The sequence below is a fragment of the Nicotiana attenuata genome, unplaced genomic scaffold (assembly GCF_001879085.1).
Source record: "Nicotiana attenuata strain UT unplaced genomic scaffold, NIATTr2, whole genome shotgun sequence".
In the NCBI taxonomy this organism is placed as follows: domain Eukaryota; kingdom Viridiplantae; phylum Streptophyta; class Magnoliopsida; order Solanales; family Solanaceae; genus Nicotiana; species Nicotiana attenuata.
Genome location: NW_017672247.1, coordinates 75782 through 139303, shown reverse-complemented (window position 1 = coordinate 139303; position 63522 = coordinate 75782). Strand labels below are relative to the sequence as shown.

Below are 63522 nucleotides of genomic sequence, written 5' to 3'. Positions count from 1 at the left end.
GGGGGGGGGGGGGGGGTGGATTTTTAGTCTTATCTGATAATTTATTAGTTAACTTGGTAATATCCCGTTACCGATAATTAATCAATTACTCGCATAATTAAGAAATGTCTCAAATTAATTAAAATTCTACTCACTTTTTTATATACTTTATACATCATACTATCACGGTCATATGGTACCTTGTATGGTACTAGTCCATAAGTATCGGGTATTATAGCTCGGACCGTATTTTATCCCAAATCGACAACCTTCAATGAAACTCATTTTCTTAAATCCGTATATACTATATCCGTCATGGCACTTACTTATCGCTTGTTATAAATAGCATAAATATGTTAACCTCAAGATAATCTTATCCCCGAGTCTACGTCGATTAACTGAAGATAAAATTTTAACGTACGAAAAAGCGAGATGTAACTGGCTTACCTCGCGGGTTTAGGTGCCATCATCACTGAGTGTGATTTTGGATTGTCATAGGTATTTTCTCAATGGATTTTATCCGTGGAGGATTAGATTGTATACCTCTGCTTTTGTCTTGAATACTTAGATATAATGCATTGGCGTTCTTTAACCCGAACGGCATGACGTTGTAGCAATATGTCCCCCCGGTCATTTATGAAGGATATTTTCTTCTGATCCCCTGTGTCCATTTTTATCTAGTTATAACCAAAGTAGGCATCCCAAAATTTAGTAGTTCGTGTCTAGCAGTGGAATCTATGAGTTTGTCAATATTGGCACGTGGAAGGAGTCTTTTGGACAGGCCTTGTTGAAGTCTTTGTAGTCGACGCGCACCCTCCATTTTTCATTTCTCGGGAACCACCATAACATTTGCTAATCAATTTGAATATTTTACTTCTCAGATAAATTCATTTTTCAGTAATTTGGCTACCTCTTTCTCCATGATTTTATTCCTCACGAACCCGATGTTTCTCTTCTATTGTTTAGTCGGGCGATAATTAGGATTAATATTCAACTTGTGAGTCATTATATCCGATGGAATTCCTTTTATATCCGTGTGAGACTAAACAAAACAATCGGAGTTATCACGTAAAAATTCAATTAACTTATGTTTTTGTTCGGGGGTTAGCCCTGAACCAACGTAGACCTTCCTCTCTGTCTAGCAAATGAAAAGAATCACTTCCTCCAAATCTTTTGTAGTCAAATCTGTGGCACTAGTCTTTTTCGGTTCGACAATTCGATCCTCGGGGACCGACTCGCCTTGTTTCGGAACATGTTGTTGTAGTTGCTATTTTTCGACTTCCCCCTTAGGAAGGGTATTGGCAGCTACAGCTGAATTGACTTCGCCGGATATTCTTTGCTCTCTACGTATTTCTCTAATTTCCCATAGTGGAGGGAATTTTATTGCTTGGTGTAAGTTTGATGGTACTACATCTATGTCGTGTATCTACAGTCTCTCCAGGATGGTATTGTAGGCCATTATCTCCGGCCACGACTTGGAACAGGGACTATACCATGTTACCCCTTCTATGAAGGTCCTTAGGGAGATCTTACCTTTGGCCATCTCAATGAATTTATTGAATCAGAGAGTAGTAATAATTTTGGGACGATCTGATCCACAAGTTGTATCTCCTTAAACACTCACATTTGGATGACGTTGGCCGAGCTACCTGGATCAACTAAAACACGTCTAACATAAGTGTTAGCAATTAGTAAAGTAATTAAAAGTCCATCATTATGTGGCACAAAATGATCAACCCATCTGCGTCTTCATTGCTAAAACTGATTTCTTCTCCGATCAGGTCTATCGGGTACGCTTCTCACGGGTAATGAATATCTTTGAAAGCTTCTTTGAGGTTGTGTATGTGACACTGCTTCACCTCTAACGATGATATTGACCACTCCTTTCAAAGATGGAGCCCGGGGTGGTTCTTACTTTCTCCTATGCTTCATATATGACTGCTTCCCTTTTTACTAAAGAGTTTGGTAAGGTATGCCTATTTAATAAAATGATCTATTTCATTTTGTAGGGCGTTGCAGTTAATAGTCTTGTGGTTCTGATCATTATGGAATTCGCATCAGAATTCCTGACTCCATTTGATTTGGTCTGTTCTGATCTCCTTTGTCCATCTCATTTTGTACCCTATGTCTTTAAGTACCGCCACTAATTCAGTGGTTCTGGGTTAAAGTTGCAGTCGGGTAGTTTTGGTCGCATGTGATTGTCAATGATTTTTTATGTTTCAAGAGTTTTTCCCGCTCGGTGGGGCACCACATCATTCTTCCGTCTGGAGTTTCTATCGTCTCGACCTAAATCTTAGCCTCCAATTGTTTTCCCGGTGCATGGGTCCAGAGTATGTTTCATACTAAATTTTGGAATCTTGATGTTTGGGATCATCTCGTCTATGAACTGCTTGGGGCCGACAGTTGTACTTAGTCATCTCCTTTGCTTCAAATCCTGGGAGTGTTGAGATATCATCTTATATACAGAGCATAGTGTTTTATCTATGGTACCTATCATTCCACATTTTAGGCGAGAACTCCCGTAGGCTTTCTTTTAATTTCTTTGAAGCTTCAGAACTTTTCGGGTTCAAGTTTCTTGTGAAAGCCACGATGACACAATTGTTTGGAACCTCTAGAAGTAGTATCCTCTCCCTCTAAAATAGGTCCATGAAATCTCGGAGTGACTCTGTTCTTCCTTGAAAGACTTTGAAGATGTCCTCTAATTGCTTCTACGTCTTCTGGTCTCCAGAGTGCGCTTTGATGAAAGCATCTGCAAGTTTAGCAAAAGAACTAATGGAATTCAAAGGCAAGTGGAAATACCAGGTTAAATATCCCTTTGCCAAGGTTTCTCCGAACTTCTTGGAGAGCATTAATCCGATTTCGTCCTTCATGAGGTCATTCCCTTGATCTCGATCATGTAAGCCATGACGTGATCGTGTAGGTCCCAAGATCCATTGTATATCGGGATCTCCAACATTTTGAACATCTAAATCGATAGTGGGGCCGTACTTGGTTTCCATAGTTGTTGAGAGGACTTGCTTATGTTGATTTCTTTAACAATGGCGGTATTCCTAGATCCGTTCAATCCTCTCATTCTGTTCCTTGACCTATTGTCATAGTGTTAGTATTAAATTCTTTGATTCAGTATTTTCAGACGTACCTGACCCTCCAGCTTCATAATTATCAAGAACTCCGAAAGCCTTGAGCAATGAGTTAGGGGTTCCCATGACAGGAGACACTCCTATTTGCGGGCTGGCGTGTCGTTTCAATTTTTATTTCTCGTTAATATGTTGAACGTCATGCCTATTTGGGACTCTAAACTCTATTGTTGAGCCATAAAGGACTTCAAGATTTTCTCTAAACTGGGTTGATCCAAGGAATGAGATGTATCCCTCAAGGAATTCCCCAATCTGTTCGGCAAAGTTGTGGGTCGGCAAGTCCATATTGGAGGGCAAGTCCTTGTGATGTGACTCATCCTTACTGAGTGTAGCTCCTTTGATGGGTTCTACTTCTTTGCTAGCTGGTATCTCTTGCCCGTAGGCAGGACCTGCTTTCCCTGGGGATTTACAGAGTCCCCCGGTTGTCCATTGAACTATGGTGTTTTGTTCAAATTAATTGACTAAATGTTATTCTAGTCATTCTAAGTTACAAGTATTAAGGAAATGATAGGTAAGTGAGAAGCCCCGTAATAAGAACAGACAACTAGAACTCTAAATCAAATGCTCAATTAGTATGCGCCAAACTGTTTAACCAAAATATTTCAAGAATAAAATAATTAAATTTATATTTAATAAGGTCACTAGCAATTGGTTAGAATCAAGGTTTGGATGAATGAATCATAGAGTTAGGCTAAATAAGCGATAACTAAGCAATAGTAAACAAACAAAAGAAAGAATAATCTTATTGAGCCTTGTTATGAGCCACAGTACTTGCAAAGTAAAGAGAGATTGCATAGAAATAATATAATAGCCTTTAGTAATGAGTAAGTTCGATAGTATTTGAATGAATCACAAGTAAAGGGAGTGGGAATACTAATAGCCTAAGTTAACGTTCACATGTCCATCCCCACCTTCTCACGTTTGCTTCGGGTTGTTGGTGACTGCTGAGATATGCGCCTGTTCTGAGAGAAGTATCTTACATAATGGATATGAGTGAATTCCTAATATTTCAGAGAAGGTTGAAGATAAAGTCAGATTCCGAGCTATTGCTTCACTGATGGATCCTCAAAACTATCTTTGAGGTGTTTTACCGGGACACAACTCTCGTCTCCCTAGGAAAGAGTCATCGCGTCAGAGACACATCAATTCCATTGCTATTTTATCCCGGGATAAAACATACACCAAAAAGTTTCGAGTCGCCATTCTATCCACGTGTCGAAGCCAAATTTTACCAATACAGTTTGGCTTGTCACTTAATTTTCTCCTACCATAGATCGCATTTTGTTTTCAACTGAAGCATCATTTCCTATCCAATAATAATAGTAAAATAAATATTTTATGGATTACGAGGTACAAATAAACATAGAGTGTTAAGTTTTCCTTTTCATTAGACAAATATTTACACGATGTGTCCCCCAGAGCGGATGGTCTTGGTGGAATATCTACGTTTTGACTGGTGTTAGAAAAATATCTCTGCTTTTGTCTTGAATACCGTAATTCTTTAATTTTTAAAATTTTAAATTCTTGTTTGGTGATGAAAATACAAGTTAATGATCGATTATTATTAAAATTATTTGGATGCTGATAATTTTGGGCTTCTATGCTTAGTTCAAATATAATTTTGGTAATTTACTGTAAAAATCTCAAACCTCCATTGTTGGACCTTAGAAAGTATTGAAGAAGACATATTGGGTCTTTTGATTTGGTGTTACTTGAGGCGATTAAGAATTGTTTGTGTTGGTATTTGAAAATTTTGTTTCAAACTTGAGATCATTTAGAGCATATTTGGAGTGCTTTGATCGAAATTGAAGTTGCAAATTCAAAGAACACTTTTAAATAACCCATAAACAGTATGCCAATCTGGTAGACTTTGATTAATAACATAAAAGATATGTAGAGTAAATATAGTATCAACTCTACCAATTCGGTAGAGAAATCCGGAAGAGCTAAAGTATCATAATTGGGTAGACTTGGATGAACAACTTAACACATAGGTACAATAATGATTATATCAATTTTACTAATCCGATTGAAAAATCCTTAAGAGCAAAAGTATGAAAATCGGATAGACTTTGATTAACATATCCTCCAGCAAAGAAACCCCTTAAGGGCCGTGTGTGGGTCCAGAAGCTATTTTTCAAACGAAAAAGGGTCAAAATTATCCCTATCGTTTGCTAAATGGTTTACAAATACCCTCCGTCCAAAAAAATACACGACGTTATTTTTATATCTAAAAGTACCCCTCCTTTTAACGGCGCAGCACGTGGGCCCCACTTCTAATGTGTTGTCATTTTTTTATTGGGCCACGTGGCTCTGGTCAGAATCCAAATATTCACCCCATTAACCAAACCCGCCCAATTATTTGCCTGACCCATTACTTTCTCTTTTTCTTAATCTCTCCCCACCTTCTCATCATTCTCACTCCAACACCCCCCACCCCCCACCCCCCACCCCCAACAAAAAAAACCAGACGCAACAAATTCAAAGGTCCATACTTTTCCAATAAATCAAACAATCTAAAACCAACCCATCATCTTCCTCAAAAACCCCACCTCAAACTCCTCCTCTTCCGATCACAAATCCAAAAACCCAAAATCAAAGCAAAAATGATGCACATGACCTTTTACTGGGGTAACAAAGTGACCCTTTTGTTTGATTTTTGGAGAACTGATTCTTGGTCAAGCTATGCCCTCGCTTTACTCGCTTGTTTCATCGTCTCTGTTTTTTATCAGTATATGGAAGATCGCCATCAGCGATTCAAGATTCTCTCTTCAAAATCCAAGAAAAACTATCCTCCGTCGTCGTCCAACGCCGACGTGAATACTCTCTTTTTTACTCTTTTCCGACTGTCGGCAGTGTGTGGAATTCGGCGAGATTTGCGACGGCGATTCTATTTGGGATTAATTCGGCGATTGGGTATGCTTATGTTGGCTATTATGTCGTTTAACGACGGCGTTTTTGTTGCCGTCGTTTTGGGTCTGTCGATCGGATATTTGCTTTTTAGGACCGGTGAAGAGGATGTTGTGGTCGTTGATTATCCATATGCCTGTGCTTGAAATTTTCTAAATATTAATGTTACTTGTAATGAGTTTGGTTCTTGTTTTACCCATAGAAATTATATGGAAAAATGACAATGAAGATGTTTTTTTTTTTGGAAGATGGCACGGGTCAAATAGATGGCGGGTCCAATAAATGGGATGGGTATATTATACCCATATATATGAAGTGAAATTAGGAGCCACGTGGCCCAATAAAATGTTGCCAACGCATTAAAGTGGGGCCCACGTCTGCTGCCGTTAAAAGGAGGGGTAACTTTAGGTATATAAATAACGTTGTGTGCTTTTTTGGACGAATAGATGGACGGAGGGTATTTGTAAACCATTTAGTAAATGATAGGGATAATTTTGACCCTTTTCCGTTTTTTAAATACCGTCAATTTTAGGGACATTCGACTAAGATCAACTTCATGCGAGGCTATTCCTGTCAATCTCTCGTCATTGGGATTAAAGGGGTGTTTCTTCTTTCTTTTTCTTCGATTCCATGTTTATTGTGAGATTTTACACGAGAAAAAAGCAGTAGTTTTATAGTAGGAAAAGTTGTTGTGTGCGATAAAATTGGTTAATAACAGTAGGAAAAATGAGGAGGTGACACGTGAAACTAAAGATAGGTAAGATATGAGTCAGCAAGAAGTTGGTACCGCTACAAGAACGTGACCCGTGTTGTGTGAATTTCGAAGAAAGGGGAACTGATAACAAAGATTTGAAGGGGTAATATCGGATAGCATTCAATGAGCAGCCGTTATAGAGAATATTTGCATTTATAGCCAACCGTTATGTAGCCATCAATAATGATTTCACTCTCATTCAAGAGGTCCTTGATTTGGGGATCTTGTCTCCCTAAATAGATCTATAAATATGAGAATTAGCATCCATTGTAGATACGAAACATTCTGTACAAAACAGCTATAATCTGCTCCCTTTTTGTAGAGTTGTTTTCTTTATTTTATTCTTAACTTTGCTCATGTTGCTGATATCAGAGAAGCTAAATACTTATCCAATCTTGTATTTCTTTTAAGGCTATTTCATAATCTTATTTTTGTTCTTATTTATTTCATATTTTGGGTCAAATCAATTCACGTGCCTATAAATCACGTTAAAAATTTAATTTTACCATTTTGGGGGTGAACAGTTTGGTGCCCATTGTGGGGCATAGACAATTGTGTAATTGCTTTGAGCCATTCATTTGTTACTAAAAAATTGATTCCTTTCTTAGAAAAAGAAAAATCAGATATGGAAACTAACAATGTCAACAATTCCTATAATGTTGGAGCACCTAATGAACCTGAGGATGTATTCCAACGTGACGATTCACCCAGTGAAACCCGCAATGAAGGAGATGAAACGCCTCCAGTTCGCGAAGGTCAAAATCCTCGACATGTGGGGAGTCAACTCCTAATTATGTGGATGATGAACATGATGTTAAAACGACCAAAATGTTGAGAGAGCAATAAAGGGCAATTATGGATCACCTATCAAGACAAGATCATATGATGACAGAGTTAAAACAGGCATTATAGGGTGCTTCAAATAATTCTAATAGAAGAACCTACCAGGTTCCTCCCAGCGTCCCTGCAAATCAAACGGTTCAAAGAATCGATAATGATGCTTTAAGGGAAGAGTTCAGTTTGAATGAGACGGGAGGTTCCGGTAGTGGATCTGGGAATGACAACAACGCAAACGACCCTTTCAAAATCGAGCTCGTGAGATTCATGAGGTAAATGAATGAGCGAATGGACCAAAATGCTAAAGAAATCCATGTTCGGATGGATCAGATCTTGGGAGCGCCATCGATATTAAAGGGACCGGATTCCAAGAAGTATACGTAGTTACCGTTCCAACCTAGTGTGGCCCCAGAGTTAATTCTGAAATGATTCAATATACCAGATATTTTGATGTATGATGGGACTTCGGATCCATAGGAACATATCACGACCTACCTACGGCTATAAAGGGAATTGATCTAGCATAGCACGAGATCAAATCTATCTTGTTTAAGAGGTTTGCCGAAACTCTGACGAAGTATGACTTAACTTGATATTCTCTTTTACCTGAGCATTCTATTGATTCTTTTGAAATGCTTGCATATTCGTTTGTTAAAGCTCATGTTGGAACAAGAAAGGTCTACGCTAGGAAGCCGGATATATTCAGAAAATTCCAAGGAGAATCTGAACTATTGCGAGAGTTCGTGATCTGCTTTCAGAAAGAAAGAATGTTGTTGCCGACACTACCGGATGAGTGGGCAGCGAAGCCATTAACAAAGGATCTCAACCCGTTGAGTTTCGATGCCTCTCAAAAACTAAAGGAAAGCTTGCTAGAATTTCAGGCAACCACATAGGTAGATGTTCACAATCGCTACGAGTCAAAGATCAGAATAAAAAATGACCAACTGGGTTCTTTGGTGTCTTCCAAAGGACGGAATCGTGATCGGAATCAAGATAAGTTCAAAAGTGATTTTGATGCAGATCGGAGGTTCTCTAGGGGTTGCTTTCAACCTTATGAAAGCGCCGATGAACGAGGTAATAAAGGTTTACAGTTTTTGAATAGGTTCATTTGCGATAGAAGGGCGGATCGTGGTCAAAGTAACATATCTCTGTAGGATAAAGAGGTATCGGGGTTCCAAGACTCAACATGTCCCAGGTTATCCGACTACAACTTTAACATCAGCTTTATAGAACTAGTTTCGGTTATAAGGAATATTAAAGAAGCTAGGTTTCCGAAACCAATGTGGTCTGATCCTAGCCAAAGAGGATCCTAATCTATGGTGTGAGTTCCATGGAACTCACAGCCACAGGAATGGGGACTGTCGACACCTTCATGAAGAGGTAGCAACATTGTTGAAAAACGATCACCTCAGGGAGTTTTTAAGTGACCGGGCTAAGATCAAGTATGGGAAAAATCGGAATGTCGTAAAACCATCAAAACTAGCTACAAAGCCACCTCGTATGACGATAAACGTGATCTTTGGTAGATACGAAGTAAACGGGGTGACGTTTTTTCGACGGCAAAAAAAATGAAGATATCGGTAACTCATGGCAAGAGGATCAGAGACTTTTCGGAAGATAACATCACCATTACATAAGAGGATGTTGATGGACTTCTTATACACATAATGATGCTCTAGTAATTTCTCTTAATGTTTTAGATTTTAAAATTAAATGTGTGTTGGTTGATCCGGAAAATTCAGCCAACTTCATACAATAGAGAGTTTTGGAGCAAGCAAAGTTAACCAGAAACATAGTTTCGACAACAAATATTTTGGTCGGGTTCAACTTAACAAGTGAAACGACTCGAGGAGAGATCTTAATTCCAACACATACGGCGTAACGAAGACCACCACGTTCGAAGTGGTAGATGGAGACATGGGATACAATGTGATCCTTGGAAGGACATGGATATATGAAATGAAGGTTGTGCCTTCAACATATCATCAACTGTTTAAATTTCCCATACCAAAAGGGATCAAGAAGAACAAAGGAGATCAACCGGTTGTAAGAGAGATGAACCCGGTAACCATATCTAGCAGCAGGGGCAAAGAAATGAGCAAATAGCAATTATAGAAACGTGTGCCTTTTTCCACCTCGATTGAAGATAATGAAGACGAGGAGCCATTGGAAATTTATCAGGTACCGAGATCTTTTTAGGTACCGGAGGAAACATGCAACCAAATCAACCACAGAAGAGCTCAAACAAGTGGCCTTGATTGAGAATTTTTAGAAAGAAAATTTCACTTAGGGACGGGGTTGATCCCCGAACTTAGGTATTCCATTGGCAGTGGTTGTCCACAAGTTGAGTTTGGATCCTAACTAAGTCAAAAGAAATTACCAATAGTAGAGGTCAGAAACAGGTTTGTCTAGGAAGAGTCTCTTAATGCAGGAGATCATTTGAAACATCTCCAAGTAACATTTGACATTCTGAGAAAATACAACATGAAGCTTAACACGGAAAAATGCGCCTTCGGAGTTGGTTCTGATAAGTTCCAAGAATTTTTGGTCTCTCAAAAAGGAATCGAAGTAAGCCCTGATAAGATCAAAGTTATCGAGGATATCCTGGATCAGTTAACAAGTGTGAAGGAGGTACCAAGTTTGACCGGTAAACTGGCGGATCTAAGTAGGTTTATCTCAAGGTCTTCAAAGAAAGGCCATCATTTATTTTCATTGTTGAAAAAGAAGAATGACTTCATGTGGACTCCGGAATGCCAACAAGCATTGAAAGACCTGAAAAGGTACCTTTCTAGCCCTCCTTTGTTGTCAAAACCAGAGGAATGTGATTCTAATTTATCTGGCGGTCTTGGAAGTAGAAGTAAGTACTATTTTGGTCCAGGAGGAAGAAGGTACGCAATTTCCCATTTACTATGTTAGTAATGTGTTATCAGGAGCGGAAATACAGTATCCGCACCTTAAAAAGTTGGCCTTAGCTCCCATAGTTGCCTCTTGAAAGCTTAGGCCTTATTTTCAATGCCACCCTATAGTTGTTGTGACTACCTTTCCTTGAGGAATGTCCTTCATAAGCCTGAATTATCAGGTCGTTTGGCTAAATGGGTAATCGAAGTTAGTGAATTCGACATTGAATACAAGCCCAGGACTGCAATCAAGTCACAAGTTTTGGCCGACTTCGTGGCTGACTTTAGTTTGGGATTAATGCCTTTAGCTGCTAAGAAGCAGTGCTGGTATTGGGAACGGTATCAGGAGTTTGGACCTTGTTTGCGGATGGGGATCCAACATAAAATGGTCCGGTCTCAAGGTTATTTTAATAACTTCTTCAGGAGAAACCCTGAGACAGGATATTAGAACCGTGACTTTAGCTAACAATGAAGTCGATTACGAGGCTTTGGTTTCAGTATTTGAATTATCTCTGGGACTAGGTTCCGAGGTGATCGAGATAAAGTGCGTCTCCCAGCTGGTAGTGAACCGAGTTTACGGGATTTTTGACCACTAGGGAAGAGCGTGTAACAGTACTTGAACAAGGTTCAAGTATTGATTTCCCAGTTCAGGGAATGGTCAATCATCCACATTCCGAGGGAGGAAAATATGGAGGAAGACGCGTTGGCCAATTTGGGTTCATCCACAAAAATGAAAGGATCTGATTCTGGTGCGGTAGTTTAATTGTTGCATTCGATTTTGGACATGGATGACTATTGCGAAGTTAACTCAACCAACTTAATTTGGGATTAGAAAAAGGATTTTATAGATTATCTAACGCATGGAAAATTTCCTGAAGACCCAGAAGCATCCCAGCCACTACAGACTAAGGCAGCTCGCTACTGTCTTGTTGACGGTCAGTTGTACAGGAGGTCCTTCCAAGGACCATTGAATTGGTGTTTAGGGACATCGGATGCTGACTACATGATGAGGGAAGTCCAAGTAAGAGTATGCAGAAATCATTCTGGTGCAGACTTGTTGGTGCTTAAATAGATAAGGGCAGGTTACTACTGGCCCCGGATGAAGCAAGACGCAAAGGCATTTGTTCAAAAATATGATAAATGTCAGCGTCATGTACAGTCAATGCATCAACTGGTGGAACTTTTGCATTCATTGATGTCACCATGGCCATTAATGAAATAGGGGATGGACATAGTCGGTCCCCTGCTACAAAGACCTGGTAAGGTAAAATTTCTTTTGGTTTTAACTGACTATTTTACTAAATGGGTTGAAGAAGGTGCCTACCAAAAGATTGAAGAATGATAAATGATTGATTTCATATTGAATCACATCGTCTGTCGGTTTGGAATACGAAAAGAAATTGTTTGTGACAATGGGCCACAGTTTATAGGTTCCAAAGTCACAAAGTTTATGGTGGGATTGAAGATCAAATGGACCACATCTTCACCATACCACCCGAGTGCTAACGGACAAGCGGAGTCAAAGAACAAGGTGATAATTCAAAACCTTAAAAGAAGTTAGAATATACTAAAGGCAAGTAGCCAGATGATCTACCAGGTGTGTTGTGGGCATATCGAACAACGGAGAAATCGAGCACGGGTGAAACACTTTTTCACTTGTATACGGTGCGGAAGCTTTGATCTCGATGGAGGTCGAAGAACCGAACCTAAGGTATTCCTAAGAAAACGAAGAGGCAAATTATGAGGAATTGCTGGTTAAACTAGATTTGCTTGAAGATCATTGGAATTTGACATATGTGAGGATGGTGTCACAAAAGCAAAGAATGGAAAGATACAATAATCGCAGAGCAAATGTTCGATATTTCAAAGTCGGGGATTTTGTTTTGAGAAAGGTAACTCAAATTACTTGGGTGATTAACGCTGGAAAGCTGGGACCAATGTGGGAAGGACCTTATTGGATTTCTGCTATAACCGGGAAAGGATCATATCAACTAGAAAATCAAGATGGGGTTAAATTTCCAAGCAATTGGAACAAGACTAACCTCAAAAGGTATTACTGCTGAAGATCTTTGTTATTACTGAAAGTATGTGCTGCACTCTTTTTTTCTTCGTCTAGTTTTTATCCCAATTGGTTTTTTTGGGTTTTCAATGAGGCAGCAATGTAAAGCATACTACGAAGAAAGAGTCATCGATAAAAACAAGACTTCAGTGTTCGCATTCTCATACTTAGAATATGAACACTGGGGGAAACCATTATGAAGATACTAAAAGTGTTATGGAGACCGGGGACTGTTAGAACCGGGATCATTGTCTTATCAGGACCGGGACTTCATGATCAGGCCCGTAGAAATAAGTTGTACAAGTTAGCACATATATTGGCAGCTTCATTTACTTAAGCAAAAGAATATTTATGTAAATGTATTTTTATAGATAGAGGGAATAAATCAAATTTCTTTTACTTTTATCGTATTTCTTGTCCGAGTGATAATTTAATTTATATTTTCGTCTGAAAGTTAGTTAAAACTTCAAACGTTTGTACTGGAATTAATAGGAGACGTCCTCTTCAAGAGCACCATAAATATAAGGGCCCTCTCTTATGAAACTCTCATAATCAAAGGGTAGATTCCGGAAGTGTTAATGCCTGGAATCAAAATCTATCTAATGTGAAAAGAATTTCCGAAGCTTTGTTAGTTAAATGAAAAAGAGTATTTTTTGCACAACCCTTAAGCAAGAAATTACTTTCATTAATTAAAATGCCAAACTCAATAGAGAAGTTTTGGCATAGTTAAAATATATTTAAAAATAATAATATATATACATTAATTGTTTTTGCTGCCAGAGCCCGAAGGGAAAGTAGAATTTTCATTTTCTTTTTTAGGAGAAGGTTGTTCCGCTTTCGGTTCAAGGCCTTCGTCCTCTTCAGCTTCTTCTTCGGTTCCCAAATACTCGAGGTTAGTATTCGAAGAGTCAAAATCAGTGGACCGAGCAGGGAGGTTTTCGAGAGTGGTTGTCTCCAATTCACGAGCTTTGACAATGCGGTCATCGATGTTTGTAATGCCTTCCTTGGCCTCCTCCAAAGTCTTTCTCTTCATGTGGTATATGGTGTAGGTTTTCTTGAAGAGGATAGAATTTTTCTGGTCTTGGATTTTAGTTCGGAGTTTCCCAATTTTTGTAAGGAGCTTATCGTTTTCAGTTTTAACAATGTTGATCCTCGAATTGAATTCAACATTTGTTGTAGCATAAAGTTGATTCTACTCCATGACTATTTTTAGCCTTTCCTCTATCTTTGCTCACTTCTGCTCGACTGCATTGGCCTCCTCGATTTTAGAGCGTAAGTTAGCCTTCAAATTATTGACTTGCTCCATAAAGGAAGACTCACACTCAGCAACAGCAGCCATGGTATCATGCAGTGCAGCCCATATAGCCTTTGCCTCTCTAAGGTCTTCATGTAATTGAGAGGCTTCTTGACTATGGGCCATTTTATCTTGCTCGGATTGCTGCAACCAAGCCTCGAGGTCTCCCATTTGAGCATTTCTTACTTCTAAAGTAAGGAGGCGCTCGGCAAGCTGACTCTGTTAAGCCAAAAGTTGGTCTTATTCTGTAGTAAGTGCCTGTTTATCCAAAATCAACCTTTGAAAGTCTTCAAAAGTAAGAAGGTTGGCCTGGAAAGTTAAATCTAAGGCTATTAATTCAAAATATAACAAATGAAAAGGGATGGAAGATGATTAGATACCTGCATCGAGCAGTGCATGTTGTTGTTTAATAGGCACTCCTTGGAAAGAGAGTCCATTTTTCTCCAATCTTTTTTCGTGACTAGCGGCTTCAGATAGTTGGCAAGATCTACCGCTTGGAAAGTATATGGCACTCTTTTGAAACCGTAAGGATGACACTTCTTTTTCCATTAGGGTGTTGAGTGGGAGTCGGGTAAGTATTTCCCAAATTTCCATGGTCGGGTGACCATGGGGAAGGAACATCTTTCATCTGTTCGAATGGCGCTGGTGGAGAGGTAGCAGCTAGAGTAGAAGGAGAGGCGGTTGTGATTGGCTCAGAAGTTGGTGGTGGAGAAAGGTCAGGAATAGAACTCTTTTGACCGGAAGCAACAACAGGGTTTCGAAAACAAGATGCAACATTTTTGGCCAATCCCATTTCCTCGAAGAGCCCTTGAACTTCTTTTGGCTATGGAGTTTGAAGTTGTGGTGTTTGAAACTCACCCGGTTGAGCATCTGGTTGAGCTGATGAAGATCTTTTTCTTCTCAGAAGAAGAGTCACTTCATCATTGGTTTCTTCATCATCAAGGACCACTATAGCCAGTTGGGGTTCCTTTATATTTCTTCTCCCGGGTCCCAGCCGAAGAGGTAAATTTTCTCTTTGGTTTCTTATCTTTGAGTTGGGGACTCCGGGAGGAGGTGCCTTCATCGGAATCAAGAGTAGATTCACGAGCTCTTCTTTGGTTAAGGACATTTTTCAATGCCCTTTGAGCTTTGTCAAGGTCACCGAGAGCCTCGATGTCAGGGCAAACAACAGATCCCTTCGGAAGTCCTGTGTGGTACAAAATGATAGTTAACAAATTAACTCTAGGTCATGTTGAAATATTGAAAGAAGGGAAGAAGAACTTTTGTTTACCAAGGTTTTTGGCTTTCGACCCAAGTCTGGGGGACATTTCTTTCCACCTCCAGGATTCCGGTGTAGTAATATTCAAAATTTTTTGTACCCATTGGCCAGGTTCTGAATATGTGGTGGATCCCAATGAGTAGCTGAAATAAGGAAAATGCAAAGTTAACAAAGAAGGAAAATTGTTTTTAATATGGAAAGGTAAAGATAACCGGAGACTTACGGAAAAGGTTCCAAGATTCAGGAATAGCAGGTGCTGTTGTTGGAAGGATGTCCCTGGTAGCAATGACAACGAACAGTTCCATCCATCTACGGTCGTTGTCGTCGTCAATGTTGGTAAGGAGGGCATGATGGCCACATTTGCTAAGTTTTAGCACACCCCCCACGAATGATCTTTGGAGAGTAGATATTCTTCATGTATGCAAGATTTAGGGTTTCTCCGATCTCAGAGTACAATTGGCGGAGGCTAGCCACCGTACGTCATACTGATGGGCCTACTTGTGCCAAACAGATTTGGTACCGATGCCAAAATTCTACAATTATTGGGTCGATTCTTTTACCCACTTACAAAGTGAAGGGGTATGTATAAACAAACATGAACCCTGGTTTGGAGAAGGTAACCCTTTCTACTTCACTAGGGGCAAGATTTCAATGCTGTTCCTTCCGCAATCTTCCTTCACAACAGGGATGCTAAAAAGACGAATGGAAAAAGGATACTTATGAACGGACCAGTGTCTTTCACTTTTGGGATTACTGGGTTCTTTTTGTTCTTAAAAGTCAAATTTGGTAGTAAGTTGAAAGGGTATGATGGAGTGCACGGTAGGAGGTTCAGACTCGACATCAGCCTCATTTGTTTTGTTCTTCTTTGGGCCTCCACTGAAGAAAAGGCCAGAGTTTTCTAGGGCAGCAATATTAGAAGACATGATGGTATGAAATTTGTGAAGATTTTACTGAGATAGTTGAATTTTGCAGTAGAAGAAGAAGGAGTTATAAAGATAAAGAGTAAAAGGGATAAGGAGTGGAGAAGTTTATAGACGGTAAAAATCATGGTCAATATTACCTCGAAAACTGGCAAAAATATTTGCCAAATCACGGGATAACACGTGTTCGTGTCATTAAATGAGAAGAGACGTGTGTCCTTTCAAGTGTCTGAAATTGTTCAGAAACTTGTCCGCTAAGGAAAGAGGTTTTATCTACTTTCCAATAACACTAAAGTATTATCACCGAAAAGTAGGGGTTGTCTGTATGCGGTAAAATTGGTTAATGACAGTTGGACAAATGAGGAGGTGACACGTGGAACTAAAGACAGGTAAGATGTGAGTCTATAATAAGTTGGTACGGATACAAGCACGTGACTGGTGTTGTGTGAGTTTTGAAGACAGGGGAACCGATAACAAAGATTTGAATCGGATAGAATTCAATGAGTAGTCGTTACAGAGAATTTCTGCATTTATAAACAATCGTTATGCAGCCATCAATGACAGTTTAATTCTCAGTCAAGAGGAGTTTGATTTGGTGATTTTATCCCCCTAAATAGAGCTATAAATAAGAAAATTAGCATCCAATGTAGAGACAAAACAGTATGTACAAAAAAATTATAATCTGCTCCCATTCTATAGAATTGATTTCTTTGTTTTATTCTTAACTTTGCTCTTACTACTGCTATCGGAGAAGCTAAATATTTTGCCGACTTGTATTTCTTTTAAAGTTATTTCATAATCTTATTATTGTTCTTATTTCTTTCGTATTTTTGGGTCAAATCAATTCACGTGTCTATAAATCACGTTATAAATTCAACTGTACCATTTTACGGATAAATATCTGATACCTTTCTTGCATTTTTTAAGATGGATGTAGGTCTAGTATAGAGCATTCTCGATCGAAGTAAAGATGGACTTGGCTTATCTCTTTCTGTTCGGGCTTTTCGGGCTTTGGGAACCCAAAAACAAAATCTTTTGACTTGTGAATCAATATATAGATAGATAAGAGATTGATATTATGCTTCTAGTATGGCGAAAACTATGAAACAAGTTGAATTCGCTGAAAAACTTCTAGTGTTCGAAGTCCCAGAGGTGCGGACTAAATGATAGAAGTTTATGTGCAAACACATAATTATGTATTCATCAAATGATTTGGTGTAAACACCGAATCATAAAACATTATCGACGATAAATGTTCGATGTTTTTGGTTTGACTTGCGTTTATTGTTCAGAAATCAAAGTATTCTCTAGTAAAAGGTGAAACTAAAGTTTAAAATTAAATAGTCTCTCTCTCTCTTTCTATCTATCTATCTATCTATCTATTTATCTATCTATCTATCTATCTATATATATATATATATATATATATACACACACACATCAATACAACAATAACAACAACAACTACCCAGTAAAATCCCACCAAGTGGGGTCTGGGGAGGGTAATGTGTACGCAGACCTTACCCCTACCCGATAGGACAGAGAGGCTGTTTTCGATAGACCCTCGGCTCAGAAAAACGGAAATAAAAAAAATAAAAAATAAAAACAAGAAAAGAAAAAAAAAACAAGAAAAGTCAACTCATTAGTAACTCCAGTAGAAACCGTAATAGTAACAGAAGCATAACAACCAAAAGATGAATGACATGCAATAACAGTAAACAGTATCTAAGGCCCGGGGCTAAGATAAACAGCAAGTATAGAGTGTATTCAACATAAACCGCAAGCCATCTAAGATCAACCCTAATCCAACCCCGCCTCACCCCCGGTATGAAGTAAGGAAAGTTCTACTACCCCTAACCTACAACCCTAATGCTTGACCTCCAGACCTTCCTATCAAGTATATACACATCAATCATACTTCAAAATAAATGGGTTCGACATGAGTATGATTCATCTTATAGATTTAAGTTATATATATTGTAAATATCTTTTACGCTATCAGTATAACTTAATCTATTATAATGGTTATTTATTATTTTTATGAAGTTACTAATATTTATTTGATAATGTATCCTTAATTACCTTATAATTGACCTATTCGTATGAATAGTTTTGACATCATTAGTAAATAAAACATACACTTATTTAAGGAAAACTCACGCACGCTAACAATTTTCCGTTTTTCTATTTATTTTATTACTATTAATCTATCTATATAGAATAGGAGAAGTAAAGCCATATTATTGTGCCAAGTGTCAAAACGACATATCAACACGTGTCATGTTTTAGGACATAACTCCAATAAATTTGGAGATTCAAAAAAAATTTAAAAAGAAAAAAAATACAAAAATTAAATAACTAGCCAATTCAGAAACGTGACAGTTACCACTTACATTGTTAGTAGTAATAAGAAACGTGAGTGGTAACAGTTACCACTTACATTGTTAAACTACCATGACACGTTTTGATGGTAGATTTTCTATCCTTTTTATGTATTTTCACGGTAAAATAAAAAAAAATTCCAAAAAATAGATTATACATGGCATAATTAAAGGACAAGTTTTAAATTATTTTTTTTTAAATTTGAGTCCACGTTTTAAGTCCCACGTTTGTGTGCCCAAGAGTCCGCGTTTGTGTACCTATTTCAGTCCCACGTTTTTTGGACTCCTACGTTCAGTTTTTTAAATTTCAGATTTCTTTACTTTTTTAAAAATAAGTATTTCTTTATTATAAATAAATTAACTGATTTTAGATATACGGTTTTTAATGTTTAACTTTTAAAAAATAAATCTGATTTAGATTATTATTTAAAATTAAAAATTAAAAATGGCACATTTTAAAAATACTCTTTTAACTTTGTAGACTTTTTTTTTATTAAAGAGCTTTATTTAATTCAAAATTTTCAAATTTATTTATTTCTAATTGATTATATGATCTTAAAACATACATTTTAACAAATTAACTAATTCAAAATTATTTGGAAATAAAAACTCCTTCAAAAATCGATCATCTACTTTTGAACCATGAAGACCATAAATTTTTACGTATTTTACTCTTTAACTTTAAAAAGAAAACTGATTTAAAACATCACATTTAAAACCCACTTTCCCTAAATTTTCTCTCCAAAACCTAACCTAAGGATAATGGACAATCGCTCAACCACGCACAACTCACGAAACATACGCAGATTGAAACCCACAAAACATACTTCTCCAAACTAGCGGCCAACTTCCATTTCTCCCGTGTTCTTAAACTCAAATCTCGCTAAAAAAATTCAAGGAAACATACGGTTTATGAAAAATATTAATCAAGGCTGTAACAATTTCAAAAAGGCAATATGTGGGAAGTACCAAATCGTTAGAATCCTGACGCTATATTCTCGATTGAATTGGTTCTACCAGAAGAAAAGGTATTAAAAATATATTATTGTCTTATATTTTGTTTTGGTAACTCTGTTTTTTTAATTTGCATGTGTGCGCATTCATGGGATAATCGGTAGCAAAACTCGATTGAAGATTCAGTGCACCAGACATATGTGTCCTCAAATATCTTTCTCGGTGATATACAGATACATGTATCACGTTTTGCTTCTCTATTTTTTATTTGCAAATTTGGCTTTTTTGATTTGCTATTTGTATATTTTTTTTTAATTTCTATGTGCATATACACGGGATAATCAGTAGCAAAATCCAGTATTTAAGTTGCAGATTTCCGTTAAATTGTATATTTTAGGTCTTTTTTTTTAACTCAATTATTTTCTTATATTTGTTTGGATCCCTAATATTCAAGGCATATATGAAGAGAAGGAATGCGAGGTAAGTACATCGATCACTTTTAATTTGTCCTTTAAGATGACACTTATTTTACTTATACATGTGAATACATATATTTGACAATAACATTTTTAGATCTGGTCAAACTCGGATTCTTCGAAAGATACACGAAAAACTTGATTATTAGAATTCAAGGGTTTATATTCAGTATTAAACTTTTCGTTCTTTTCGTTCTTCACAACCAATTTTTCACTTTTCGTTCTTTTTGCTTCTTTCTTTTCTGTTATAAATTGTTCAATAAAACATGAAATACACTACTAAGAATCGAGTTTCATCTATCATACCATAATGAATTACATTTTGCGTTAAGTTAAGTTACAAGAGACTCTGTTGTACTTTGTTGAAATTTAAGGTCTTGCTTGAAACTTTGTAAATTCTTGAAACTATACCAACGCATACAAAATGTCATCTATTCTGATTTTTCAAATGTGGAATGATTATCATATAAAAGTTCTACAATCTTTATCTCCAGAAACTATAGAACAATGTATATGAATATACACATATATTTTTCATTTTCACTTTTACCTTTCACTTTTTTTTCTTGGGAGAATGAACAGCGTCGTGAAAATAAACTTTGTAGACTAGAAAAATAACTTGACAACATTACATCGTTCCATTTTGCTGATATGTGAATGTGTAATCTGACAAATCTCCCTGAAATTTTTCAGTCAAATAGTAATTTTTTAGTTGTTAAATTATCTATCTATATTTGCAGGCAATCACTTTATTTTAAATTGTACAGTTGCAGGAAGAAGGACTAACAACCATAATTTCACTTTTCATTGGCTGCTTTTAGGTATGACATAGTAGTTAGAACAAGTTATTAGTAAAGATATAATAAAATTATTTGAATATAAAAATCAAACTGTTATGGTGTTAAATTTTCATATTAGTTTTATGGAATAACAGAATGTAAACATTTGTTTGGAATAAAGCTGACACATTACAGTTTGAATTTTACGTATGTGCATATACATGGGATAATTAGTAGCAAAATCTAGTATTTAAGTTGCAGATTTCCGTTAAATTATATATTTTAGGTCTTTTTTTTTTTTTTAACTCAATTATTTTCTTATATTTGTTTGGATCCCTAAAATTCAAGGCATATATGAAGAAAAGGAATGCAAGGTAAGTACATCGATCACTTTTAATTTGTCCTTTGAGATGACACTTATTTTACTTATACATGTGGATACATATATTTGACAATAACATTTTTAGATCTGGTCAAACTCGGATTCTTCGAAAGATACACGAAAAACTTGATTATTAGAATTCAAGGGTTTATATTCAGTATTAAACTTTTCGTTCTTTTCGTTCTTCACAACCAATTTTTCACTTTTCGTTCTTTTTGCTTCTTTCTTTTCTGTTATAAATTGTTCAATAAAACATGAAATACACTACTAAGAATCGAGTTTCATCTATCATACCATAATGAATTACATTCTGCGTTAAGTTACAAGAGACTTTGTTGTACTTTGTTGAAATTTAAGGTCTTGGTTGAAACTTTATAAATTCTTGAAACTATACCAACGCATACAAAATGTCATCTATTCTGATTTTTCAGTTGTGGAATGATTATCATATAAAAGTTCTACAATCGTTATCTCCAGAAACTATAGAACAATGCATATGAATATACACATATATTCTTTATTTTCACTTTTACCTTTCACTTTTTTTTTCTTGGGAGAATGAACAGCGTCGTGAAAATAAACTTTGTAGACTAGAAAAATAACTTGACAACATTACATCATTCCATTTTGCTGATACGTGAATGTGTAATCTGACAAATCTCCCTGAAATTTTCCAGTCAAATAGTAATTTTTTAGTTGTTAAATTATCTATCTATATTTGCAGGCACTCACTTTATTTAAATTGTACAGTTGCAGGAAGAAGGACTAGCAACCATCATTTCACTTTTCATTGGTTGCTTTTAGGTATGACATAGTAGTTAGAACAAGTTATTAGTAAAGATATAATGAAATTATTTGAATATAAAAATCAAACTGTTATGGTGTTAAATTTTCATATTAGTTTTATGGAATAACAGAATGTAAACATTTGTTTGGAATAAAGCTGACACATTACAGTTTGAATTTTACGTATGTGCATATACATGGGATAATCAGTAGCACAATCCAGTATTTAAGTTGCAGATTTTCGTTAAATTGTATATTTTAGGTCCTTTTTTTTAACTCAATTATTTTCTTATATTTGTTTGGATCCCTAATATTCAAGGCATATATGAAGAAAAGGAATGCAAGGTAAGTACATCGATCACTTTTAATTTGTCCTTTGAGATGACACTTATTTTACTTATACATGTGGATACATATATTTGACAATAACATTTTTAGATCTAGTCAAACTCGGATTCTTCGAAAGATACACGAAAAACTTGATTATTAGAATTCAAGGGTTTATATTCAGTAGTAAACTTTTCGTTCTTTTCGTTCTTCACAAGCAATTTTTCACTTTACGTTCTTTTTACTTCTTTCTTTTCTGTTATAAATTGTTCAATAAAACATGAAATACACTACTAAGAATCGAGTTTCACCTATCATACCATAATGAATTACATTCTGCGTTAAGTTAAATTACAAGAGACTCTGTTGTACTTTGTTGAAATTTAAGGTCTTGCTTGAAACTTTATAAATTCTTGAAACTATACCAGCGCATATAAAATGTCATCTATTCTGATTTTTCAGATGTGGAATGATTATCATATAAAAGTTCTACAATCGTTATCTCCAGAAACTATAGAACAATGCATATGAATATACACATATATTCTCCATTTTCACTTTTACCTTTCACTTTTTTTTCTTGGGAGAATGAACAGTGTCGTGAAAATAAACTTTGTAGACTAGAAAAATAACTTGACAACATTACATCGTTCCATTTTGCTGATATGTGAATGTGTAATCTGACAAATCTCCTGAAATTTTCCAGTCAAATAGTAATTTTTTAGTTGTTAAATTATCTATCTATATTTGCAGGCAATCACTTTATTTAAATTGTACGGTTGCAGGAAGAAGGACTAGCAACCATCATTTCACTTTTCGTTGGTTGCTTTTAGGTATGACATAGTAGTTAGAACAAGTTATTAGTAAAGATATAATGAAATTATTTGAATATAAAAATCAAACTGTTATGGTGTTAAATTTTCATATTAGTTTTATGGAATAACAGAATGTAAACATTTGTTTGGAATAAAGCTAACACATTACAACAACTAAAAGAAAAGAAATGTTAGCAAATTTATATCTTCAGAATTCTATAAAGTGCATGTACTCTCTTAATCAGTTAAATAAGAACATATTATAAATATAAAGTGTTTAGCAATATAGCTATTTGATACAGAATTGTCAAATCCTTTCAAATATCAATATAGCTATTTCAAAGTGTGTAATTAGCTACTTTATATTTATATTGCTATCTCCCTAGGAATGCTAATGTTTAGAATGTTCACTTAGTACAACAATTTCATGGAGGCATGTATGACTCGCAGTAAGAAAAGAAGTGACTAAATATTCATGGACGTGTATGCACTCTTCGATGCGTGACTACTCTTCCAATATCAAGTTTCAAATCTATTATATGCTTTTTTGCTACGAGTCATGTGTCTAGAACTCTGCTCCTTTTCCATCTGAAACTCTATGCTCTTTTACATGTATATGCATTTCTGTCTAGGCTCAGTTCGTTATCATATTTATCAATATGATGGTAATATGACTGCTACCTGTTCATGAGAACTGTGGCTATTCCTCATGCCCTTTTTGATAAACATGCCGTTGTTTCTCCAGTTGTGTTGTAGGTATCCTTTGCGAATCTCTTTATTACCTTTTTATGTTGAGATTTACTTTTAGGTGTCCTTGTGAATCTCTTTGGTGTTTTGACTTGCATCAGTACTGTTAGTAAGTAAAACAGTACAATAGAGGCTTGCTCCTATATTTTAGAGGCTTGCTCCTATATATTCCTCTTTATTTTCTTTCTTTTTTCTTGTGATATGTATAAGCAGTACAAAAATGTTTGTGGTAGCCATTAGACATAATTCTCCTAACTAACTTTTTAAAGCAAAGTTGCATCGTTCTTTCTCCTTCTCTTTATCTTCTTAGAAATATATACAAGGATGTTTTGGTTTGCATAATCACTTTACTACAATCAAGCGTGGCATTTTATTGTAGTTACTTCGGAAAGACTTGTGCATAGTCAAATCCTTGATCTGGACAGGTACTAAAATAATTTCTTTTTATTCTGAACTTATGTTATTTTTAGGTGTCCTTTGTGAATCTTTTTGTTATTTTGGCTTGCATCATTACTATTAGTAAGTAAAATAGTACAATAAAGGGTTGCTTTTTTTCCTTTTTTTCTATATTTTTTTCTTCTGTGATCTGTAGAAGCAGTACAAAAATATTTATAGCAACCATTAGACATACTTCTACTAACTAACTTTTTGAAGCAAAGTTATTGTCTACCCTTCATTTAAATACCAAGATTTTGCCTTCGGCAAGTTTCAAACGTAAAATCATTTTCTATTTTCCTTTTTTCTACTTTCCCTTTCATTCATCCACAATCAGAGGATAAATCTCACAGAAAAGTATTCTGCTTGCACTTTTTTCTTTAGAAAACTTACCTATGACTAGATTTTTCATATAGCATCTTCATAAAAGAATTACCAGAGGTTGTAGTTGGTGAATCAATTTGCTTGAAACTCTCATAGTTATAGTTCATTTTCTTTAGTAACAACTTCTTTCATTTTCAGGTGAACTTGCTGTAAATCTTGGTTGCAAATATTGCCATATGCATTCTTTTCCTCTTAGACTTTCATCTTTCACTCCGTATTGCACCCTATCTCAGGGGGGGTGTTCTTTATTTTGAACATTAGGTATGCCATAGTCCGATTTCTATCTTTTTACTTTCTAAGTTTAGTCATGATCTCTTTGACTCTATGTTCAAGTTTATGTTAATTTTCTTTACCCAAACTTTTTCCTCCAAGTTATCTCACATTTTACATTTTGTTAGTCTCTTTTCTTTTACTCAATTATATGAAATATAACCAGAAACAGGACTATGACTATCATGCACAATACACAGTTTTAGGCTGTGTTCTGTTATACACAAGTATTTAGAGAATTGAGCTTTTAATTGTTTTACAAAATATCAAGCAAATATCATATAGTTCTATTATATTAGAAAATGATAGTTTCATGAGTATGTTTTTTCATTGTCCATAATGCTTTAATTCCCACCCTTCCCCCACCGCACCAAGGAAGGAAGGTGTGCTTGATCTTCTAAGAGAGGAAGTAAATAAATGATAGCGAATGATAGTTGAAATAGAGTATAAGATTAAGAATATAACTTCCTCCTCATAGTTTATGTTTACTTTTTTCTTTTGATTTTTCTTTTTCTCCCGCAAGAAGAATTGCTTATTAAGATACGAATTTTATCATGCAGGTTGTTTATACATTTCTGATTTAAGATATTGCGGTTGTAGCAGTGAGTGTTGAATTCCATTAAAGAAGTTCATTTGCTTCATGTTTTAGTATTTCAAATAGATGAAGGTGATGTAAATCTTATGTTCTAGAGTGGATTGCAAATTGCAGTCTTATATTATTTGTCATTTAACCACGTTTTTTGCTTTTACAATTTGCAGAGTATTTCTTGCAAACAAGTACTATTCTTGCAGCATTAGTTGCAGCGTTTGCTTTTTTTCTTTTAATCGATCCGCGCATCGCGCGGGTACATATACTAGTAAGGGAGAATCGAAAGGAGCTTCTGGTCAATGTGAATTGACCAAAAAACGGAGTAAAAAATAATCAGGTAGCTCTACGTCATAGGGTTAATTAGGTCATTCCCCAAATATTTCCAGATACGCGTGGACATTTTGCAGCAAACTAAGGCCAAATTGAACTTTTCTTCCACGCGCCATCTTCAAACACGATCACTTAATCTGGGCCCCACTTGAATAGGTGGATCTCTTGGAGGTCCTTTTTTTCCTTATACTGAGATATAAATAAATAGAGTTTTTTGCATGGATGATCTCTTTATAAAAATTATTTTCTTAACTATAGTATTGTCACGACCCTAGTTCACCAACCGTAAATATGTCATGACGGCACCTGGTCCCCATGACCAGGTAAGCCTAACATTTGCGGAAATATATTAATTGCGAAAAATAGAGAAAATCAAATCAAATATCTAAAGGAAACTGTACTGAATGCCGCTTGGCAAGTACAACTCAATATCACAAGTCTAAAACAATTCCCAAAACCCGGAAACTCATGGGCAACACAGGCTACAGAAGTTTATAGTATAGGTTCCAAACTCCAGAATTTCTAACAACCGAAAAAAGGAAAACTAAGTACTAAAGATATAATAAGAGGGAGACTCGTCGGTCTGCGGACGCAGCAGATCTACCTCGAAGTCTCCGTAGTCCTCCTGCCTCAATGATAGTGCGCCTGAGTGGAGGTACCTGGATGATCTGCACATGAAAAACATGCGCAGGAAGGGCATGAGTACACCACAGCGGTACTCAGTAAGTGCCAAGCCTAACCTCGGTTGGGTAGTGACGAGGAAGGTCAGGGACATACTGAGACAGAATATACTAATAACAATAATTAACAGTATGATAATCTGACAGAAATAATAAATACAGCAGTGAAATAAGACAGGTTAAACAAGGCAATAGCAAATACACAAGAACGGAACAACCACAGAATAAGTACAGCTCGATACCAATGGTAACAATGAGGATCTCTCAGGATACCGTCCTGTAGTCCTTTTCTCAACTGTCCAGTAGATCTCCCGGGATACCGTCCCGTAGTCCATCATATGTGTATATCCGAAGGATCTCCCGGGATACCGTCCCGTAGTCCAACTATCAATGAGCAGGGGGATCTATCGGAAATCTAACCCGCAGTCCCAAAGTAAAAGTGCAGGGGAATCTATCGGGAATCGAACCCGCAGTCCCAAAGTAAACAAACAAGGGGGGGAGCTACCGGAATCCCACATCCGTAGTCCCAATGTAAATGCGCAATCACAACCAGAAGGTACACGGAAACGAAGTACAAAAGACAAGCAACAGGTTGTACTGGCCTAGCATGCTCCACGTAGTACAGTCAAGGCAACTTAAGCAATTAGGCAAGTTAAATCAACTAAACATGCTTTCCTAATCTAGCACAGGTTATAATTGCAAGTAGAATAAAGCAAATATGAAAGGAACTCAATCTCAATATCTTAAGGAAATCGGATTTTCAACAATTGGCTCAAGTACGAGCCCGTCACCTCGCGTACAAGGCACTCAAATCAACAAATAACAAATCCTAAGGGGAAAGGTTCCCCCACACAAGGTTAGACAAGCCACTTACCTCGAACCGGCTCAATATCAACTAGAAACCACGCTCTTGCCACGAGTATCCGACTCCAAATAGCCCAAATCTATTCAATTCAATTACACATTGTAAATAATATTGCAAACAACTGATTCCGCTAATAAATTTACAGCTAGGGCGCAAAAATAGGTAAAATGACCAAAATGCCCCTCCAGCCAACGTCTCGGAATCAAATAATTTTCACATTTTCAGAATCCTCATACTCTCACGAGTCTAACCATATAAAAATCTCCCAAATCGGAGTTCAAATGCCCACTCAAAACTCAATAGTTTAGGTAATGAAGTTTTACCCCAAATTAAGAACCTTTTGATCCTAAATTCGAATTCCAATGATGTATTTAGCTATATAATGATAAAATATAATGAAAAGGGATCAAGGAAACGTTACCCAATGATTTTCTCTTCAAAACCCACTCAAAATCGCCTTCTCCCGAGCTCTCAATCGATTTTCAAACTTATGAAATTTAACCCTCGAAATTGATATTTCTGAACAATCATTTCTGCTTCTGCGGACAAGGGACCGCTTCTGCGGTCCCGCTTCTGCGGACCACGAGCCGCTTCTGCGATTTTTATTAAAAAATCCAGGGTTCCGCTTCTGCGGTCTTAAACCGCACCTGCGATTGCCGCTTCTGCGAAATACTTACCGCTTCTGCGGTTTCTCACAAAAAACTCAGGGCCGCATCTGCGATGGAAGCCTCGCAGGTGCGTAACCGCATCTGCGGTAGATCCTCCGCACCTGCGAAAAAAGCTGAGGGAGCCCAAATTCGCTCCTGCGATGCTAAGGCCGCTTCTGCGGTTCCCAAGCCGCAGAAGCGAAAATACCAAAAGAGAAAAACTTCATCTGCTGCAACACTTCTCAAATTTTGCCGTTAACCACCCGAAATCATCCCGAGGCCCCCGGGGCCTCAACCAAAAGCACCAATACCACCTAATACCTTACTCGAACTTGTACCAATCCTTAAAATACCTAAAACAACACCGGAAATCGATTAAATCAAAGATTCAAGCCTAAGAACTTCAAATTCCAACAAAACACACTTTCGATCAAAAACCTAACCAAACCTCGACCGAATGACCTGAAATTTTGCACACACATCCCAAATGACATGACGGAGCTACTGCAACTTCTGGAATTCCAATCAGACCCTCGGATCAAAAACTCACTATCGGACCGGAAACTTCAAAAATTCAAACTTCGGTATTTCAAGCCTAAATGAGCTACGAGCCTCCAAAATACATTCCGAACACGCTTCCAACCCCGAAATCACCTAACGGAGCTAACGGAACCATCGGATTTCCATTCCGAGGTCGTCTTCACACTATTCCGATTACGGACCATTTTTCAACTCTTAAGCTCTCATTTAGGGACTAAGTGTCCCTAAACACTCTGAATCCCAACACCAAACGTCCCGGCAAACCAAAATAGCAGAAATGAACTTAGGGGAAGCAGTTAATGGGGGATCGGGGCGTAAATTCCAAAAATGACCGGCCGGGTCGTTACATCCTCCTACACTTAAACATTCGTTCGTCCTCGAACGAGCATAGAGAACATACCTGAGGTAGAGAAAAGATGAGGGTACTGGTTGCGCATATCCTGTTCGGTCTCCCAAGTCGCCTCCTCGGCCGGCCGGGCAGGTGGGGTAGCTGCTGGAGCTGTGATCATGGCCTGAGAACTCTGAGGAGCACGCTGCGGCTGAGCAGTCTGTGAAGATGCACCCCTACCAAGTCTGGGGCAGTCCCTAACCATGTGGCGTGTATCACCACACTCAAAACAAGCTCTGGGAGGATGCGGTGGCTGTGACTGGCTGGGACTAGGCCTGCTGGGCAGACCTCTGGAAGCACCCGCGCAGGAGGCGCGCTAGAAACTAGAGGTGCCATAGTAACGGCTCCTGACGTGCAGGTCGGAGCTGGAGTACTGTCGGCTGCTGGAAGAGCTGAATGAACAGGGCGACCCGCATAACCCCTACCATAACGACCTACTGATGGGGTACGGGCACCAGAGTAATGACCCGACTCTCGAGACCTCATGGCCTCCCTCTCTCCTTGCTCCCTGGCGAGCATACCCTCAATCCTCCTAGCAATGCTCACTACCTGCTGATAAGGAATGTCCATCTCCAACTCTCGAGCCATGCTAGACCTGATGGGCGGAATAAGGCCCTCAATGAACCTGCGAACTCTCTCTCGAACTGTAGCAACCAAAGCCGGTGCGTGCCTGGCCAACCTGGTATAACGGATGGCATACTCTGAAACTGTCATCGCACCCTGGCGCAAGTGCTCAAACTCTGCGCGCCATGAATCTCTGAGGCTCTGGGGAACAAACTCTCTCATAAACATGTCCGAGAACTAGGTCGAAGTCAGTGAAGCAGCCTCGACTGGACTATCTATCTCATAAGTGCGCCACCAATCATAGGCAGCTCCCCGAAGCTGGAAAGCAGTGAAAGAAACCCCGCTGGACTCCACTATGCCCATAGTGCGAAGAATACGATGACACTCCTCTAGAAATCCCAAGGCATCGTCTGATGCTAATCCACTGAACACTGGGGGATCATACTTCTTGAACCTCTCGAGTCTGCGTTGCTCGTCCTCTGAAGCAGCTGACCCATCCTCGGGCTGAAATGGCGCTGCAGGCGGTGCCGGAATAATCTCGGGAGCCTGCTCAACCTGCACTCGCTGCTCAGGAGTGCGGACGGCGGGAGTCTGTGCTCCTCCCCCGGCCTGGGATGTGGCTGCAGCAATGGGAAGCAACCCTTCTTGAGCGAAGGTGGTGTACATGCTCATGAACTGAGCCAAAGTCTCCTGGAGCGCTGGAGTAGTAGTGGCAGTAGTAGGTGTGCCAGGTGCCTGGGCTCCGGCTGGATCTGCTGGTGGTACCTCGGCGGCAGCTCGCGCAGGTGCTCTAGCTGCACCAGTGCGCGCCCTCGACCTCTTCCCCGGCCCCGGCCTCTGACGGCTGCAGTAGGGGGCGCGGGTGCCTGGTCATCTCGAGTGGCACGTGTCCTCACCATCTGTGAGAGAATAGAAGTCAGAAGTTTAGAATTGATGTCAAATATCGCACGACAAGGAATTCAAATGAAACGAAGATTTTTCCTAAACAGTTACATAGCCCCTCGTAGATAAGTATAGACGTCTCCGTACCGATCAGCGAGGTTCTAATAAACCGGCCTGTGTTCCGTGACTCCTATGAACCTAGAGCTCTGATACCAACTTGTCACGACCCTAGTTCACCAACCGTGAACATGTCATGACGGCACCTGGTCCCCATGACCAGGTAAGCCTAACATTTGCGGAAATATATTAATTGCGGAAAAATAGAGAAAATCAAATCAAATATCTAAAGGAAATTGTACTGTATGCCGCTTGGCAAGTACAACTCAATATCACAAGTCTAAATGAGCTACGAGCCTCCAAAATACATTCCGAGGTCGTCTTTACACTGTTCCGATTACGGACCATTTTTCAACTCTTAAGCTCTCATTTAGGGACTAAGTGTCCCAAAACATTCCGAATCCCAACACCGAACGTCCCGGCAAACCAAAATAGCAGAAATGAACTTAGGGGAAGCAGTTAATGGGGGATCGGGGCGTAAATTCCAAAAACGACCGGCCGGGTCGTTACAAGTATTTTTCGCTTATTCCAAAAATAGCTCATATATTTAGTTTATTCCTGTTTGGCTATTAATATTCCTCCGTATTATTGCACTGCTGAGGACTCTCAGGTGCCTCAAAATAACTTTAAAAAATTAGAAAAAGAAAACTTGTGTCCTCCTCCTCTTAATTAGACATGTGATGGTCCCTTTTTTCTAACTTTGATTTGTAAAAATTGCACGGGGCGCCCTGTTTGGTCGCCCCCATTTAACCTATACCTATTTTTTTTAGAACTTTTAACTTGTACTCACTTTTTAAACAACTTCAGCTCATTTCTCATCCTCCTTCTCCTCCTTCGTTTTCTTCTTCTTCTTCTTCTTTTTTTTTCCAGTTATTAGTTTTAGTCCAAAAGTTAACCTTTTTTTCAAGTTTTAATCTTTATGTGGTAAATACAAGTATGAGATATTTTTATTAAGAATACAATGAATACTCTACAAGATAAGATGAGGTATTAGTTTGATTTGTATCTTTGTTTTGTTCCAATTGTTTTCATTGTTATGTGCAGGAAATTGGCTGACCTTGGTTATCATAGAAGTGCCAAGAACTGTAAAGAGAAATTCGAAAACGTTTACAAGTATCACAGAACTAAAGATGGTCGTGCTTGTCGTAATGGTTGAACCAGAGCATACAATAGCTGCAGTGAAAGCATACATTCAAGAGGAAAAAAGGATCTCTTTTAAGAAAACTTCAGCTCTAGAGCTGAAGTTTCCCAGTTACAACACAAAAACTTCAGCTCTAGAGGTGAAGTTTTTCAGTTACAACACAAAAACTTCAGCTCTAGAGCTAAAGTTTCCAGTTACAACACAAAAACTTCAGCTCTAGAGCTGAAGTTCGCTAGTTAAAAAACAAAAACTTCAGTTCTAGAGCTGAACTTCAGGCCCGGCTACTAGAATGCTGAAGTTTTGCGTGATCACCTTTGCTACTTCAGCCCCGTGTGCTGAAGTTATGCGAAAAAGCGGGTACGCTTGCAATTTTTTTTGCAAAGCGGGCACAAGTTAAAATGTGACACAAAAAGCGGGTATAGATGCAAATGCGCCCTTTGATTTGATGCGTTGTTACAAAATAAAATTTAATTGAATTACTAATATCTGTTAATCTGCAAAAAAGAAGCAAAAATAATTTATTTAACATAGTTATTTTTAGAAAAGAAATAAAAAGAGAAATAAATAAAGAAAGAACAAGTATCATTTTTTTAACAAAATAAAAAATAAAGTTCAACTAAAATAAGGGGCATTTTCATATAAACCCATATTCTGGGGCCAGCACTGAAGTTATTATCATAATTGCACAAAATTTTGTAAAGTGTACTCATCTGATCTGAATTAGTTCAATCTCTTCAACGCAACTTCAGAAATCAAATTGAAGTTCTTCTATCTTTCAAATGCAACTTCAGAAATTTGAATCTTAAGTAATTCAATCTCTATTTCCTCTGAAGTTCTGAAACATGAAGTTGTTCTTCGAATTTCAACAATCCAATATACGATTCAACGCCCAGATTTACTCCAAATGAGCTCAAATTTAAAATATAACTTCCAAATATAATAAACAACACCAATCATCATATTGTCAAAAGAACAACAAATTCAACAAACCTATTTTGCAACCAAGAAAGAAGAAGAAACCCTAAGCACAAAGAAGAAGAAAGCAGCACCGAAGAAGAAAAGAAAATTGTATGCATTTGAAGTTACCCTAAAATTGGATATCAATTATTTTTCAAAAGTGGGTACATATTTAATGGGTGACACAAAATTGAGTGCCACATAAAAACTTTACTCAAAATAGATACTTGTAATTGGGCCCGTGCTCTGCATGGGATCTTTCTCCACTAGTGTACGTACATACATGGGCGAAGTGCAGCAATGACCACTTTTAAGCCTGATATTTAAAATATTTTCACAATTTAATAAATTTAAAATTAGCCAATTCACTAAACTTCAGGACTAAGTATCCTAAATGTGGAAATTCAGGACTTAGAGTCCTGAATTTCTGAGTTGTTAATTTAGAATTCAAGACTAAGTGTCCCGAATTTCTGAACTACTAATTTAAAATTCAGGACATAAGATGCGAACTTCATGACATAATTTTCGAACTTTAGGACACGATGTCCTGAAGTTTGAATTTTGAGATTTAAACTATAGGACGTCGTGTCCTGAAGTTTAAGTGAAATTGATTAATTTTTAAATATATTATAAATTATAAATATATTTTAAACACCATACTTAAAAATGATTACGTGAAGTCATGACTACCTGGTGTCATTTCCACCGCATACATAGGCCGAGTCAAAAGTAGTGTGTACAATCGCACACATTACGAATTGCCTCAAAAGTAGTGAGTACAATCGCACACGTTACGAATTGCCTAGATCTGGAAACAACTGCGTTACACTTTCTCATGAAGACCAAATCAAGGCCACGTGTTACTATAAGACTAGGTTTTATACTCCCTAACATGGAGGTAAAAGTTCGTTGATCTTGACACTAGTATGTCTCCCCACAAAAAACACACCAGCCAATGAAAGGGTAATTGAGCAAACTTGTGCCATGCACCTTTGTTCTACTACCTGGACCAGGGAAGATGCTTTTTGCTAGCAATGCGGATATATCGAGCTGGACAGTGACCTGCGAAAATCTTCAAGTTACAATAAAACATATATGAGATTGTCTTTCACCATCAAAGGTAACTTCAGAATTTAAGCTTGTCAAGTTCACTTTATAAGGTTCTCATCAATTAATCTACGCACGCTTAAAATTGTTTGTGTTCAGAATTTTACACTTGTTGACATTTTAATAATCTTTCACGTACATATTTATGTTCTGTATCAAAAACGTTCAACCGAACCCATCAACTTAAGGTCCATCCTTTACCATGGATAAGGGGGTTCGGTTGGGGCGCAGGGAGTTCACCCTGTGATATTGGCTACATCGACAATGATAGCAATGTCTTCAGGGAGTTCACCCTGTGATATTGGCTACATCGACAATGATAGCAATGTCTTTCCAGATCTCATAAAAAATCTCATAAAGTACAAGATCTTATCAGTTTATCATCATTATCAGAATACTATCATATAATGCACTGTTCCAAAGAAAGTATTCTGACGTTCTGCATATTTACAGGCCTTGCTTGGGAGCGACCTCCTATCTATCTCCATGACCCGTAAGTACACAAGAATACAAACTGGGTAAACACATGATGCGAGTAAGTTTTTACCTTACAAATTTTCTGCTCTTTTACGTCTATAAAATCTAAAATATGACTTGCAGAACAGATGTTCAAAAAGAGCTACACGAAAACAATGGTGTGATTTCATTTCCAAATGAGATCAGAATCTATTAGAATGTACAGAAAATGGAGAAACCTACAGCTCAAGAAGATTCTTCCCCTCCTTTAAAATCCCCCAAAGAAATAATAAGGAAATGATTCAGTTTCAATTTTGCTACTTGTTGGAGGTCGTCACCAAAATTTGTGCCTCCGAGAATCATGACTTCTAAATGGAGCACACCACCGACGTACTGGAGCTCCAAGCTTCAACTTTTAGTACTGGCACCTCAGGTTATGATCTCTTAACTTCTATAGATGATGTTACAAATCTGTTTTGGTTCTTGCTACTTTTGTCATTTACCTGTCTTCCTGCATACTGTACATGTTAGTGTTACCTGTAAGTATTTACATTTCGTATTGCTGCCTTAACCTGCTACTGCTTCTTCTGCCACTACCACTATTACTAGTTCTCATTCCGCTACCCCATTCTCCATCGTCTTCATCATCTTCATCATCACCACCCATCATTCGACCACACTTCCTACTTCTTCTTGGAGGAGGGCGTTTCCTTTTGATGTTTGCTGTGTATACTGCATAGTCCACTGTATCTTCCTTCATGGCATTCTTGAAATCCTACAAAAATGATAATCAAAATGCAACAAATCACATGTTTAGTCTAAAGTTTGTCTCTGCGAGTGCATCCCAATTATGTTGTTGCGTAAAAATATCAAAAGCGAGAAGAGAGGGGGAGAGGGTGGGGGGAGGGGGGCAAACAGCCACTTTAGTTTAGCTGCAAAGTAGTCTATCTTTCCAGAATGGATAGACGCAATAGTTAAACAAGTACCGCAGTAACTTTGACTCATTTACTTAATGCTGTTTAATCCTCCTGCTAGTGCCATAAAATTCCTAATGGCCATGGTTAAAATAAAGGGGAAATATCACATTCGTAGAAAGAGCGATTAGCCTAATCACATGGGCTATTAAAAGCTCACTCCAGCTTGTCTATTTGGACATAACAAAAGCTAATTACAAAGTGAAAGCCCTAGATTTGCAATCACAACACAACACCTGCAATTTAGCTTCAATAAACAATTACCTGAGAAATAAAACAAAAAAACATATTTAGAAGAGACAAGAACTGAAAGAGGAAGTGTTACATATTTAACCATGAAAGCTTCAAAAGCATAGGGTTTATGCAGCAGATACTACGGAAGAACTATAAGCTTAGAAACCATAAATGTGTGAATAATTGTCTAGGCATAATCTACGCAACACATATAAGTGTAATATATGTGTTCTCTCAGGATTACAAAACTCCCATACAGAATTAAACATGCAAGTCGATGGACACATACATAGCATCACCACTGCACTTAATTTACCTGATATCTCCGGACAAAGTCTTCATAATTGTTTGGGGGGTCAATGTTAATTTCCTTCAAATTGAACTGAAGATTTTGCCTTGAAAGACCTTCCCCGGGTTTTGGGGGTTCATTTGGAGAATATGCCTGATGACATAACCAGCACATATAAGTACCAGGTAGATGCTGCAAGGCATTCATTTGCATAGTCAGAGGCAGAGTTAATTCAGAAAGGCAAACCTGACAACGGGCATCATTTAGATCATACACAATCTTGAGGTGCCTCTTTAACCTCAGAAGCAACTGTAAAGCACCGGCTGCGAGACATTCCACCTGTATTATGCATAGTTGTCAAACAGAAGAATCAAAGTACTCGCCTTCTATTAGCTTGGAAAGTTAAGAGGTAACATGTGAACTATAAAGGAGACGACAGTCAAGCTCATAATGACATATTTCACGTGCTCTGCATGCCACACCACACCATGCTCATATGGTTAGACTGAACTTGATGGAGAAAGCATACCTGGATCATGTGCAAATCAACATTGGATATGCCATGTGGATTTAATGATGCCAGATGGGGCATATATGAATCCACTGATCCATAATCTACACAGACACGATCCCTTTCCAACCCTTCCTGGATTTCGTTGGTAACCATTGTTTCAGTCTCACACTTAATAGGTTGAGTGGGCTCTGTTCGAATGCTCCCACTTCCATTTACTTTTTGACTACCTGCTTGTAAAAATTGTAGAAATCCTTTCATATTTGCCTCCACTGTGCCAGCCCTAACTTGAATAATCCGATTTATAGAATAGATCAAATAAAGGGGCTCATCAGGCGATGTGAATGGAAGTGAAGCGAGAATTTCAGTGCAATATCTGGAAGAGAGGAGGGATAAAACAAATTCAGGATCAGTAGTCCAGATTAACGCAAACAAAATAAATATGGAAAGGGTAACCAACGTAAAGGGTCAGTAATCCAGATTGGTGCATACATCAAAAACGAGACTACTGAATCACTCGAGCTTGGTGTATCAAATTTGCGCACAACTGAGGCTATAAATTTGTTCCTTGAAAGACGATTTCCACGGATGAGCTTATAGATTCTAGACACCCCATGCTTTGCATGATCAAATGAGCCAGGGTCCGACTTTCCTGACATGATGCCTGGAGCTTTAGACTGAGCATTTAAACTTTGAGAACCACCTTTATTCATGGCTTGTATGAACATAAATGACTTTTGTAGACCATCACCAAGACGGCTCTCAAAGAAGGACGGATACCTGAAAAGGAGCCACCAACAATTAACATAAACCCATAATATCCAGAGATAATTCTAGATTCTAACAATACAGAGAGCGTACTTCTCATTCATGTTCATCAACAAATGATGAGCCAGCTTTGAGTTCACCTCCTGAGGATCTATTTCAAGCGCTATCAAAAAGGGAACACAAGTAATAGGATGGACAAGACCTTGACGCAATACAACTTCCAAAATCTGTTTGAACAAATTCAAAGGTAGATCAGAATAGGAATCTACCCATAATTCGAATGGGTAAAAGGATCTATCTATAACTTTGAGAATAACTACTCCATGCTTCAGAAAATAGCATTACATAGAATTTCCAAATACTGAGGATCGATATGGGGAAATGTAACGCCAGCAGTGAGCAGACCAGCTCTTAGACTAAATGTACTATACGTGGGAGTGAGTTCAATACATACGAGCAGCTTAATGAATCAATTTTTACAGGAAAAGAAATAAGAATAATTAGGGAATTACCTTAAGAGCAGATTGACGCACTTGTTCATTCACATCCAAGGATCTTTCTAAGATTTTAGCCCAATACAATTGAACTATTCCCCCACAAATATTGGTATCACCAGCCCCTGCAGCAATTGGCACACTAGGGCCACCAACTGCCGTATTAGCTACTTCATTTTCACTTCCACTATCTGTTCCCATTTGACTTTCAGCATCAAGAAGATACTCATACATGTTTTGCAGTGATTGCATCTGGTCCACGAATGATTCAGTACACAGCATTTCAAAAGCATGACACAAGCAGAAAAGTTACCTTGAGTCGTGGATCAGTATTAGAAGAAAGTGTGGCCTCCAAGATTTTCCCTACATCCTTTTCCAGCATACATTCTGGCCTAGCAATTAAAACATAGCCCAGTGCCTGGAAAGTTACAAAGTTACACAAGTGATGATTACGACATACGTGCAAAAACTTTAAGGGAATAGCAGGACTCACCTGCAATGAGCGGACCTTGATAACATAGTCCTCGGTCTGAAGATATCTCTTAAACAGGTTGATGCTGCTAGCAACATGTGAGTTGTTACTGGAACCAGATACATATAACAAAGAGCTACTGTAACGTATTAGCAAACCCAAGCAAAAAAGAGACCGGCCCACTTGCTGAAAGTTCTGAAAAAGAACTAATGTAAGAATGCCATATAGATCATAAAACAAAATATGAAGAGCAACATCTGTTTTTTCCTAGTAGAGATCAGAAACCTCATGGGGTATAACAAACCTGTTTATTACTGAAACCTAGGGCATCTAGGCGTTTGAAGAATAACTGGATAAGGTGTTCAATAACAGTTGAACCCTTTCCAGCAACTTTACTCACAGAGCAAAGGCACCTGTAATTTTGTAAGCAAAAGCTTATAAGGAAATAACTGAAGCATGGAAGATGAAGTTGCGAGAATTTTATGAACAGAAATGGTTGGTTCCTATATATAGCAAGAAGAGGGTATCAATGAGAGTAGATACTTGATGCAAGCATGGACAACAGTCAAGAAAGAATGCCGAACAATCATTTGCTTCAGATCTTGCTCAAGTTCTTCAGCAACACTTTGAGGAAGCTTCCGTAATAAAGGCAAAACAGAATCAATTACAAATATTATACTCTCCAAAAGCTGGGCCGCAACTCGATTATCAGCCTACACAGAAGCAGAAGAATAAAGCTTATCATAACTTGTCCGTAGTATCGAACTTCTAAAAGTATACTACTCAATAGAAGAAAAGGAGGAATTGGGAGGCAATAGCAATGACGGCCATAAGTTAACAAGCGGGTACAGCCAATCTTGGATAATATTTTAGTATGAAGGAACATCCACCCACTAATACACAAACTGGATACGCTGTAAGCATTTTTCAATCTATCCATCTCCCACAGACTGATACATTGGAAGGTCAAGGTAGGACACAGTCAAACCATCTCAAGCAACCTCTCACTTTATCATCTACTTGGGTTACTTGAGCCATATGATCAATCATTTCCAATCTACTCCAATTTTGTATGATTGTACATTCATCTCAACATTGCATTTCTACGACACCAATCTTTTGGATATGTTGGGCCTTAGAGGTATATTCTTTCCCACATAACTGATTGTTGGTCTCACAATCGTTCTATGAGACTGACCTTTCACTATGTTAGGTATCTTCCAATTGCATAGCGCTCCTGTAACACACTAACACTCTCTCCTTTCAGTTAATATATCTTAATTCGATGAGCTACACCTGCATCAATCAAGCTATTTTCTGAGAAGATTAAGCTTATACATCTGGAGCCAATTAGCTTCTTCGTTAATGAAGAGCTTCCATTGATGTGAGCAGAACTATTTATTTGAATTATTAAGAAAGCTGCCCTCCATTCCTTCTTTGAGGAGTAGATTGAAGGGGTGAACTTCACTCGCTGGGAATGGGATTCATTCACTTGCATTCCTGCTAGCACTACAAAAATCTCTGGTCTTAACGCGCTTACTACTGATGTACGCCTTTAGGCACCATAATCTCGTCCAAGCTCAATTCACTTTTGTTCATCCAATGAGGGCTAAATTACATTTATTCTGTCTGTCTCCTTTAATCGAACTTTAATTGACTCCTCCTACAAGTTCTTCAGTTAATACAATATCATCTGGAAATGACATATATCATGGAACCTCACCCTATGTACTATTAGTTAGCTTATCAATATACGGCAAACAAATATGGCCCAAAGCACATCTCTAGTGCAACCCACGATTATGAGAAAGTCCCTTGTATTCTCCTACTATTCTCACACTAAGATAACTCACTCGTACATATCCTCTAAGTCATTTCCATATTTGATGTATTTGTTTCTTCTCAGGCACCCAAAAAAGCAGAATTTTTTGTATTTTATCATATACTTTTTTGGTAAATTAATAAGTATCTGTTAATATTTAGCCACAAGATAACCTTAGTTGTAAATTAACCAAACATAATCCTAATTAGTTCTTTGCCACCATTGCAATAACTGTATATGTCTGCTCTACCACCATCGTTTCCCAAGGATTCAATCGCATGATTCAAAATTTTAATACCACTATAGTTCATACAACTTTGAATATCTATTGTGCTCTTATGTATCCCAACCAATTCTTCACTCAATTTAACATTTTTCCGCTTCCTAACACAAGATTGAATAGCTTGGTTTCCGAAAATAGTACAAAACATGGTTGGTATTAAATGATAACCCACCTGTTTCTGGCATGCTGCTTTTGGAACTAAATAGACTAACGTACTATATCACCTTCAAGTTGGCTACATAGACAAAACTGCACATTCAATATGTGCATTGTGCTTCAAACCCAAAAGAGCCATTTGTACTATATCCCTTTCAAGTTAGCACACAGAATGCACTGTTGACACCCAAATGAGCTCTATGCTCTATTATTCCTTGTTTATATCACATGTTTCTGGCATGCTGTCTATGTAGCGACAAACAACCTACAACATCTCAAATTAGTAGTGAATGCACCAAATGCACATGCACACAAAAGATGTACTCGATTCCATTACGAAAATTAAAGAAACAACTTTTGTTCTCCAAAAATTAGAAAAGCAAATTTTCTCAACAAGAAAGAAATAACGTAGAACCACAGCGCAGTAGCTTAAAGACCAAATAGATGCACAACCTGACTCTTCAAATAAGGTTGTAGCGTGACCACAAACTGAGAAGGATCAGAAGCTGGTGCACATAGAGTAGGATCAACAACACAAAAGGCATGCAAGAGCCTCATGTATGGTAGCATGTGCACCTCTCCTTCTCCAGTATTCATCTCCGTCACCTGTAGAGGAAGATACTTGAAGATTATATTTAATAAAAAGGAAATCCATATATTTAATAGGAACCATCCTACAAATCAGACCTGCAGTATTTTCTCCAATAAGCACTTGCACATCAACTCGCAGCGCCTACGGACCGAAGCAAGGGACACAGGGTTGATGCCAACAGCTTTAGCAGATTGTGAAAAGAAATCAAGAGCTATGTTGCGTTTAATAACAGTTACAAGAGGTTGAAGACTGGGCATCCTTCTGAGCATTTGAACAATTTGCTCTGTTTTCTTAGCCACCTCAAGTGGAACAGAACTTCCATCTCCGAAAAATTGATGCTGTGAACCAGAAGGCTCCTCAAACCAAAACTCATAAAGTGTCTTGCAGACCAGGTCCTATAAACAAATAATAGAACAGCGTCTAAGAATTGCTTCTATGCTACTGGACTCTAGCCATATAAAGCATTGTCCACATCAAGGTTATTCAATGTGACATTGAATTAATCTTCAGGCAAAACAATACAAGTATAAAACCAAACTCAAAATTGTGAACAACACTGCTGGTTCCATCCACTCCTTGATTAGCAAAGCCCAAAATATATCTTGCACAGAGACCTATGCATTCACACCCAAAACATGCTACCAGCCACCATTTAACTATGATGCAGAAAATGTTTTAGATGCAATGACACAAAAAGTACTCCCTCCGTCCAAAACTATAACCCCCTTAACTTATAAATAGATCCAGAAAAGAAAGTAAGTCTGAACAATAAGTTGCCAAAAAATTTCGAACTTGTTCCAGACCTAGCATAAGTAAATTAAAGAGTAGACAAACCTAACATATATAAAGAAATGTGACCCTCTAACAGCTTTTTCTTTTAGACAAGGTGGTCACACAGTTCAATCTGGCATTAAAGTAGAAGTTGGGCTTCAAACTTAAATTTACCATCACCTATTATCAAAAAATAAATAAAAAAATCGCGTGCTTGCTCCAAAAGAAATTGCCAGACCTACATATAGGGAGTGTTTAAGACCTAAAATAAATAAGTAAATGCGCAGACATGATATAAATAAATAAATGTGCTTGCTGTCTAACAATTCAAATTTTAGATGATGTGGTCACATGCTTCAACAAAAGTAGTACTTTAAAAGTGGAAAAAAGTTTGTGATAAAGACATCACCTCAAAGCAAAACTAACATTAAATAGTAACTAGCTTTCTGTTCAAGTTTTTGGAGATGAAAACTTCTCAATCCAGAGATAGGGGAAAAGAATTTAGACACGGACTAGAACGTGCTGGCTCAATTGAATTGAACAGAGAGACTAGTTGCTTTATTGCTTATATGGTACTCTATTTACCTGAATTTAGTTGGCAGGGTTTGATGGAAACGGAGTTCAAGAAAATGTACATAAACCAAATATAAATAAAATACTGAAAGTACCAACAATTCGTTTTGTATGAAGTGGGATCAACAATAAGTCATGTCAACGGATGATCTAAAATTACCTAGTTTCTGAATAAAAATAAGCACATTATTTTAAGGGTGATATCCAGGCCAGCTTGAGCGCACCTCGACTACCAGTGGAGGGATGGCTTGTTTGCCTCCTTATATGGTCTTGGACAATTTGCACCTTATGAGCTAGCTTTCAGGGTTGATTTAGGCCCAAGGTCCATTTCTTCACAACAAATAACCTATAAGGTTTTCTTCTTCAATATTACACTTCTTCATTTTTTATTTAACAATAAATTAAATACTTAAATCTTGTTATACAAAGTTCAAAATTAATTTAGAAAAACCCCGCCTACTATCCAGTCCACCAAAGTGGAGGGTTTGTGGGCTGGATCGGAACTTCCCACTTGTATAATGACTGGCTCGGGACCTGCCTGCTAGAATTGGGACTGGCCTATCAACCGCACCAAGGAAGTGCCTTCGTCTGAGTCGATGTTTATGGGCCAACCAACCCGTTTGTCAGGTCTAAAGTATAATGATAATTATGGTCAATCATTGGATGAATATACCTTACAAGTTCTACATTTATCTGGCGCAGATACTGTTATGGTCATGTTGCTTTTATCACATTAACCAAGGACCTGGGGCCAAAGAGAATGAGCTAGAATGTTAAACGGGAACAGAAATTGATTTGACTACTTCTACCTGTACACTGGATTCCTCATCATTTACTCGGGAAATAATTTCAACGCAAGCAGTAGTGAACTCCGAGAAGCTAGAATTTGAGGTGCACATGTCCCGAATGATTTTGATAGCACGCTTCCGCACACTTACACCAGTATCCTTTATTCTTTCCGCCAACTTCTCAAAGTACTGTGCAACCAAAAGAAGAGTTAGGAGGACAAATACTGGCATCCTGAACAAGGTATCACCACAAGCTTTGTGGGATCAAATAGATTTAAATTCAATACCTTCAGACCAACATCAGGATAGGAAGCAATATGTCTGCCTACAAGTTCCAATGCAGCTTCTCGGGCAGATGTAGCGGAGTCACAAAACCTCCCTTCCACTGCTGTTTGGACATGCTTATCACCCAAAACCGCTGGATCAACATTTATAATGATACTAACCTGCTCTCATTATGGCACAAACAAGAGGAGCAGAAGATAAGTACTCCAAAAGTTGGAACAAAACAGATATAAATTTTAGAACAAGTAACCGACTTACTGCTCGCAATGCTTTTGCACGAATGATTGGAGAGTTCTCTCGCAAACTTGCCTGTAAAGCATCTTATAATGAGTATAAAAAAAATTAAGTTCTCGAGAAAAAAGGAGAAAGTGCTACTTTACCAACCAGAAGCACTTGCAGAATCTTGTCAAATCCTCTAGAGAAAGAACTATTCTGTCCCAATGCTAAAGTTAGCTTTTTTGCCAACTCTCTCGTCATTAGTGAAGAAAGAGAACCAGAGTCACGCACAATTGCTTGTGACTTTAATCTAGCAACATAATACATGAATTTCTGCTGAGAATTAGGGTCATCTTTGTACCAAAGGCAAAGATAGAACCTGCAATGGATTATCTTCTCAGGCAAGGTTATCAAACAGAAAAATACTAATAGCATAAAAATATTTATTTTAGAGAAGCACTGACCAACGAGTAAACAGATGTCCAGCATCCACAGCCGCAGCATCGTGGAGATAATTCAGGAGTAGCTGCTGAACAGTCTCCAAATTTGTGATTGCCTCAGTACCTTGTGAAGTCTTTCCTGACTTGTTACGATTATTTTGACTAGCATCCTTGGACTGAGACTCGCAATGTGATTTCAATACAAGAAGTTGCTTCCTAGAGAAACACATCGGACAATGAAAGCCGCGATTAGGAACATCATGACCCCTAATTCCGGTACAGTCAACATGAAATAGTCTCTGACAACCATGACATCGAACAAGTGATTTGTCAACTCTGGCATCCAAACAAACAGAACATGCATCCTTGGGAAGAGTCCGGTCATTCATGTCCTCGCTTCTCAACTCCTTCACAATCCAGAATTTCTCCTCCCTACAGTGGACTGCATCCTGTTTCAGCCTTGCAGCAATTGTGCCGAGAAGGTCAATGGCCATTGAACGAACAGAAACATCTTTAGATTTCAACCCAGCATTTTGAAGAAGTAGAACACAAAGAACCTGCAAATAAGTGTATCTTTAACATATAGCCAATGAAGTGGATTATGTTAGAAATATAACCGCGTCTCTAATACCTCCAGAAGAGGAGCAGAGGCAGGATATTCAGGCAAATTCAAAGTAATCAACAGATCAATGACAAGATTCTCAATCATTGTCTTCAACTCAGCTGCCTCTTGATTTTTTGTGTTCGTTAGACGTTGAAGAACACGACTCCAGAAAAGACAGCAAGCTTCAGTGATGGACTCATAGGATTTGATAGGGTAACTGGCATCAATTGAGACTTCCAGTGAAGGACTGTCAGATGCTTCCATCAGAACATCCGGAAGGTTTGAACTGCTGTGAACTATTTCAATCAGAAGGCCAGTGATGAGCTGAATTTGCCTCTGCTCTTCATCAGGAAGCGGATAAGTTCTGGGCATGCGCTTTGAAGAGGGTAACTTCAAAAGAATCTGAAGTGCCTCATCCATTATGTAAGCACGATGCTGTGTGTATGCATAAAATATCTGGACACTCAACAACGCATGCACAATTAAGATCCAAAGCAGTCACTATTAATTTAGACTTAAAGGACAAACTTATAGTAAATGTAGCTTCATTACCCGACTTATTAAGCTTATTGATTCCAATTGCAAACGCTGGATATTCTCAACCACAAGCGTTGTGAAGCAGGTCTTGATAAGCTGGAGAATGCAACTGTCAGGTAGGCGCTCTATCGTGCCCAACTCCTTAAGAAAACCAAGAATCACACAAAGCTTCTGAAGTATATCACTAACAGCAGAAGAAACCCTAAAAAAGTAGACACCAGCATGAGGTGATAGGACCATTTAATAGGAGAGACAAACAATACTCATTATCAAGGACACCAACTTATAATCATACTTGTTTGATGTTGATTTCCTTGGTTTCACACTCCTAGATCTCTTCTTCTTATTTGGTGAAACAAAGTCCCCATCGGCCTCTTCATCTTCTTCGCCTGGAAGCATATGAAAACATAGGTAAAGATTTATCTCTTAAGTAAAAGAATATGAACTATATCTAGCAATACAATACTAGGGTTTAATTATAATCGATGGTTTTTCCATGATTAGCCAATTAACAGAGACAAAACTGGAATCAGAACTCAAACAGAGTGTCCAGAGAAGAACAGAACAAGGAAAGTGTATGGTAATTGATGGAACAAACGTTTTACTGTACCAGTTTCCATGCCACCCTCAAGCAATAAACAATAATGATTCCAAAAGTTATCCCCTTCACGTCTTCTCCAATTTTAGACTGATTTAATTAGATACTCATCAAAATAGAATGATTCCAGAACCATCACAGAAGTTGCCACTTTCTTAGGCGGATAGTAAACAGAGAAAGCCAAGATTGGAAAAGGTCATGTGATGAGAGAAAAGGACTGATAATAGCTACGGGCGAAGTTCAAAATATGAACTGAAAGAGGGAGAAAAATAATTTGGCCACTGCGAACTGACGGTTAGATCTAATTTAATATACTCTACATCCATATTTTGGTTGGAACACTTCAAAACTCCTTACTGGAGTTCCCAACCAGTTTTCAGCTCTGCAGAAAGATTCTTTCAGCAATTTCCGAGAAACACACAGGCTAACCATTCCATTCTAGACATCACCAAGAAGTTTCAAAATCTTAAGATTGTCATTATGCTAACATTGCCTTTAACTTTCTCACATTTTGTATTCGGTTCACAAGAAGTCTTTGGGTAAACCCTTCAAAAATTTACTCTGTATAAATTCTACAAGCTATAGAATTTCTCTACTTCTCATTTTCAATTCAACCTAACTCGTTCCTTTTCCTTTACCTGACTTCACAAATTACTGAAAAGTCAATTATCTAATGACTTCATAAATGTCCAAATGAAGCCCTAGTATACAAACAATCAATAGTCCAGCTCAGAATCCTACCTTCAGGAACCGCTATGTCGGCTGGTTTGTGCAGCGCACGGTATACGGGATCACTACCAAATATAACATTCATTACTTGGTGCCGAGAGACGTCCATGATTCTTTCAATGATCTGGTACCAAAGACCATGGTCAGCTGGAAAGTTAACATACATAAACGAGACATGCAAAGATACCAACAGAAGAATTTCAAGGAAATCTTTATTTGTAATTAACAAGATACATGTAGTAAGAAAAAAAAATGAGTTAAGAGCATACTTCTTCTTTGTATAACTGCTTAGGCATCCCACGGTAAGCCATTATAGCTAAAGTTGCATGAATGGACTCTAAAGCACAAAAAATCGATGACACAACCTCTGTATCCACCTGCATAACAAGGGAAAAGCAAAGCTTTGTTATTGATATGGTCAATTGGTCATGACACTATTATAAAACAACAATCATTAACAGGTGTGGCATGTCAACGAGAACCAAAGATTTCCAGGAGGTAGCATGACCCAATAACCTTCCATAGGTTAATGAACAAGAAAAGGCTGGTAACTCATTGTTTCTCAGAGAGTTAATAGAAAATAGTGGGAGCTCAAGTCGAAACTTAACTGCAAAGAGGAAATTATACAAGAAACCAAATGGAAAATTGTCTGCACTGCAAGTCTAAAGAATAACATGAATTGCATAATTGCTAACTTACCTGTTCATAATCATTAATTGATAAACCTTCTGCTCGATGAATCTGGTGATCTAAGACCCTGAGTGATCTCATTAGAGTATCAACTGGAATCAAATGCAGTGCTTTCTTTGCTCGGATAGATGTGATTTCATTCCGAACAACTTTAAGATCTGCCAAAGACATTGGTAAAAATTCTCTTTCATCCCGCTCATCACCAAAATTTTCTGCTCTGCCACAAAAATCTTCCAAAATCTCACAAAAGCCTGCTGCAACTGCATCTGAGGACAGGAAATATTCCCAAATCATCAAATAGCCATCTAGTGCCAAGAAAAATTAGAAATGCAGTTACCGAAAGAGAACCTTGACATTCAGAAGCATCAGGACCACTTGATAGTATACTGTTCTCCCTTCCTTTCTTCTTGACTTTTGATTTCCTAGAAGATGCGGTAACATCCTGCAATTAAGTGCTAAATTTTAGTAAATACAATAAATCAGCCACTGTATTGACTGTTTTCAAACTTACACTAGTAACATGGTCATGCTGATAATCGTGGATCTCTACAGTGCTTCGTTGTGGCAGTTGGACAGCAGGTATGCTCTTAAGAGGACCCGAATCAGCCTTACGATTTTGTGCAGTCTCCTTAATGTGGCCTGAGAAACTTGAACAATGTGCTATATAGTAAAGCCAAGTAATATAAATGACCTAATAACTCATATCACTCAATTGCAAAAATAGGACATTATTTTACAACCAAGAAATCCCAGGCGGATAATGGCGCATGGTTCAAAACTCAGTGGATAATGAGCTCGCACCTCTACCCTTCTCCACTTAATAACCAAGTTTTTTTACCACGGCAAGGTTTGAACATGTGACGAGCGCTTACCCACACATTTTACCACTGGGCTAAGCCAGAAATAGGAAATTTTATCTAAAGCCAAGAAAGATAAGATTGTTCTAAAGCAAAACCATAAGATTGTTCTAAAGCAAAACCATGAGTAAAACGTAAAATCAGATCTTGTTACGTTTAGGTTAAAGAAGTTAATACCTCAAGAACAATGTTAGTCCAAAACAAACCAATGACTTTCATGAGCTTCATTCAACATAAACAATTGTGACTTCATATTGAAGTTAACAATCACAAAGAAGGGGTGAGTTGATTTCAACTACGCTTTCAAATACAGTTGTCGCTCAATACTATGGGCGTCCTTCCAATACTATCTCAAATCATCTAAAGGAACTTGCACAGAACCAATGATTTATCCTTGCAAAAGAATGAAGAGAAAATATGGGAAGAATATTAGTTGGTGCTACACATTGTATTAGCAGAAGGATGTAACACAATCCACAAGCACAGTCAACTGTCGCAAAACTCGGAGATCTCCCATATGAAATTCAAAAGAGATAAAGGGCCAAAACTTTTGCTCAAAATTTAATAGCACCGATTGGACATGGTAGAAATCAAACATAGGAGATTGGAAACAATAAAATCGACTAAATAGGACTTCTTTACCTGCACCTATGCAAGCGAAGGCTTCAGAGTTACATCTAAGCACTTCATTATAGAGGTCCAGATTCCCCACAAAGCCATACGGTTGAGGACTCGCATCAGCTCTAAGGTTCCTGCAATTAAGAATTTATAAGTCAAAAATATGTAGAGCAGAAAGTTCTGCCGTTCTATGGTCTCCTTTTAGGTAGGATGCAGGCCTAGCATATTCAACTGCATGTATGTCTTCCTTTTCTTTATCTTCTCTTTTACTCGAAGGTTGGGCACTTATGAAGAAAATAGTCAGTGCTTGCACCAAAGGATGTGTAGCCTAGCGATCAATGAAGTTAGAGAAAACAGCAAACAAGAGTTCAAATCCCAACAAAGACAATATTTCTAACTGATACTTTCCATTTGCCTAAGCCTTGGTAGGTAGAGTTATTTGATACTTGTGCTGGAGGTAGTTTAGTAGCGAGTACCCGGTGGAACAATCGAGGTGCACACAAGTTGGCCCCCACACCACCATTTTTAAAATAACACAGAGAGAGAGAGAGAGCTTGTTCTTCTAAATTTTTAATTACAATTAGCAAGCAATTGCAATTTTGAGTTCACAATTATCTCTTATTATCATTTTTCCCAGCTCAAGGACCTTCAAGTTTTTGGGCATCTCAGACCTTTAATCCTAATATAAACATAAACGCAGTGTTCATATGTCATCCACTAACATCTGAAAGCACAAAAATAGGATATACTTGTTACTTAAAGAGGCCTAGAAAAATAAATACAGTTTGATGTACAACTACCCCACACCTCTTAACCTGGCCATTAAATCTTTCTGAACAGAGCAAGTGAACAGGAAAATAGAGAAAAATACTCACTTAACTTGACTGTCCAAACTATTTACAAGAAGAACAAGAAAGAAAAGGTTGCTCAAACTTAGCAAACCTACTAGCTTGAATCATTTGCTCATAATCATCAATTAATAGTGCAAGGCATCTTAGTCCTTTAGATAGAGTAAGCTTATAAAATAATAAACTACCTCACACCAGATTAATTTCCTGCTTTGGCTTTCATGAATCCTAAAATGAGAATCAATGCAAGTTTATACTATTAAGTGAGAGAAAATGTAGGACATTTGTCTTTTTATCTATATTTAAGGATTACCGTGGAAGAAATGTACATGAAGAAGTGTAAATATGAGGTCCATATAACCTTTGGTAAGGCATCTCCATTTCCACCTCTTAGTCAGGGGCTCAGGGCTATGTTGTTAGTCATGCTAGTACGTTTGTCTTATGTTTTTTTTGTTTTGATAAGGTAAGGTAAAACGTTTACTTTAGGTCTTAGTCTTATGTTTTTTAGGAACCTTGTAGTCCCATATGAAATTTATATGCCAATAGAAAATATAAAGAGCTTCTAGTACCTTCTATTATTATTATTATTATTATTATTATTATTATTATTATTATTATTATTATTGGTGTTGTTGTTGTTGACGTTGTTGCTGCTGTGTTGTTGTCATTACTATTAATATGGGTCTAAGATGAACTTAAATGGAACAGCATGGACACTAAGGATTCATATAGTCCATCCCAACTTGCTTGAGACTGAGGCATAGTCGTTAGTCGTTATGTATAATGCATTTTCGTTTCTCCATTTGTCAATTCATGCTTTCTCTATTTCCTATTTTCTCTGATTGTATATTGATCAACTTACGAAATAAATTTTAGAAATTGACATCAGTTGCAAATTGCAACCCTGTAAAGTTAGGAGGACAAGTGCCAAGCTCTTAAAAGATAGATGGAGAATTTGTAATACTTAATGCCTTAAAAAAGTGGAGTCATTGAACATAGAGATTTTAGACCAATAAGTCTAGCGGACGGTGCGACCAAGATTATTATTAAGCTAGTTACATCATAGATTGATGAAATTCATCCACACATTGATCTCCTGATGCTCAAAAATTAGTTTGTAAATGGTATTCACTATTCAACCAAAGGCTTGAACTATGGAGAAGCAATTGGAAATAGGTTTTAGTCTATTAGTACGATGGTTTTGGACAATTGCTTTTCTAGGAGTATTTTGACTTTATCATAGATTTATATTCGCGTTAAAATATAGAGACCTTTTAATAATAATAATAACAACAATAATAATAATAAATATTATAATTATTACTCCTCTTAGTTTTAATTTATGTGACACAATTTCCTTATTAGTCCGTTTCAAAAAGAATGACACATTTTTATAATTGAAAACAATCCAACTTTAAAGTTTCCATTTTACCCTTATGAGAAGTTGTTATAGCCAAACATATTAAAATTCACACAAAAGCTTTTACTCTTTAAACTTTCAAGACCACAAGTTTTAAAAGCCTTTCTTTTTTCCTTAAACTTTGTTCCGAGTCAAACTACATCACATAAATTAAAATGAAGGGAGTATTACATATTTAACTTATCTTCTTTTCTTTAATAACGAAACTTTTATTTTTATTTGATATGATGATGACATAAGTTGAGCTTTAATGACAAAAGATGATCAGTGAGGATTTGTATAGTGACCCCAACTTGTTTGGGATTGAGGCGTAGTTGTTACTGTTGTTGTTATTGGTCTACAGCACTTGTAGCATGTAATTCAATCAAGTCAATGTTGCAAAACCTGAACAACGAAATTGCTCAAACCAGAGAATAGAATCAACTCGACTGCAATATGAGTATATTTGTGCCAAAGAAAAAGAATCGCAACTCGTATATATCCGTGGTCTGCAGCACTTCTACACATTTAATTCTACCAAGTCAATGTTTTCAAAGCCTAAAAATAGGTAATCTCACAGACCAGGAAAAAAAAAGAGTAAAATTCGTGCCAAAAAAATTCACAACTAAAATATATATGTGGTCTTAGAACACCTGTACACATGTAATTCTACCAAGTCAATGTTGCAAAGCCTGAAAATAAGTATTTTCTCAAACCAGCAAAAAAAGGACGCAATTTCGAGCTAAAATGAGTAAAATTTGTATCAAAAAATACACAAGTAAGTCTACAACTCTTATGGCATGTAATTCTACCAAGTCAATGTTGCAAAGCCTAGAAATAAGCAATTTCAAAAATAGAAAAAGAAAGATGAATCTCGAGCTAAAATGAGTAAAATTTATGCCAAAAAAATTCACAGCAAACACACACATGCACACACACACGCACACAAAATATATACACTTCTGACGTGTAATTCAACAAATCAACATTGCAAAGCCTAAAACTAATAAATTTCTCAAACCAGAAAAAAAAGGAATAAATTAGAGTTCAAATGAGTAAAAAAAAAAACAGGCCAAGCGTACAGGATCTTTCCCATGCATTAATGGAATTGTTTTACTTTATCAAAAAAATGATTCTTCAGCACAATAAACCTTAGTTTAGGCTGGTCCAGAATCTTGGAAGGTGACATTGCCAATGAACAATAATCACTTAGTCTCTGAATTTATTTAATAAAATGAATATTTTCAACACAATTCTAATGCAAAACATGAAGTATTTCACGCCATGACTAAAGAACTTTGCCTTTCTTCTAGCTGCGAAGAAGACAAGACTTTTGATATCTTGATCACTTCAAAAGCAGCTATAATCCATTTTAACTTAAAAATCTATTATTTGCCCTAGTTTATAAGCTAAGTAACATTCATTCGGTCTTACGACCAGGATTACTTCGTAGATGTGATCCATCTACAGATTGCTCCACTAAAGCGTGATTAAGTGCAAACGTTGATATGCTACGTCTATCTATAATGAGTATTCCCTTAGAATCTTCACAGGTTACATTTTTCTACAGTTGGAATGCTGTATTACTTTTCTGCCCATACTCGGAAATATCACTTAACGGATAATTGGATGCTCTAGGAGTATAAAAACTTAACAAACAAACAAAAAATTAACAACTAAAAACACTTAACAGAATATACCTACCAGGCAAAAAAGAAAGTTTTTCGTTCATATTCATACCCAAAATCATCTGAAACATGCAAAATCAGAGCTGAAGGATACTTATCGCACTGCTTCTACCAAGTCAACGTAAAAATAAGAAATTGCTGAAACCTGATAAGTGAAGCAATTCAAACTTGAAATTAGTAAAATCCATGTCTGAATTCTGGAAAACTCCTAATGCGTAATTCTACCTGGTCACTGTCACAAAGCCCAAAAATAAGAAACTGCTCAAACCATAAAAGCGAATCAATTCGACCGTGAAATTCGTGGCCAAAGAATCCAACTAAGATATACCCTTGTTCTGGAACATTTCTAACGTGTAATTTTTACTAAGTCAATGTTGCAAAGCCTAAAAATAAGAAATTGTTCAAACAAGATAAAGGAGCTTCAAAAAAGATAAAGGAGCAACTAGAACTTGAAATGACTAAAATTCCAAAAAAGAAATATCACAACTAATATATGACTGTATTAAGGGAAGATTCTACGTGTGGTTCTACGGGATCAGTGTTGCAAAGCCTAAAAAAGTAAAGTAAAAATGTTGCAAAGACTAAAAATAAGCGATTTCTCAAAATAGAAAAAAAAAATACGAAAGCTAAAATGAGCAAAATTTATTCCAAAAGAATGTACAACTAATAAATATTCGTGGTCTTACAACCCTCCTAGGTGTAACTATACCAAGCAAAAGATTTAATTTATATACACTTACAGTGCAACCAAGTTTTTACACTATTAGGATAATTTAACTTATTACAGCATGTTACTTACCATTTATTCTAGGTTATCAATCGATGCTATTAAATAGAGATACTTGTTGTTAAATAGTTATGTAAATAACCCTAGTCCCACGTGGAATAGGAGTAGAATGTGTGTTGTGTATAGTTGTAAATTGGGCTATCGTAAAACACTTAATAGAATATCAATAACATACTTGTTCCCATGCTTTCCCCCATGGTATCAAAGCATTGGTGAGAAATCGATGTGCATCATTCCAGCAACATCCAGGAAGAAAGAACTCATCATTGTGCAATTTTCTGGTGATTTGAGAAGTTGTTGCGTCAAAGTCACTTTTTTATCAGTATTGTGCATAAACCAATACCACCACAAGGTCCGTCGTAGTCCCGCGACCAAACCCCAACAAACCTCACCGGAAAACTCCTCTACGCGCCCTAACGCGCCGAACAGAGGAAGAATTTTCTCAGCGAGATTTGTACGTGCGCCAGCGCGTGAGCCACTTTTCGGCCAGATTCCGGCAAAACCCCTTGAAGACAGCTTGCTGGTGAGGTGATTCGGAGCCTACCCATTAAGATCCTATCACATTCCGACGACTTTTTCAGATTCCGGTGACTTTTTCTCAAATTCCGTCAAGAGTACTGGTTTTCCGGCAAAACAATTGTCTAGTCACTTTTCCGGCCACTTTGTTCACACTTTGAAGGTCAAGCAACAATCTTAGACCAACTTACTACTAGTTTAATGACTGGAACAGTATTTGTGATCATTATAACACTTGGTTACACTTCTAATTGACTGATTTGAAGTTACCATTGGTAATCTTCATCAGATATTTGGTTTTGTTTGGTTGGCCTCTCTTAAATCTATTATAATGCCCTAGAGTTTTTTTTTTTTTTAAATGCTGCCCTAGAGTATTTGTCTTCCTCATTTTAGCAGTTTATGAACTCTCATGGGATCATTCATCAAATATCTTGTCCGAACACATCTCAACAAAATGAGGTAGCTAAAAGAAAGAATAGGCATCTCATTGAAACTGCTCATACCCTACTCGTACAATCTCGTGTTCTGTTGCGTTTTTGGGGGAAATGCAGTTCTCACATCTTGTTATCTTATTAATCGTTTGTCATACTCAGTTATCCAGAATCAAGTTCCATTATCTGTCTTGTTTCTCCACTCACCTTTGTTCTCTCTTTTACCCTGTGTCTTTGGGAGCACGTGTTTTGTTCATAACCTTACTCTAGGAAAAGATAAATTAGCTCCTCGTATTCTTAAGTGTGTATTTCTGGGTTACTCGAGAATGCAAAAAGGATATCGATGCTATTCACCTGACCTCTAGTGGTACCTTATATCTGTGATGTTATCTTCTTTGAAACCCAGTCGTACTTCACAGGTCCAGGTGATCACTTAGATATTTCTGAGGTGCTACCAGTTCCATCTTTTGGAGATACAGTCACTATCTCTCGCTCATCTTCCTCCACAACTCCAGCTCCACCACTTACAGCTTCAATTTCATCACTTACAGCTTCAATTTCATCACTTACAGCTCCAATTCCAGCTCCACCACCTATAGCTCCATTCCATCACCTAGTCCAGTTCAATCTTTTACAGCTCCATCACTCCTAATTTATCATTGTCGTCAGCGTCCAGCATCGGTCCAGATGATTCACGTCCTGTATCGGATCCTTCACCTATTGCAAACTTGTTTGCTTCTAGTCTACCGATCACACTTCGAAAAGGTATTAGATCCATTCTTAATCTCAATTCCGTTATATTGGTTTGAGCTATCATCATTACTCATCACGACATCACCCTATTATGCCTTTGTGTCATCTTTGTCCTCTATATCTATCCCTAAGTCCACAGTTGAAGCACTATTTCATCCTACATGGCGACAGGTCATGATCGAAGAGATGTCTGCAATACATACTAATGGCACATGGGAGCTTGTTTCTATAACAGGTAAATCTACTGTTGGTTGCCGGTGGGTGTGTGTAGTCAAAGTTGGTCCAGATGCCAGGTTGATAGTCTTAAGTCTCGTCTTGTTGCCAAAGGGTTTACTCAGATATTTGGGCTCGATTACAGTGATATAATTTCTCTCCGTAGCTAAAATAGCATCAATCAGTCTTTTTCTATCCATGGTTTTTGTTCAACATTTGCCTCACTATCAGTTGGACATTAAGAATGATTTTTTCCACGGTGACCTTGAGGATGAAGTTCATATGGAGTAACCAGCTGATTTTGTTGCTCGGGGAGTCTAGTGGCCTTGTATGTCGGTTGCATCGGTCACTCTATAGTCTAAAGCAGTCTCCTCGAGGCTGGTTCGGTAAGTTCAATACAGTTATTCAGGAGGTTGGCATGACAAGTGGTGAAGCTGATTACTCTATATTTTATCGGCATTCTGCTTCAAATCTCTATATTAATCTGGTAGTTTATGTTGATTATATTGTTATTACCGACAATGATCAGGATGGTATTACTAAGTTGTAGCAGCATCTCTTTCAGTACTTTCAGACTAAGGATCTGGGCAAATTAAAGTATTTTCTGGGTATTGAGATCGCTCAGTCTAGCTCAGATATTGTGATCTCACAACACAAGTATGCCTTAGACAAGAATAATACGCTGTAGACATATTGACGCTCCTATGGATACGAATTCTAAACTTCTACCAGGGCAGGGGAGCCACTTAACAATCCTACAAGATATAGGCGGCTGGTTGACAATTAAATTACCTCACAATGACTAGCCCTGACATTTCCTTTCCTATGAGCTATGTTGCTCGGACTCTCCGAAATTCAATGGGTGCGTGTCCGATCCTCCAAAAATAGTGTATTTTTGGAGGATCCGACACGGGTGCGGCAGCTGTTTTGGAGAGTCCGCGCAATATAGCCTATGAGTGTTATGAGTCAGTTTATGGATTCTCCCTGTGATAGTCATCGGGATGCAGTTGTCCGCATTCTTCAATATATAAAATCATCTCCAGGCAAAGGATTAATGTTTGAGGATGGAGACCATGAGCGGATTGTTGGATACTCAAATGCTGATTAGGCGGATCACCTTCTGATAGACATTTTACGTCTGGACATTGTGTTTTAGTAGGAGGTAATTTGGTATCTTGGAAGAGCAAGAAACAGAATGTGGTTGCTCAGTCTAGTGCAGAAGCAGAATATCGAGCAATGGCTATGGCAACATGTGAACTAGTTTGGATCAACAGTTGCTCAAGGAGTTGAAATTTGGCGAGATCAGCCAGATAGAAATCAAGTTGCCTTTCATATTGCATCAAATCTGGCATTCCATGAGAGAACTAAACACATTGAGATTGACTGTCACTTCGTCAGACAAAATACTCTCAGATATTGCTACAAAGTTTGTAAAGTCACATGATCAGCTTGCAGATATTTTCACCAAGGCCCTCACAAGTTTTCGTATTAGTTACATATGTAACAAGTTCAGTACATATGATTTGTATGCACCGCTTAAGGAGGAGTGTTAGATAGTTATGTAAATAACCCTGGTCTCACATAGAATAGGAGAAGAATGTGTATTGTGTAGAGTTATAAATAGGGCTATTGTAAAACACAAAAGTAGAATATCAATAATATCGTTTTTACCGTACTTTCTCACACCTGCAATTACCTAAGTGACCTAATTTGCAAATAACAACTAAGATAAATCAGTGGTCGCCGACACTTCTAATGTGTCATTCTACCAAAACAATGTTACAAAGACTAAAAATACGCAATTTCTCAACAGCAATAAAAGATGAAAATTAGAGCTAAAATGAGTAAAATTTATGCCCAAAAAAACACACTACTAATATATGTACATGTGGTCTTACAGCACTTCTATCGTATAATTATACCAAGCCAACAATTTAAATTATATACACCGCAATGAATTTTTCAAACTAACAATGAAATTGAACTTGTTATAGCAGATTACTAATCATTTATTCTAAGTTACAATAAATGCTATTAAATAGAGTTACCTAGGTGACCTATTTGTGTAAATAACAACTGAAATATATCCATGGTCTGTTACACTTCTAACGTGTCATTCTACCAAGTCAAATTGCAAAGCCTAAAAACTTTATCAAAATAGAAACAAAACAAAGAAACAAAAGCTTGAGCTAAAATGAGTAAAATTTATGCCAAAAGAAATACACACCAATATATATCCATGGTCTACAACACTTATAGCGTGTAATTCTACCACGTCAATATTGCAAAGCCTAAAGCCAATAAGTTTCTCAAACCAGAGAATTTAACAAATTTGAGCTTAAATGAGTAAAAACTACACTTCTACATATAATTCTACCAAGCCAATGTTGCAAAGCCTGCAACGAAATCTCAAGCTAAAATGAGTACAATTTGTGCCAAAAGAGAGCACAACTAAGATATATATGTGGTCTTACTATACTCCTAGCGCGTAATTCTACCGCCAATTACCTGACTGACCTAATTGTGCAAATAACAACTAAGATATATCAGTGGTTCGCTACACTTCTAGTGTGTCATTCTACCAAGTCAATGTTGCAAAAACTGAAAACAAATCATTTCTCAAAATAGTCAAGAAAAAAAAGACGAAATTTAGAGCTAAAATGAGTAAAATTTACGCCCAAAAAAATACACAACTAATATATATTGGCAAAATACATAATTTACCCCCTAAACTATGGACCAAATCCATGTTACACATCTTCTTGGAACGAAAATTAACTTGCACACTCAACCTTTTCATAGAGTGTCTAATACATACCGGTTTGGTCTTTGACCACTTTTTCTCAACAAGTGTATGCTACATGCTAATAAGATTTTGACACGTGTCATTACTTAAAAAGACTAGAAAAGATACTTCATCTTCCCAAACCAATTGCCGGAAAATCCTTTCAAAGCCAGCAACCACCATTTTCAACGGTCGCCCAAAAACAACAAATTCACTTCATTTTGCGACTTCACTATATCAACAACTCCATCGTGATACCATTCAATTGCTCTCATTTTCCTCCATAACCACCAAGCTTCACTAACTCCCATGTGACACCACCATGGCTTCCACCTCCCCAATCACCGTTTTCAACAGTCAACCCACCATTAAAACCATCTCCATAACCCAATAATCCTTTTCACCAGCAAAAAGTTATATGAAATCATCAAGAATTACAAGAAGATTGAAACATCAAGAGAACCCAGAAGTTGAAAGTGACTAAAGATTGTTGTTCACAGAAACTCTCTTCAACAAATTAAGATTTTTCCATTTGGGTTAAGAAAAGATATACTAGTAATTTTGGGAAAATTTGGATCCCAAATAAAATCCGCAGAACAAGCATCCCGGAAGCTCTATTAAGACCATATCTTAGGCGTTAGTGGAGGACGGCTCAACCCATCAGCAGGATTGAGGTCAATTGAACAAGCATTAGCAACCATGAGAAGTGAAACAGAAGTACAAAAGTGTAAAAACAAAAAAAAAATGAGAGATTTAATGATGTTATTTATGGGTGTTAGTTTTGGGACCTTGTGGGGAGGGGAGGGTCGAATTGGAGGGAAGGGGGGATTAGGGACCTAATAATTAAAAAAAGGAAAAAAAAATTGACATGTGGCATTCAGATAAGAATTTGGATAGACTTTGCAGGTTAACGTGCTTAGTAGCACGCGCATGCTACATTACTGAAATGGTGTATATTAAGCACACTCTGAAAAGCTTGAGCGTGTAAAGTGATTTTTCTCTGCAAAAAGTGTGTAATTGGGATTTGGTCTAAGTTCAGGGGGTAACTTACGTATTTCGATTTTCGCCAATATATATTTGTGGTCTTACAGCAATTCTACCGTGTAACTATACCAAGCAAACGATTTAAATTATATACACCATAATGAATTCTTTAAACTAACAATGAAACTGAAATATTATTAATCATTTATTATAAGTTACCAATCAATGCTATTAAATAGAGTTGCCTGCAATTACCTAGGTGACCAATTTGTGTAAATAACAACTAAGGTACATTTGTGGTCGTTGCGTGCAATTACCTAGGTGACCTATTTGTGTAAATAGCAACTAAAGTATATTTGTGGTCTGTTACACTTCTAACGTGCCATTCCACCAAGCCAATGTTGCAAAGCCTAAAAAACTTTCTCACAATCGAAAGGAAAAAAGGGATAAAATCCCGAGCTAAAATGAGTAAAATTTATGCCAAAAGAAATACACACCAATATATATCCATGGTCTACAACACTTATAGCGTGTAATTCTACCACGTCAATATTGCAAAGCCTAAAGCTAATAAGTTACTCGAACCAAAAAAATTAACAAATTTCAGCTTAAAGGAGTAAAATGCTACAGACTTCTACGTACAATTCTACCAAATCAATGTTGCAAAGCCTGCAACAAAATCTCGAACTAAAATGAGTACAATTTGTGCCAAAAGAATTCACAACTAAGATATATATGTGGTCTTACTACACTCCTAGAGTGTAATTCTACCTGGAATTACCTAAGTGGCCTAATTGTGCAAATAACAACTAAGATATATCAGTGGTCCGCAACACTTCTAACATGTTATTCTACCAAGTCAATGTTGCAAAGCCTAAAATAAGCATATTCTCAAAATAGAAAAAAAATGAAATCTCGAGCTAAAATGAGTAAAATTTATGCAAAAATAAATACACACCAATATATATCCAACATCTACAAAACTTATAGCGTGTAATTCTACCATGTCAAAATTGCAAAGCCTAAAGATAATAAGTTCCCAAAACCAGAAAAATCTTTTGGGATCTTTGTGCTGATGGGTCTTTTACTATTAAATCGGTATATGCACTTTACCTCTTCCTTATTAAAAGTATCAGTAATATTCTTATTCATCATAACGACAATTGGGTATGGACTATCATAGTCTTAAGTAAGATTAAGCATTTTCTTTGGCTTCTTTATGCTTCCTACCGGAAAAATTCTCTTTGCTAAAAATATTGTATCAATTAGTGATTGCATTTTTGGTTATGCTCCTGTTGAGACACTTCAACATCTCTTTCTTGAACATCCAATGCAACATGCATGTCTGTTGTTCATATCTGGATAATTTTGAACATTTCTCTNCACACCAATATATATCCAACATCTACAAAACTTATAGCGTGTAATTCTACCATGTCAAAATTGCAAAGCCTAAAGATAATAAGTTCCCAAAACCAGAAAAATGAAAAATTTGAGCTTAAATGAGTAAAACGCTACATATACATATAATTTTGCCAAATCAATGTTGCAAAGCCTGCAACGAAATATCGAGCTAAAATGAGTACAATTTGTGCCAAAAGAATTCACAACTAAGATATATATGTGGTCTTATTAAACTCCTAGCGTGTAATTCTACCTGGAATTACCTAAGTGACCTAATTGTGCAAACACGAACTAAGATATATCAGTGGTCTGCGACACTTGTAACGTGTCACTCTACCAAGTCAATGTTGCAACGCCTAAAAATAAGCAATTTCTCAAAGTAGAAAAAAAATGAAATCTCAAGCTAAAATGAGTAAAATTTATGCCAAAGGAAATACATACTAATATATACTTGTGGCCTACAACACCTCGATCGTGTAATTCTACCAAGTCAATGTTGCAAAGCCGAAAACTAATAAGTTTCTGAAACCAAAATGAATGAACAAATTTGAGCTAAAATCAGTAAAAGGCGACACTTCTACGTATAATCCTACCAAGTCAATGTTGCAATGCCTAAAGACAAGCATTTACAAACCAGGAAAAAAAAGGACAAAAATCTCGGGCTACAAATGAGTAAAATTCGCCAAAAATTAATAAATTTCTCAAACCAAAAAAATGAACAAATTTCACTAAAATGCCTAAAATTAATGCAAATACTTACAAATAAGAAACGTCGGTATGGTGAAGCAGATCAGCAATTTTGACAGCGTGACTGATTACGTCACTCCGATTCAACGATCTCGATTCGCTTTCGTCGAACAACCGAAGGTCCTGATCGAGTGCACCGCAGAACACTGGAAGCGACGGTAATGGCAACGACGGCGCAGTTTCGGAGTGCACCGTATTCGATAAGCTTATGCCTTGAGGTACACCACTGCCAGTTGAAAAATTCGCCATTAACGGAGCTCACGCAAAAAAACACGCTTATTTAACACTGTGTTTAACTGTTAATTGACATCAAAATTTGGATTTGAGAGTGTGAATCTGAATCTTGCAGAAGAAGTTTTTCAAATTTGAGGGGAAAATGAAGCCCTAATGGGATAAATTCAAATGGCGGGGAAAAAGAGTAAGTAGAAAATTTTGGGATTTTTCCAGCTCTCGTGTATAAAGGAAGACGGGAGAGAAAAGATAAGTTACTGAAATACCCTTTCAGTGTACAGAAACGCTGGGGTGTTGTGTACGATACTACGAATTATTCTTTTCACGAAACTTTTAGGCGAAATACATAAACGGCCCCTTTAAGTTGTCCTCAACGACCAACTGAACACCCCAATTGATCCATTTATCATTTAGACACTTCAAGTGACTATTAAGTATATCAAGTAAACACCTCACGCTGACATGGCAAGTTACGTGTATTTTAGTTTCATTTGGGCGCGTGAGACTTTTATCAGAACTTTTCTCTCTCGTTTTCAAAATTAAATTAAATTTTGTATGTGGGTCCCACACTATATCATTATATTTTCCTTCTAACCATTGAGATGCTCAGACTGGTATCCTTGGATTGTAAAATTGAAGCTTGTGTTTGATACCCATGTGAAATTGATGACTCAATTGTGTTCTCCTCAGTAGGGCGAGCATTTTGGTACCGAGCTTTTTCTATTTGGGCAGCTGGAACACTGGCAGCGGCCATCTCTGCTACGCCGGAGTTTTTCAACTCGTCGGAGACGATTTCCACGGTAGAAATGTCTGAAAATTGGTGTGGAGTTGGGCTTTGTGATGATAAGTCATCTCTGTGGTTTGGAATGTTGAAATTTGGCCCAGAAAAGCCTTGGGAAATCTCTGAAGTCCTAGGGCGATTTTTTGCTACAGTGAGCGCTCCACCCAAATTGAGATTCGTAGCAGCTGGGGATTGTCTGAGGGAAGCGCCCAGTGGGGGTTTGTACGCCTTGGAATTGCGCATCTTTTGGGACTGGTCTGGTGGTTTTCCTCCACCGAACGGCGGAGCAGTAGGCATTTTTGTCCGGCGTTGGTACTATTCACCAGAATCGCCTGTAATTTTGTTTTAGAAATTGTTGTTCTGATGAGGGTTTTATTTCATCTTTAATGTACTTTCTTTTTTTTAATTATGTGGCAATTTTTTTATTCCAATTTACACGTGTCATTTTTTAATTGGCTCATTTGACACATCATTGGCAAGTGTAGCTCGCGCATAGAGTTTTCAGCACTCGGGTATTTACTTGATACACTTAATAGTCACTTGAAAGGTCTAAATGGTAAATGGATCGGTTGGGGTGTTCAACTGGTCGTTGAGGACAACTTGAAGGGGCCGTTTATGTATTTCGCCAAACTTTTATTGTAGTAGTAGTACTAATTTAATAGAATGTTCGCTAAAAAAATGGTAGATTTATATTTGATAGTCAAAAAAGTGTATAAAACTTATATAATTTTTGTATATAACACAAAAAATGTATATATATACAAAAAATATATAAATTTTATATATTTTTTTACTATTATTTTTACAGCAGCTACACACTGTCATTTTTTCTTAAATCGAGAAAAAAAAATATACAGCATCAAAGTGTAAAGTGCAGTTTTTAAAGGGGGAGGGGGGGAGGGGGGAATTCTATTCCACTAGAGGATTAGGGAAGTTGGAGAAGGAATGAAAATTATGAAACATAGTATAACTTAAATTCTTACTTATTGTATGAAAAACTTATATCAGTATAACGGAATTATAAGTTTTGGTGGTATGTAGAATGAGTTTAAACATAGTATCCATTTCCCCTTTCACCCTTTGACTCCCTTGCGGTAATTAAAAAGGTTCAAGTAACTCTTGAGAAATTACTTTTTAAAAATATTATTGGATTTAGACTTGCATGCTTAAATAATGAAATTAAGATGGTAAGAATTATATAGGGTTTGCTTGAAAAGTCATGTGTAATTATTAGGGTAATAATTACTTAGTATAGTAATTATAATGACATGTTTGTTCGTCGGAATGGGAAAATTTTATTTTGTGTCTCATACAACTGACACTAGTTGTGTGAGGCTCCTTTCTTGTCTCACAGTTTTGTGGACCCAGATTTTTGTGGACCCAGAAGTGTAAGATTGGGGTCCACAAATTTGTGAGACAAAAAGGAGCCTCCAACAACTAATGTAAGTTGTGTGAGACACACAATAAAACTGTATTTGTCATGTTTGATTGGACATTACATATTTAAATAAATTGTATTTGTTCCAATTAATATGTAAATAAATTTTATTGTTTGACAAATATATATATATATATATATATATATATATATATATATATATGTATATTTG

The 63522-nt window shown here is 37.2% G+C and overlaps 1 protein-coding gene, 1 long non-coding RNA gene and 1 pseudogene across 2 annotated transcripts; 2 read left to right on the top strand and 1 right to left on the bottom strand.

Annotated features, from left to right (window-relative positions):
• The first annotated feature begins 5626 nt into the window (after positions 1–5626).
• Positions 5627–6172, top strand: LOC109212455 (annotated as a pseudogene).
• Positions 6173–19233: 13061 nt separating this feature from the next.
• On the top strand, positions 19234–21980 carry LOC109212454. The gene is made up of 3 exons (XR_002065851.1): positions 19234–19454; positions 20624–20677; positions 21768–21980. It is a non-coding gene; the product is annotated as an uncharacterized LOC109212454 (long non-coding RNA).
• Positions 21981–33948: 11968 nt separating this feature from the next.
• On the bottom strand, positions 33949–61347 carry LOC109212456 (nipped-B-like protein). Its single transcript, XM_019376103.1, has 28 exons — positions 60914–61347; positions 48370–48479; positions 47382–47509; positions 47219–47312; positions 46880–47136; positions 46450–46557; positions 46193–46304; positions 45149–45242; positions 44869–45055; positions 44344–44772; positions 43737–44269; positions 43441–43651; positions 43315–43365; positions 43059–43217; positions 42793–42960; positions 40735–41034; positions 40501–40653; positions 38330–38499; positions 38091–38199; positions 37808–37981; positions 37628–37732; positions 37333–37566; positions 36914–37047; positions 36545–36832; positions 36071–36428; positions 35788–35880; positions 35569–35694; positions 33949–34819 (listed from the first exon to the last, which is right to left on the bottom strand). Exons 1-28 carry the CDS (start codon positions 61147–61149, stop codon positions 34592–34594), a joined length of 5349 nt encoding a protein of 1782 aa, XP_019231648.1. The 5' UTR covers positions 61150–61347; the 3' UTR covers positions 33949–34591.
• Positions 61348–63522: the final 2175 nt, after the last annotated feature.

Bases quoted from the DNA above. Each gene is read 5' to 3' on its own strand.
- LOC109212456 (XM_019376103.1), bottom strand. From the start codon at position 61,149: ATGGCGAATTTTTCAACTGGCAGTGGTGTACCTCAAGGCATAAGCTTA. The intron at 45,243-46,192 runs GTAGGATTCTGA...ATATGCTTCCAG, and splicing joins CGACATAGCGGTTCCTGAAG to GCGAAGAAGATGAAGAGGCC. The intron at 37,048-37,332 runs GTAATTCCCTAA...TTGTTCAAACAG, and splicing joins TGCGTCAATCTGCTCTTAAG to ATTTTGGAAGTTGTATTGCG.